This window comes from Triticum aestivum, chromosome 6B (assembly GCF_018294505.1).
Source record: "Triticum aestivum cultivar Chinese Spring chromosome 6B, IWGSC CS RefSeq v2.1, whole genome shotgun sequence".
Lineage (NCBI taxonomy): Eukaryota > Viridiplantae > Streptophyta > Magnoliopsida > Poales > Poaceae > Triticum > Triticum aestivum.
In genome coordinates this window covers 74,350,009-74,421,244 of record NC_057810.1, presented here as the reverse complement: position 1 = coordinate 74,421,244, position 71,236 = coordinate 74,350,009, and the positions used below count along the sequence as shown (strand labels likewise).

General features: G+C 44.5%; 4 protein-coding genes and 1 pseudogene across 12 annotated transcripts; 3 read left to right on the top strand and 2 right to left on the bottom strand.

The window, feature by feature from the left end:
* The first annotated feature begins 18,194 nt into the window (after positions 1–18,194).
* LOC123135875 (glutathione S-transferase T2) lies at positions 18,195–21,445 on the top strand. Its single transcript, XM_044555113.1, has 5 exons — positions 18,195–18,428; positions 18,884–19,294; positions 19,375–19,695; positions 20,151–20,573; positions 20,643–21,445. Exons 1-5 carry the CDS (start codon positions 18,276–18,278, stop codon positions 21,279–21,281), a joined length of 1,947 nt encoding a protein of 648 aa, XP_044411048.1. The 5' UTR covers positions 18,195–18,275; the 3' UTR covers positions 21,282–21,445.
* An 18-nt stretch (positions 21,446–21,463) lies between these two features.
* Positions 21,464–31,303, top strand: LOC123135874 (receptor-like protein 54). 7 transcript variants are annotated; one of them, XR_006466297.1, is made up of 7 exons: positions 21,464–21,629; positions 21,726–21,755; positions 21,834–22,064; positions 22,715–24,328; positions 25,336–27,220; positions 27,909–28,037; positions 31,166–31,303. XR_006466297.1 is itself a non-coding variant. In XM_044555112.1 (4 exons), exons 3-4 carry the CDS (start codon positions 23,542–23,544, stop codon positions 27,222–27,224), a joined length of 2,676 nt encoding a protein of 891 aa, XP_044411047.1. In that variant the 5' UTR covers positions 21,483–21,755; positions 21,834–22,064; positions 22,715–23,541. The 7 variants fall into 7 exon arrangements, 1 of the variants encoding a protein (XP_044411047.1); XR_006466298.1 differs by having other exon boundaries at positions 21,483–21,755; positions 25,336–27,036; positions 27,107–27,220; XR_006466299.1 differs by having other exon boundaries at positions 21,483–21,755; positions 25,336–27,036; positions 27,107–27,220; positions 30,241–31,303.
* On the bottom strand, positions 28,150–31,729 carry LOC123135876 (beta-fructofuranosidase, insoluble isoenzyme 4-like; annotated as a pseudogene).
* A 3,989-nt stretch (positions 31,730–35,718) lies between these two features.
* On the top strand, positions 35,719–40,136 carry LOC123135873 (sanguinarine reductase). Its single transcript, XM_044555110.1, has 9 exons — positions 35,719–36,089; positions 36,620–36,732; positions 36,822–36,875; positions 37,142–37,226; positions 37,690–37,795; positions 39,100–39,186; positions 39,275–39,372; positions 39,476–39,585; positions 39,841–40,136. Exons 1-9 carry the CDS (start codon positions 35,819–35,821, stop codon positions 39,904–39,906), a joined length of 990 nt encoding a protein of 329 aa, XP_044411045.1. The 5' UTR covers positions 35,719–35,818; the 3' UTR covers positions 39,907–40,136.
* A 9,927-nt stretch (positions 40,137–50,063) lies between these two features.
* Positions 50,064–54,050, bottom strand: LOC123135872 (vegetative cell wall protein gp1). Of its 3 annotated transcripts, XR_006466294.1 has the most exons (8): positions 53,782–54,050; positions 53,243–53,673; positions 52,258–52,365; positions 52,076–52,171; positions 51,173–51,246; positions 50,989–51,082; positions 50,797–50,886; positions 50,064–50,354 (listed from the first exon to the last, which is right to left on the bottom strand). XR_006466294.1 is itself a non-coding variant. In XM_044555109.1 (4 exons), the coding sequence occupies exons 1-4, from the start codon at positions 53,817–53,819 to the stop codon at positions 52,110–52,112; spliced, it is 639 nt and encodes a 212-aa protein (XP_044411044.1). In that variant the 5' UTR covers positions 53,820–54,049; the 3' UTR covers positions 51,920–52,109. The 3 variants fall into 3 exon arrangements, 1 of the variants encoding a protein (XP_044411044.1); XR_006466293.1 differs by having other exon boundaries at positions 52,076–52,365; positions 53,782–54,049; XM_044555109.1 differs by lacking the exons at positions 50,064–50,354; positions 50,797–50,886; positions 50,989–51,082; positions 51,173–51,246 and having other exon boundaries at positions 51,920–52,171; positions 53,782–54,049.
* Between the last annotated feature and the right edge of the window lie 17,186 nt (positions 54,051–71,236).

The following is a 71,236-nucleotide window of genomic DNA, read 5'->3' as shown; positions in this document are numbered from 1 at the left end:
CAACACACGTACGGTACGGACGACGTCTCCTCCTTCTTGATCCAGCAAGGGGGAAGGAGAGGTTGAGGAAGAAGGCTCCAGCAGCAGCACGACGGCGTGATGATGGTGGAGAGGCAGTACTCCGACAGGGCTTCGCCAAGCGCACAACGGAGGAGGAGAGGTGTTGGGGAGGGGAGGGGTTGCGCCTTAGATCAGGTGTTCAGCCCTCCCCTCGCCCCTCTATTTATAGGGGAAGGGGAAAGGGGGCCGGCCCCCTCTAGATGAGATCTAGAGGGGGGGCGGCGGCCAAGGAGGGGCTTGCCCCCCAAGCAAAGGGGGTGCGCCCCCCTTAGGGTTCCCCCCCCCCCCAACCCTAGGTGCATGGGCCCAGGGGGGGTGCGCCCAGCCTTCCAGGGGCTGGTGCCCTGCCCCACGCGGCCCATGTGGCCCACCAAGAGGGGTGGCCCCTCCCGGTGGACCCCCGGAACCCTTCCGGTGGCCCCGGTACAATACCGATATGTCCCCGAAACTTTCTGGTGTCCGCATGACAACTTCCCATATATAAATCTTTACCTTCGGACCCTTCCGGAACTCCCCGTGACGTCCGGGATCTCATCCGGGACTCCGAACAACATTCGGTAATCACATACAAGTCTTACTAATAACCCTAGCGTCACCGAACCTTAAGTGTGTAGACCCTACGGGTTCGGGAGACACGCAGACATGACCGAGACGGCTCTCAGGTCAATAACCAACAGCGGGATCTGGATACCCATGTTGGCTCCCACATGCTCCTCGATGATGTCATCGGATGAACCACGATGTCGAGGATTCAAGCAACCCCGTATACTATTCCCTTTGTCAATCGGTACGTTACAAGCCCGAGACTCGATCGCCGGTATCCCAATACCTCGTTCAGTCTCGTTACCGGCAAGTCACTTTACTCGTATCGTAATGCATGAACCCGTGACCAAACACTTGGTCACTTTGAGCTCATTATGATGATGCATTACCGAGTGGGCCCAGAGATACCTCTCCGTCATACGGAGTGACAAATCCCAGTCTCGATCCGTGTCAACCCAACAGACACTTTCGGAGATACCTGTAGTGCACCTTTATAGTCACCCAGTTACGTTGTGACGTTTGGTACACCCAAAGCACTCCTACGGTATCCGGGAGTTACACGATCTCATGGTCTAAGGAAGAGATACTTGACATTGGAAAAGCTCTAGCAAAACGAACTACACGATCTTGTGCTATGCTTAGGATTGGGTCTTGTCCATCACGTCATTCTCCTAATGACGTGATCCCGTTGTCAATGACATCTAATGTCCATAGTCAGGAAACCATGACTATCTGTTGACCAACGAGCTAGTCAACTAGAGGCTTACTAGGGACGTATTGTGGTCTATGTATTCACACGTGTATTACGATTTCCGGATAATACAATTATAGCATGAATAAAAGACAATTATCATGAACAAGGAAATATAATAATAATGCTTTTATTATTGCCTCTAGGGCATATTTCCAACAGTCTCCCACTTGCACTAGAGTCAATAATCTAGTTACATTGTGATGAATCGAACACCCATAGAGTTCTGGTGTTGATCATGTTTTGCTCGCGAGAGAGGTTTAGTCAACGGATCTGCGACATTCAGATCCGTATGTACTTTGCAAATATCTATGTCTCCATCTTGAACATTTTCACGGATGGAGTTGAAGCGACGCTTGATGTGCCTGGTCTTCTTGTGAAACCTGGGCTCCTTGGCAAGGGCAATAGCTCCAGTGTTGTCACAGAAGAGTTTGATCGGCCCCGACGCATTGGGTATGACTCCTAGGTCGGTGATGAACTCCTTCACCCAAATTGCTTCATGCGCTGCCTCCGAGGCTGCCATGTACTCCGCTTCACATGTAGATCCCGCCACGACGCTCTGCTTGCAGCTGCACCAGCTTACTGCTCCACCATTCAACATATACACGTATCCGGTTTGTGACTTAGAGTCATCCAGATCTGTGTCGAAGCTAGCGTCGACGTAACCCTTTACGACGAGCTCTTCGTCACCTCCATAAACGAGAAACATGTCCTTTGTCCTTTTCAGGTACTTCAGGATATTCTTGACCGCTGTCCAGTGTTCCTTGCCGGGATTACTTTGGTACCTTCCTACCAAACTTACGGCAAGGTTTACATCAGGTCTGGTACACAGCATGGCATACATAATAGATCCTATGGCTGAAGCATAGGGGATGACACTCATCTCTTCTTTATCTTTTGCCGTGGTCGGGCATTGAGCCGAGCTCAATCTCACACCTTGCAATACAGGCAAGAACCCCTTCTTGGACTGATCCATTTTGAACTTCTTCAAAATCTTATCAAGGTATGTGCTTTGTGAAAGACCTATGAGGCGTCTCGATCTATCTCTATAGATCTTGATGCCTAATATATAAGCAGCTTCTCCAAGGTCCTTCATTGAAAAACACTTATTCAAGTAGGCCTTAATGCTGTCCAAAAGTTCTATATCATTTCCCATCAAAAGTATGTCATCTACATATAATATGAGAAATGCTACAGAGCTCCCACTCACTTTCTTGTAAACGCAGGCTTCTCCATAAGTCTGCATAAACCCAAACGCTTTGATCATCTCATCAAAGCGAATGTTCCAACTCCGAGATGCTTGCACCAGCCCATAAATGGATCGCTGGAGCTTGCATACTTTGTTAGCATTCTTAGGATCGACAAAACCCTCCGGCTGCATCATATACAGTTCTTCCTTAAGATGCCCGTTAAGGAATGCCGTTTTGACGTCCATCTGCCATATCTCATAATCATAGTATGCGGCAATTGCTAACATGATTCGGACGGACTTAAGCTTCGCTACGGGAGAGAAAGTCTCATCGTAGTCAATCCCTTGAACTTGCCGATAACCCTTAGCGACAAGTCGAGCTTTATAGATGGTGACATTTCCATCCGCGTCCGTCTTCTTCTTAAAGATCCATTTGTTTTCTATCGCTCGCCGATCATCGGGCAAGTCAGTCAAAGTCCATACTTTGTTTTCATACATGGATTCTATCTCGGATTTCATGGCTTCTAGCCATTTGTTGGAATCTGGGCCCGCCATTGCTTCTTCATAGTTCGAAGGTTCACCGTTGTCCAACAACATGATTTCCAGGACAGGGTTGCCGTACCACTCTGGTGCGGAACGTGTCCTTGTGGACCTACGAAGTTCAGTAGCAACTTGATCCGAAGTACCTTGATCATCATCATTATTTTCCTCTTCAGTTGGTGTAGGCATCACAGGAACATTTTCCTGAGCTGCACTACTATCCCGTTCAAGAGGTAGTACTTCATCGAGTTCTACTTTCCTCCCACTTACTTCTTTCGAGAGAAACTCTTTTTCCAGAAAGGATCCGTTCTTGGCAACAAAGATCTTGCCCTCGGATCTTAAGTAGAAGGTATACCCAATGGTTTCTTTAGGGTATCCTATGAAGACGCATTTTTCCGACTTGGGTTCGAGCTTTTCAGGTTGAAGTTTCTTGACATAAGCATCGCATCCCCAAACTTTTAGAAACGACAGCTTAGGTTTCTTCCCAAACCATAATTCATACGGTGTCGTCTCAACGGATTTAGACGGTGCCCTATTTAAAGTGAATGTAGCTGTCTCTAGAGCGTATCCCCAAAATGATAGCGGTAAATCGGTAAGAGACATCATAGATCGCACCATATCCAATAGAGTGCGATTACGACGTTCGGACACACCGTTACGCTGAGGTGTTCCAGGCGGCGTGAGTTGTGAAACGATTCCACATTTTCTTAAGTGTGTACCAAATTCGTGACTTAAATATTCTCCTCCACGATCCGATCGTAAGAATTTTATCTTTCGGTCACGTTGATTCTCTACTTCATTCTGAAATTCCTTGAACTTTTCAAAGGTCTCAGACTTGTGTTTCATCAAGTAGACATACCCATATCTACTCAAGTCATCAGTGAGAGTGAGAACATAACGATATCCTCCGCGAGCCTCAACGCTCATTGGACCGCACACATCGGTATGTATGATTTCCAACAAGTTGGTTGCTCGCTCCATTGTTCCGGAGAACGGGGTCTTGGTCATTTTGCCCATGAGGCATGGTTCGCATGTGTCAAATGATTCATAATCGAGAGACTCTAAAAGTCCATCAGCATGGAGCTTCTTCATGCGCTTGACACCAATGTGACCAAGGCGGCAGTGCCACAAGTATGTGGGACTATCGTTATCAACTTTACATCTTTTGGTATTCACGCTATGAATATGTGTAACATTACGTTCGAGATTCATTAAGAATAAACCATTGACCATCGGGGCATGACCATAAAACATATCTCTCATATAAATAGAACAACCATTATTCTCGGATTTAAATGAGTAGCCATCTCGTATTAAACGAGATCCAGATACAATGTTCATGCTCAAACTTGGCACTAAATAACAATTATTGAGGTTTAAAACTAATCCCGTAGGTAAATGTAGAGGTAGCGTGCCGACGGCGATCACATCGACCTTGGAACCATTCCCGACGCGCATCGTCACCTCGTCCTTCGCCAGTCTCCGCTTATTCCGCAGCTCCTGCTGTGAGTTACAAATGTGAGCAACGGCACCGGTATCAAATACCCAGGAGTTACTACGAGTACTGGTAAGGTACACATCAATTACATGTATATCAAATATACCTTTAGTGTTGCCGGCCTTCTTGTCCGCTAAGTATTTGGGGCAGTTCCGCTTCCAGTGACCCTTCCCCTTGCAATAAAAGCACTCAGTTTCAGGCTTGGGTCCATTCTTTGACTTCTTCCCGGCAACTGGCTTACCGGGCGCGGCAACATCTTTGCCGTCCTTCTTGAAGTTCTTCTTACCCTTGCCCTTCTTGAACTTAGTGGTCTTATTGACCATCAACACTTGATGTTCTTTCTTGATTTCAACCTCTGCTGACTTCAGCATTGAAAATACTTCAGGAATGGTCTTCACCATCCCCTGCATATTGTAGTTCATCACAAAGCTCTTGTAGCTTGGTGGGAGCGACTGAAGGATTCTGTCAATGACCGCCTCATCCGGGAGGTTAATGTCCAGCTGGGACAGGCGGTTGTGCAACCCAGACATTTTGAGTATATGCTCACTGACAGAACTATTTTCCTCCATCTTACAACTATAGAACTTGTCGGAGACTTCATATCTCTCGACCCGGGCATGAGCTTGGAAAACTAGTTTCAGCTCCTCGAACATCTCATATGCTCCGTGTTGCTCAAAACGCTTTTGGAGCCCCGGTTCTAAGCTGTAAAGCATGCCGCACTGAACGAGGGAGTAATCATCAGCACGAGACTGCCAAGCATTCATAATGTCTTGGTTCTGTGGGACGGGTGCATCACCTAGCGGTCCTTCTAGGACATATTGTTTCCTGGCAGCTATGAGGATGATCCTCAGGTTCCGGACCCAGTCCGTATAGTTGCTGCCATCATCTTTCAGCTTGGTTTTCTCTAGGAACGCGTTGAAGTTCATGTTGACATGAGCGGCGGCCATTTGATCTACAAGACATATTTGCAAAGGTTTTAGACTAAGTTCATGATAATTAAGTTCATCTAATCAAATTATTATAATGAACTCCCACTCATATTAGACATCCCTCTAGTCATCTAAGTGTTACACGATCCGAGTCGACTAGGCCGTGTCCGATCATCACGTGAGACGGACTAGTCATCGTCGGTGAACATCTCCATGTTGATCGTATCTTCCATACGACTCGTGTTCGACCTTTCGGTCTCTGTGTTCCGAGGCCATGTCTGTACATGCTAGGCTCGTCAAGTTAACCCTAAGTGTTCTGCATGTGTAAATCTGTCTTACACCCGTTGTATGTGAACGTAAGGATCTATCACACCCGATCATCACGTGGTGCTTCGAAACGACGAACTTTAGCAACGGTGCACAGTTAGGGGGAACACTTTCTTGAAATTATTATAAGGGATCATCTTATTTACTACCGCCGTTCTAAGTAAACAAGATGCATAAAACATAATAAACATCACATGCAATTATATAGTAGTGACATGATATGGCCAATATCATATAGCTCCTTCGATCTCCATCTTCGGGGCTCCATGATCATCTTCGTCACCGGCATGACACCATGATCTCCATCATCATGATCTCCATCATTGTGTCTTCATGAAGTTGTCACGCCAACGACTACTTCTACTTCTATGGCTAACGCGTTTAGCAATAAAGTAAAGTAATTTACATGGCGTTCTTCAATGACACGCAGGTCATACAAAAAATAAAGACAACTCCTATGGCTCCTGCCGGTTGTCATACTCATCGACATGCAAGTCGTGATTCCTATTACAAGAACATGATCTCATACATCACAATATATCATTCATCATTCATCACAACTTCTGGCCATATCACATCACATGACAATTGCTGCAAAAACAAGTTAGACGTCCTCTAATTGTTGTTGCATCTTTTACGTGGCTGCAATTGGGTTCTAGCAAGAACGTTTTCTTACCTACGAATAACCACAACGTGATTTTGTCAACTTCTATTTACCCTTCATAAGGACCCTTTTCATCGAATCCGCTCCAACTAAAGTGGGAGAGACAGACACCCGCCAGCCACCTTATGCAACTAGTGCATGTCAGTCGGTGGAACCGGTCTCACGTAAGCGTACGTGTAAGGTTGGTCCGGGCCGCTTCATCCCACAATACCGCTGAAGCAAGATAAGACTAGTAGCGGCAAGCAAGTTGACAAGATCTACGCCCACAACAAAATTGTGTTCTACTCGTGCAATAGAGAACTACGCATAGACCTAGCTCATGATGCCACTGTTGGGGAACGTTGCAGAAAATTAAAAAATTTCCTACGGTTTCACCAAGATCCATCTATGAGTTCATCTAAGCAACGAGTCATGGGAGAGAGATTGCATCTACATACCACTTGTAGATCGCGTGCGGAAGCGTTCGAGGGAACGGTGATGATGGAGTCGTACTCGCCGTGATTCAGATCACCGATGACCAAGTGCTGAACGGACAGCACCTCCGCGTTCAACACACGTACGGTACGGACGACGTCTCCTCCTTCTTGATCCAGCAAGGGGGAAGGAGAGGTTGAGGAAGAAGGCTCCAGCAGCAGCACGACGGCGTGATGATGGTGGAGAGGCAGTACTCCGACAGGGCTTCGCCAAGCGCACAACGGAGGAGGAGAGGTGTTGGGGAGGGGAGGGGCTGCGCCTTGGATCAGGTGTTCAGCCCTCCCCTCGCCCCTCTATTTATAGGGGAAGGGGGAAGGGGGCCGGCCCCCTCTAGATGAGATCTAGAAGGGGGGGCGGCGACCAGGGAGGGGGCTTGCCCCCCAAGCAAAGGGGGTGCGCCCCCCTTAGGGTTCCCCCCCAACCCTAGGCGCATGGGCCCAAGGGGGGGGGCGCCCAGCCCTCCAGGGGCTGGTGCCCTGCCCCACGCGGCCCATGTGGCCCACCAAGAGGGGTGGCCCCTCCCGGTGGACCCCCGGAACCCCTCCGGTGGCCCCGGTACAATACCGATATGCCCCCGAAACTTTCCGGTGTCCGCATGACAACTTCCCATATATAAATCTTTACCTCCGGACCCTTCCGGAACTCCTCGTGACGTCCGGGATCTCATCCGGGACTCCGAACAACATTCGGTAATCACATACAAGTCTTCCTAATAACCCTAGCGTCACCGAACCTTAAGTGTGTAGACCCTATGGGTTCGGGAGACACGCAGACATGACCGAGACGGCTCTCAGGTCAATAACCAACAGCGGGATCTGGATACCCATGTTGGCTCCCACATGCTCCTCGATGATGTCATCGGATGAACCACGATGTCGAGGATTCAAGCAACCCCGTATACTATTCCCTTTGTCAATCGGTACGTTACAAGCCCGAGACTCGATCGTCGGTATCCCAATACCTCGTTCAGTCTCGTTACCGGCAAGTCACTTTACTCGTACCGTAATGCATGATCCCGTGACCAAACACTTGGTCACTTTGAGCTCATTATGATGATGCATTACCGAGTGGGCCCAGAGATACCTCTCCGTCATACGGAGTGACAAATCCCAGTCTCGATCCGTGTCAACCCAACAGACACTTTCGGAGATACCTGTAGTGCACCTTTATAGTCACCCAGTTACGTTGTGACGTTTGGTACACCCAAAGCACTCCTACGGTATCCGGGAGTTACACAATCTCATGGTCTAAGGAAGAGATACTTGACATTGGAAAAGCTCTAGCAAAACGAACTACACGATCTTGTGCTATGCTTTAGGATTGGGTCTTGTCCATCACGTCATTCTCCTAATGACGTGATCCCGTTGTCAATGACATCTAATGTCCATAGTCAGGAAACCATGACTATCTGTTGACCAACGAGCTAGTCAACTAGAGGCTTACTAGGGACGTATTGTGGTCTATGTATTCACACGTGTATTACGATTTCCGGATAATACAATTATAGCATGAATAAAAGACAATTATCATGAACAAGGAAATATAATAATAATGCTTTTATTATTGCCTCTAGGGCATATTTCCAACAACGGCATAGTAAGTTGTGACATTTAAAAAAACAGCAAGAAAACCAGCGGCGGCTGCTCCAGCCCGCTGCTCTCCTCCTGGACACCGCCGCTGTAAATTTAGCTAGCAATCATCAGCAGCAAGTACAGAGTAAACTGGGACTTTGTTGTAGCTACAGAAACTGAAACAACACACACATCATGGAATTTCATATCATAGCCAACAAATATTTTACCAGAACACATGGTGTTCTTCTCTGTGTTTTAGAAACATGCAAACAAAGGTTTCAGTAAAAACAAACAAGTGGAGTAGACAAATTATCAGCAAGAAATCAATGGCCAGATGAGCACCACCACAACAAATCGGCACTAACACTTGGTCATCGACGCAATGCCCAAGCAAGGAACCAGCTCGCACACGCAAGATGATGATTGCATACATACAAATCATGTGCTGGCAGAATAAAATCCAAGCATGAGCTCATCTTCTCTCTCTGTTTGGTAACTAACAACCTAAATAAAATAAAATAAAAAACATGACTTGTTCATACAGATCCCTCTAAAATTCCTTGGGACAAGTGCATCACATATTCGTCAACTTAGCAGTAGAAGTAGTGAGCTCAGGAAGAGGGGGACGGAGATGGAGGAGCTACCTGCCGCGATCGCAATGGAAGCAGAGGAGCAGACCCCTCCTGCCCCTCCCCCACAAGCAGGATAGGGCTGCCGGTTGGGCACGCCCCTACTCCTCCGCCTCCTCGAGCAGGAGACCCCCTTCCCCTACTGCTGCTTGGCATGCTGCATCACTAGTCACCTCCTCATGCAAGAAGTACACAATAAATAGACAGACGGTCAGTGAGGTACATTTTCACAGCAACAGAAGCTTAGAATTAACAGAAATACACACTCAAATGAAGTCACTAAGATACTTAAGTCCACCACATGGTGTAGAATTATGTGGTATATAATGCAACACATGAACCAAAAGAGGAATAACATCATCACCAAGAGTTTCTGATGATAAGCATAGCTCCCTACAAAAAAAAGAACTAAGGGCATAGTGACTAAAGCATGCAGACCACAATATTCAAAGCAGAAGCAAGCGGGCAGTATGAGCTACCTACTGGCAAAGTATAAAACCTGAATCATATAGTATAAATGAATAAAGAAAACAAGAACTGACAATGAGAACTACATACTAATGCACCAGATGATCAACATCAAGCACAAGCATGCAAACATGCATCTCATCCCAACCTAAAACTAGAAAAAGAACACCCTAACCACCACCAATTCTCTTCATAGTTGATGAGACGACATTTACCGTACATAAATATGATGTAAAAAAGTAAGCAATATGATACTACTAATCTAGAGTGTGCAAACAGAAGGATTTTCTCCCCTCATGCTCTACCTGCCCGCATCAGAGACTCACATTCTGAATGGTCACTGTCATCACACTAGTTTTCAGATTCTCGCACTTGCAACTAGCACAAGAGCGAATTTCATACGTCATCAATACAACAGAGCAGAACTAACCAACACAAAGCATTACATCATATATGAGACAGACTACAAGAGGAACAGATCTGAAACCAGTAGTCATAACCCATCAATTTAGATTGAATGGGCACATCCTAATCTACACCATGGCTTGCTGACAACCCCGCAAACAGGCTACACAATAGCAGAATACACACGAACCGGATCGGAGTGTTACCTTTGTTGTGGCCATGGATGGCGTGGAGAAGAGGAGGAGGACGGCCACCGGATGCCTGGAGCAGGAAGAACGAACGAACACCTGTATTGCAGAATGAATTGTGAGGAAATTTGTCAAGGGGGAGGGCCGGAGCGGGGAGAGAGATTCATGGACGAGATCCGGGAGTACCTCGGCAGCCAAGTAGGAGCGGAGGACGACAGCAGTGCGACATCTCTTGTACAGCAGCGGAACATGAGCGAGAGGAGGTGAGGTGGGGTGTGGTACCACGGCGGTGAAGAAGGTCTTGTCGCCGACCTTGGAGAGCACGGTCATGGCCAGCGACTTGGTGAGCCCCTGCAGCAGGAAGGAACCAAGCGAAAAAACAAGGTCAATTCAGCAACCTCCACCCGTGCCGTGCAACGAGAAAGAGAGGAGAGAGGGGGAGGGAGGGGAGCTGACCCCGAGCAGAGACGGCGACATGGTGGCCGCCGGCGGAGGGAGGCGTCGATTCCGATCTAGGGGGTGAGGAGAGGATGTGCGGGGACCTTGACGAAGAACTCAGAGACAGCGAGGACCTTGACGACGAACCCTGTGGCGGGATCCCAGACCTCGTGGGCGGGGATGGCCTTGGCGTCGGCGCCGGGGCGGGAGCGGCGGGTGGAGCAGGTCGCGGGTGCGCCCCCGCGGAGCGAGACCCTCCTAGCCGCGGTGGCGCGGCCCTCGGCGCCGCGGAGGCGAACGCCAAGAAGGGCAACCCCGCCGAGGAGGAAATGGCGAGGGCGGGTGAGGCGGAGGCCTTGAGCGCGAACGTCGACGGCGGAGGAAGGGGACGGTGGACGAGGGGGGCTTGGATTGGATCTAGAGAGAATGGGTGCGGCGGCTGGCGGAGGAAGGGGAGGGGATCGAGAGGAGCTCCACCGGATCTGGAAGGGGAGAGGAGGAGCAGAGAGCGAGGGAAAGAAAGGAGGCAGGGGGGTGGATGGAAAATGACCACAGGACAGAACTAGGGTTTCGGGGACACATCCATGTTTGGTGCGGGCCATTGGATCCAGGGGATCCGACGGTGATTTGCCCATGATCCGCGTGAGAGGCCCTGGACCAATCAGAATGCAGTATACAGGTATGATATTTTAACCATTTAAATTGGTCATAATCGACTAAATTTATGTGCTAAATCATTTTAGCTATTTTATTATGACCTGAAAATTTGAAAAAAAAACTTTTTATTGCGTCAGCAAATTTGACTATTGTTTTCAGGAATAATCATAAAATTAAATAAGATAAATATTTTTTAAAGAGTTATGAGAAATGAGTTCTTTTAAATCATTTTTTCATTTTTTAAGTGTTCGAAATGAGCTTTTTTGTGAAGGACCTACCAAATAATTGTTGCAAAATTGTACCAAATCAATTTTCTAAAATACTAGGACACATTTAATGCACAATTGACCAAATGATTGGGTGTAAAAAGTTTTGATCCACCTCTCGTGAAAAAGACAAATTCCCTCCGATTCAGTTGGAAGCGGGTCAAATTTGAACTGTAGCTGCCTCATAGTTTGCTATTTATTTTTTCCAAAAATCATTTTTGGGTACATAAGTACCTATTTAATCAGACAAACACCAAAAAAATTCCAAGATCAACCACTAGATAGGAACGGTCATTCCCGCCGTTTTGACCGCATTTTGAAACGGGCATAAAAAATTCAAAAAAATTCAAAAAATTGGGAAACCTTCGCATTGTGTCATTATATGTGGCCAAGTTCCCGAGAAAAATAACAAACTTGTAATACGGCAATTATTTTAAAAAAGTGTTCTCAGAAACGAGCTATCACGTGTGGAGATCAATGGCTTTCAAGCCAAATGATCAATCTTATGGCCACAATAATGGCATAGTTTGTTCAAATGATCTCATATTGTGCACAAGGGTGCATCTTGGAATGGAAAACAATGTTGCCTAAGGAAGTTTTCATTTTCTTTGGACGAAAAAACCATTTTCCATTTTTCGAGTGCCCAAAATGAGGTTTTTTTGTGAAGGACCTCCCAAATAATTGTTGCAAAATTGTACCAAATCAATTTTATAAAATACTAGGACATATTTAATGCACAATTGACCAAATGGTTGGGTGTAAAAAGTTTTGATCCACCTCTGGTGAAAAAGACAAATTCCCGCCGATTCAGTTGGAAGCGGGTCAAATTTGAACTGCAGGTGCCTCATAGTTTGCTATTTATTTTTTCCAAAAATCATTTCTAGGTACATAAGTACCTATTTAATCAGAGAAACGCCAAAAAAATTCCAAGATTCAACCACTAGATAGGAACGGTCATTCCCGCCGTTTTGACCGCATTTTGAAACGGGCATAAAAAATTCAAAAAAATTCAAAAAATTGGGAAACCTTCGCATTGTGTCATTATATATGGCCAAGTTCCCGAGAAAAATAACAAACTTGTAATACGGCAATTATTTTAAATAAGTGTTCTCAGAAACGAGCTATCACGTGTGGAGATCAATGGCTTTCAAGCCAAATGATCAATCTTATGGCCACATGCATGGCATAGTTTGTTCAAATGATCTCATATTGTGCACAAGGGTGCATCTTGGAATGGCAAAAAATGTTGCCTAAGGAAGTTTTCATTTTCTTTGGACGAAAAAACCATTTTCCATTTTTCGAGTGCCCGAAATGAGATTTTTTTGTGAAGGACCTCCCAAATAATTGTTGCAAAATTGAACCAAATCATTTTTCTAAAATACTAGGACATATTTAATGCACAATTGACCAAATGTTTGGGTGTAAAAAGTTTTGATCCACCTCTGGTGAAAAAGACAAATTCCCGTCGATTCAGTTGGAAGCGGGTCAAATTTGAACTGCAGCTGTCTCATAGTTTGCTACTTGTTTTTTCCAAAAATCATTTCTAGGTACATAAGTACCTATTTAATCATAGAAACACCAAAAAAATTCCAAGATTCAACCACTAGATAGGAACTGTCATTCCCGCCGTTTTGACCGCATTTTGAAACGGGCATAAAAAATTCAAAAAAAAATCAAAAAATTGGAAAACCTTCGCATTGTGTCATTATATGTGACCAAGTTTCCAGGAAAAATAATAAAATTGTAATACAGCAATTATTTTAAAAAAGTGTTCTCAGAAATGAGCTATCACGTGTGAAGATTCACGGCTTTCAAGCCAAATGATCAATCTTATGGCCATATTCATGGCATAGTTTGTTCAAATGATCTCATATTGTGCACAAGGGTGCATATTGGAATGGCAAACAATGTTGCCTAAGGGAGTTTTCATTTTATTTGGATGAAAAAACCATTTTCCATTTTCCGAGTGCCTGAAATGAGTTTTTTTGTGAAGGACCTACCATATATTTGTTGCAAAATTGGACCTAATAAATTTTATAAAATACTAGGCCATATATAATGCACAATTGACAAAATGGTTGGGTGTCAGAAGTTTTGATCCACCTCTGGTGAAAAAGACAAATTCCCGCTGATTCAGCTGGAAGCGGGTCAAATTTGAACTACAGGTGCCTCATAGTTTGCTATTTATTTTTTTTCCAAAAATCATTTCTAGGTACATAAGTACCTATTTAATCAGAGAAAGACCAAAAAAAATCCAAGATTCAACCACTAGATAGGAACGGTCATTCCCGCCGTTTTGACCGCATTTTGAAACAGACATAAAAAATTCAAAAAAAATCAAAAAATTGGAAAACCTTCGCATTGTGTCATTATATGTGACCAAGTTTCCAGGAAAAGTAATAAAATTGTAATACGACAATTATTTTAAAAAAGTGTTCTCAGAAATGAGCTATTACGTGTGAAGATTCATGGCTTTCAAGCCAAATGATCAATCTTATGGCCACATTCATGACATAGTTTGTTCAAATGATCTCATATTGTGCACAAGGGTGCATATTGGAATGGCAAACAATGTTGCCTAAGGAAGTTTTCATTTTATTTGGACGAAAAAACCATTTTCCATTTTCCGAGTGCCTGAAATGAGTTTTTTTGTGAAGGACCTGCCATATATTTGTTGCAAAATTGGACCTAATCAATTTTATAAAATACTAGGCCATATATAATGCACAATTGTCAAAATGGTTGGGTGTCAGAAGTTTTGATCCACCTCTGGTGAAAAAGACAAATTCCCGCTGATTCAGTTGGAAGCGGGTCAAATTTGAACTGCAGGTGCCTCATAGTTTGCTATTTATTTTTTCCAAAAATCATTTCTAGGTAAATAAGTATCTATTTAATCAGAAATACATGGTTTGATGGCGAGACATCGAGGTTTGGACGGTGGCTGAGGGCCCCAACTCTAGAGCGCATAAGCTCGCATGCCCGTCGCGTGGTCACCGCGTGACCGTGGTGTTGCCATGCGTTCTTGGAGGCCTAGGCATGTCTTGTGGGTTGTTCACTCCCCAGGTAGATGCTAGGAAGAAAATTATAACATAAGATTCTCACGAGGAGACCGATCGATGCTCAAACATGAATAAGCAGCCAAGTGTTTGATTTGCGGTACGGGAAATGCACATGGCTAATGGGCATGAGTTTTGGCTGAGGATGATCAGTTACTAAGAAGACCGTCTTCACAAATTTTTAGGGAAATCAAGAATATATAAATAACACTTCCTTCACAAAGTGCTGCTCTGAACAGAATAGGAAAATGAATATTGTTGAGTTATTTTTGAACTAGGCAAGGAAGGTTTTTGACATATTTGATGAAGATATGATCCAAAAAATTTATGAGATTTTTTTGGGAATTTTTGGAATGACAGAAATATAGGTTGCTTCACAACCTAGGGCAAAAACTGCCACATGGACATGACACATAGGCAAAACTGATGAGGTGGCGCCTAGTCATCACAACCAACCACAATCTACAAGGCTATGACCATCTATTTTGGTCGTTAACAACTAGAAATAAGGCAGCGGACCAGCCCTGTTAGCTTTGTGACCATTTGGTGTAAGGACATTACGACCTTTCTGACCAAAATGGTCGCAATGGTTTAGGGTTTGGAGCCCCCCGAACAGCTTTTAACCAATTGGTCTCAAATGGTCATAGATCTATGACCCATTCTTCCAGGGTCACTGACAGAAGGTCACTAGTTGACATATTTCTTGTAGTGAGGGTTCTAGGGTACTTACCAAAGGATTAAAGCCTTGTTTGCCTGGCCTGCTATGAAGCAAGATATTTAGAGCTATATGAAAGAGTGCACGGTGTGTCAACAAGCAAAAGCCGAACATATTAGGAAACCTGGCTTGCTCAGCCCTCTGCCAGCACCTAAAGAAGCATGGAACTTGGTCACTATGGATTTTTTTGGAGGCCTGCCCAAAAGCAAAAAATTTGACACTATTCTGGTGGTCATTGAAAAGTTTAGCAAGTATGGCCATTTCCTCCCTCTGGCTCATCCATTCACTGCTCTCCAAGTAGCACAACTTTACCTGGACAACGTGTACAAACTCCACGGCCTTCCTATGGTGATAGTCACTGATCGAGATCCTATCTTCACAAGCACTTTGTGGCAAGAGCTGTGCAAATTAACTGACACAAAAATGAATATGAGTTTTGCAAGTCATCCAGAAACTAATGGTCAGTCTGAGAAACTCAACCAGTGTTTGGAAACATTTCTCCGGTGCATGGTACACTCTGCCCCAAAGAAATGGGCTTATTGGCTACCACAAGCAGAGTACTGGTACAACACTAACTACCACTCAGCGCTGGGCAAAACACCATTTCAAGTCCTCTATGGATATCAACCCAGACACTTGGGTGTTGCAAATCTTCAGAGCTCGCTATCATCTGATCTGTCAGGCTGGTTAGCGGAACGCAACCTGATGCAAGGCCTGATTAGGGAGCACCTGTTGCGTGCTCAACAGCGCATGAAAGCACAAGAGGATAAACACCGGTCAGATCGGCAGTTTGCAGTAGGGGAATGGGCATACCTAAAACTTCAGCCCTATGTGCAACAGTCAGTAGTCCGAAGATCCAATCACAAGCTCGGATTCAAATACTTTGGCCCTTACCAGATTTTGGAAAAAGTGGGTGAAGTGGCTTACCGGCTTGCCCAGCCAGCGTCCAGCAAGATACATCCAGTGGTACACGTCTCGTTGCTGAAACCAGCACAACCTCCAGTGCAGAATGACAGCACCACTGATCTGGCTGCCCTTCAAATCTCAACACTGCTGAATCTGGTTCAGGTATTATAGTCTCGTTTGGTGCAGGTAGGCGGACACACTCGGGCGCAGGTCAAGATTGCTTGGCGCGGCCTTCCTCTCTCGATGGCAACCTGGGAGTGGGCTTCACTTCTAGCACCAGCGACAACGGCAAGATGATGAACAGTACGAGGGTGTCCTGGTTCTCAAGGGATGGGGCATGTAACGACCTGGGTTGTGCCCACGAGGTGTGCGTGAGTGGCCTGCTGGGCCGACCCATTGTGAGGAAAGGAGGACATCGATCTGTAAACTGAATATCGTTATTCCTAATCCCAAGCCTTCCTCTGCACTTCTTCTCCCTCTCCAAGCTATTTTCCTTCTGTCTCCAGCTACCACATCCTGGCGTGACGCAAGGAGTTGCTGCGATCCCGTAGCAGTTTCCGTAGGAAAAAGATAAATTCTATGAGATGCACAAAATCAAGAATTTTAGTGCTCCGAAAATTGTCTTCTTATAGGATTCTTTTCCTTAAGAGCACATTATGTCATTTCTTCATGGAACTTTGCACCTAGACGGAAGACACGAGCATGAATGTTGTAAAATAAATAAATAAATGAGATCTTTTAAAAACATATGTTCCTTTGATGATTTTTTTTCATATTAGAAGATGTCGGGAATCCTCACCCCCCGAGGCCTATTGCTCGCTCTCTATTTTGTTTTTACTGTTTTCTCTGAATGATCCAAAAAATAAAGAAAACATTTTAGATTATGACAAATAGAATATTGTGGCTATTCAAAATAATTCTCTAGAGATCTCTATCTGCGTCGATTCTGACATCTAGAGAGAACATAGCGATGATGAGACATAATGGGTTGAGGCGAGCAGGGTTTGACAACTACTTCACTTTCCTCTCTTGCAGGGGTGAATCATGACAGAACACACTGGCCTTGCATATACTTTGATAAGTCAAGTGCACCAAACCAGAACAAGTTATCAAAGTCATACCAAAAAAAAGTTCAGCGCAAACATAACCGCATCCATTTATCGAATAACATGGAACTTTTTTGAGCAAAGGACTAACCGGTACATCCATTTTGCATCACTATTTTTTATTATAATTTTCTATTTATTATCGATATCTTCACATTATTGCTCGATTCTAATACTTTTCCTCCATTTTTTGCGTGAAACACACAGAGATGAAAATTACCAACAACAGAGAAACATGGGCAAAAACGTACTAGAAGATTTTTTTTTCAAAGCTCCAAAAATACCTAGAAAATTTCAGGAAGAAAAGGAGCCATGAGCCAGAAAATAGGCCGGAGAGGGGCCACAGCGCCTCCACGCGGTTTGTCCAAGTGTGTGGGGCCACCTGGAGCCCCGGGTCACTGCTTCTCGACGCCCTTGGGCCTATATTTTCCCCTTGACCTAAAAACTGCAAAAGGAATTTATGGGATTTTTCCACCGTCGATACAAGGCGGAGCACTTTTGCCCTTCTGCAGGTTCGAGGTTCTACACATCGATGCTCTTCCCCCGCATCGCATCGTTGCTGCCAATGATCAGCAACGATGAGAACTTATTCTCGATGCATTGTACTTTTTTCGTCTCATAATATAAAAGCATTTTTGACACTAAACTAGGGTAGGAAGAGAGTCTGGAAACGTTTATGGGCTTTGCCCGAATGTTTTTTTGTCTTGTGAATATATACTGTTCCAAACGGAAACCATGGGCCGCGTCTGAATTTCGGTACTCCTGCGGCGCTTCCCCGGAAAAATGCGGAGAAACGGGAAGAGGGGTAAAAGAGAAAAAAAAACGCAGCTACCCCAGCTGGGTCGCGTCGTTTTTGTTGTGTGTGACTGACGCACGGTCGGGTACGCCGCCCATGGAGGAGGGCCTGCCGGAGGCGGGCGTCGCCGGCGGAGGCGCCCCCGAGGGGGAGAATCTCACCTCCGGGAGGCCGCCCCCGGGCTTCGACGGGGTCCGCATCAAGGCCATGCGGGGAGCCATCCAGGGACATCCTCTCGCCCACGTGCAGGTACCCTGCTGCGCTCTCCCTCGCGCGCCGCCGCCGCTGACCGGCTAAGGCTTTGATCGGGCTGATGCGTGCTTCCCGGCGGCGCCTGCCTGCCTGCCTGCCTGCACAATTGGTTCTCGATTTAGGGGGTGATCCCACGCATTTGGACATTTTACTTCGCCAATTCCGCAATTAGGGTGACGAATTTTACTGAAATAGTGGAACTGGGAAAGAACAAATGATTCTTTTTCAGGGAAAAAGGAACAAATAATTTTTGGTTCCCCTGGTTAATTTGGATATGAATTGATGCTATCACATACTGTAAATACCATGTCCATGTGTATCTCTTTCTCTCACTGGATACAGAAAAACAGAGACCACACTTGAACTATTCCGGCATATATCCATGGTGCCCCCTGTGTTACACAGCCGCAGTTCACTGGGAGAGACGACTAATTTGTTGTCTCGCAATGCAGGGTGCCCCAACGGATGGTTACAGGAGCTCGCTGAACCAGGGAAACAACGGCACATTTTGGGACGAGCGTCAAGTCTGTATCCCAGCTGAGGAGCAGCAGTCGCCAGCTGAACGGTCTACTCGATCCGTGAGATCAAGGGGCAGGAGAACGAAAAATTTCAGCGATAAGGAGGACAATATGTTGGTGTTGGCATGGCTGAATATCAGCATGGAAGTAGCACCAGGGAACGAGCAAGTTCGTTCTTATTGGCAGAGGATATATTGTTACTTCCACCGGAACAGGAACTTCGAGTCAGATCGCAATCAAAATTCCCTCACGCACCGTTGGTCTACCATTCAAGAACATGTTCAGAAATTCTGCTGGTGTTATGACCGGATCGGGTGTAAAAACGGGATCACGGAGGAAGAAAGGGTATGCACCTATCGCTTTAATCTGCTTGTAATTTCACATGTTCCATACAATTTTGTTAAGGCATATGCATACTTGCGCAGATAGTTCAGGCATTGGGAGTGTACAAATCAGAAGAGAAGAAAGCGTTTGGTTTCTTGCATTGTTGGAATACCTTACACGCCCATCAAAAGTGGACTGATAGGTTGTCTCAGAAAAAACAGAAGACAACCTCCAATTCAAGTCCGGGTACATTTCCTCTTGGAACCAACTCAATTCGGCTTGACGATGAAGCGGAGGCTCGTAGTCCAAAAAATGAGGACTCGGGCTCGGACGACGGAGGGGACTGTGGGCACGAGCTCCAGGTTCAGGCCATGGAGTGCGCCCTCCAGGAGCAGCCTCTCGACCACAAGCCCCACCTTCAGGTATACCATCCCCCGTCTCACCCTCTCTTGGGCACACTGCCATGCCCTCATCTCACTGAACAGCTAGGGCTTTGATCAGGTTTTCTGATGCACAAGTTGATGCGAGCTTTATGGCGGTGCCTACCTTCACACTGCATTTTTTACTAGGATGTGCTCTTACACATTTGGACCTTTTTCGGTGGTAGTTTTGCCATTAGGGTGACGAATTTCCCTTACTGGTTCATATGGCCTCCTGGAAGGCCTGGAGTAGAGCTCACAGAGAAATAGGGGAATGCAAAATTTGCTTGGTTTTAATTAATTTGGATAAGAGTTGACGCTATCACACCAAAACTACGTGTCTCTCACCCTAACTGGACACAGACAAGAGATTATAATTGAACTATTCCAGCAAATATTCATGGTGCCGTCTGTTATGTGGCAGCAAGAGAAAACTAATTTATTATTTTGCGATGCAGGTTGCCGCAATGGATGGTTATACCTATAGGAGCTTGTTGAATCAAGGAAACAAGGAACCATTTTGGGATGACCGTCAACTTGGTAGTAGCTCAGCTGAGGAGCAACAATCGCCAATTGAACAAGCTATTCAGTCCATGCCAACGAACATCAAGAGAACAGAAAATTTCAGCGATAAGGAAGACTATATGTTGGTGTTGGCATGGCTAAATATCAGTATGGATGCAGCACAAGGGAATGAGCAGACTTGTTCTACTTACTGGCAGAGAATGCATTGTTACTTCCACGAGAACAGGAACTTCGAGTCAGATCATAGTCAAAATTCTCTCTTGCAGCGTTGGTCAACCATTCAAGAACACGTAGAGAAGTTCTGTAGATGTTATGACCGTGTTGGGCATAGAAGCGTGGTGACAGACAAAGATAAGGTATACACCTATCTCTTTAATATGTAGTTACATTTGTTTTGTGTAATTTAACAAGACATACTTGCACAGATTGTTCAGGCATTGGAAGTGTACAAGGCAGAAGAAAAGAAAGCATTCGCTTTCTTGCATTGTTGGAATACCTTGCAGCTCCATAAAAAATGGACTGATATGTTATCTCAGAAAAAACAGAAGACGACACCCAATTCAAGTCCAGACACGTCCAACTCAAGTTGGCCTGATGGTGAAGCGGAGGTTCCTACTCCAGAAAATGAGCCTTTGGAAAGACCAATAGGTAGTATGGCGGAGAAAGAACAATTACAACCTTGTAAAAGTTCTGTCTCTCCAAATGATAATATTTACATGGAAGCGGCAAATCATCTGTGGTCAAATAAGAGAGTGGCGGAGAGCGTGAAAGAGCTCAAGGAAGATGAGCACTTTGAACAAGCATGTGCACTAGAAGAAGAGAGGATTGCAAATGGAATAGACATGATAGCACACAAGAGAAAAAAGCTTGAAGTAAAAGAAAGAGAGTTAGAATTCAAGAGAAAGAAGCTGGAAGTAAGGGAAAGAGAGTTAGAACTTCAGAGAAGGTTGGAAGATGCGAGAATAATGGATATGGATATTAGTGCTATGACTGGGCGACAACAACAGTTCTACATGAGCTTGCAGAATGAGATCATTGCTCGACGATGCAATAGGTCGAAATGAGCTGCTTCATTGTCTTGACTTCAATGTTGTTTCGTTGTACGTAGTATTATCTTGTATGAACTTTTAGGTGGGTAGATGCTTTTTGTTGATAAAATTATTGCCTGACTAGCTTAATGTTGATTGGCCTGATTAGTTGATAAATCTCTTGTATGCTTTTGGTTTTCTGTTGTTCTGTTTTGTGACAGACTGATTGGTCTGAGCTTTGTGGTTGTTATCTACGCACTAGTGTTTTCCTTTTCAGTTAGTACAATGTTTGAAAAAAAATCGGGGGATATCGATAAGGTTCGTGCCTCTCGCACCAAATATATGGCGGGGTTGGCCGAAGGATGAGATCTCACTGAGCTTTGGGTTTGTGATTCTTCTCTCTTGAAGCGCTTTCCTGAAATAATTATGTTATCTGCACTAAAACCTTTCTCCTGTCTCTGTTGCTAAATTCCTGAAAAGCTCTATGAACGTGGAGTGCAAGAATATCTGGTATGCCATACTGTTTTTTGTGGAGTTGAGTTTAGATTGTTGATCACCTGGAGTGCTAACTTATCATGTTGATTGCAGCAGCGGAGCATTAATCTATTTTGTGGGACTTCCTTGGTTCTGCTGAGGAGCATGATCAGTCAGTGTCATGATGGTCACAATCTGTTCTTTCAAAAATGAGGGATTTGTAAGAGCCTGCACTCACTCAGGGGGTCTACATGTGACAAAATGGCAGCTAACTCTGGGAAGCCTACATGGGATCAACTGGGCAACATGGCTGGATCCGATGCTAACAAACTGCAAGGGTTTCTGGTATGTCGAAGTTACTTTATTATATCTGCCTAAGCTTAACTTTGGACCTATTGCATAGTTTCTTTGCAATCTATCAGAGCCCAACGTAATTACTCTCTGATGCCAGCAGCGTAAAAGCCTAATATCAGTGCCCAGTCCTGATGGGAAATGACGGCAGGACTACATTTAGTATAATCACCATAGTCAACAAAACCAAAGTCTTTTCATGCTCCGCTTTGAGCTTTCAAAGTCCAACAAGGTCAAACAGTCATGGTATAAGTGAATGGAGGGAACGTGAGTCTGGTTCTTAGGTTTTCTAGTGATCATTAGAGGGGTGAGTGATTTGAATTCTGAAGTTAATCAATGGATAGCAGGACTAACTCAATGCCCAATCTATTAAATTCAATTAATCGGTTTGTTAAAAACTGTGGGTAACACGGTGGAGCAGAGGTAGCAAAGACTGAAGAAACCAGCCCATGCTTTTTGTACGAGTAAAGATCGCAGGTCCTCCGACAATGTGTGTAATCAACCACCCCTAGCTTTGACCGTCAGTATGTTGATGACGAAGGACACACTAATAAGTAATGAGTAAATTGTTTCTTGGTAATCTGTCCCCTTCGCTGGACCGAGAATTTTCCGCATTATATGACAGTTTGGAGTGACACACGCAGGCAAATGGTGACAAACTGCTACCAACAGAAAGAAAAGAACAGTCATGCGGGAGCTACTACGTTTGAAGAGTATGAAATGCATGACTTGACTCGAAGCCGGAAAGCAGTCCAGAGAACAGTTCAACCTTTGAAAAGTTCTCTCTGTCCGTTCCAGATGTTTTGCTTGAGGTTCTTCTTAGACCAACACCCAAAGGGCCTGTGTAGGACGACTTGCAACTCTCAGCAGTAATTTCATAGAAAGATCACAAAGAAGATGGATGCTGGTGTTACCAGGTCTTGGCGTCTTGGTCGTTCGATAATACCCAGAAGTAAGAAAACGATGGGATGTGTGCACTTTCCAAGTGACACAAGAAGCATTTTGGGGGTCAGTTGGACAAAGCCTCCAGCAGCAAAACATGGTGTTGCTGTTCCTGCTACCAGCAGAGAAACCACAATGCTCTGCTTTGGAAACCACTATGCTCTGCTTTGAAGTTCACGAAAATGGGTCGAAAAACAAAATAAAATGATCGGAGCATTTTTGCCCGCCTGGTAGTCTAGCAAATGTTTCTATTGGTGGGCTTCAAGTTTACCACATGCCTGAGGTGGGAAAAGCAACTGAAAATGTCTACAGAAATGCAAGCATAAACCAAAGACTTGAGGAACCATGCATCTTGACTGCCTGCTGAGTCTATTCACCACAGCCACCGTAATATTTTTCTCACCAAATAGCCTGTCAACCACGGCATGCGTGACCCGGACCATGCAAAATGGTTCCCACTATCTGCACTTTATAAAGGGAACATACTCCTACTGTCCTATACCATTGGAAGCCGCAGGCCAGCAGCAAAATGGTGGCTACTCCCATTCTGCACCACCTCCACATCCTCACGCTCCTCCTCATATGCTCCTGTTCCATGCACGCTTCAGCCAACACCACCACCGCCGTCCCCTGCCTCCCAGACCAAGCCTCGGCCCTCCTCCACCTCAAACATTCCTTCACACATGCAAACCTACCGTCATGGCGAGCTGGAAAAGACTGCTGCCACTGGGAGGGCGTCGCGTGCGACGCAGCCTCCGGAAGGGTCATCTCCCTTAACCTCAGCAACATCGACGCAACGATCCACCGCGTCGACACCGCACTCCTCAACCTCACCTCCCTGAAGAGCTTGAGCCTCACCACCACACGCATTTCCGAGGGGCTCTCTACACTGAGCAAGCTTCCCTCACTGAACACTCTGGAGCTTCATGGGTTGAGCTCCTCGGACCTGGTAGGCCCGGAGCTATCTTCGATTGGCGATATCAGGCAGCTGACATCTCTGCACCTCGAGGGCTATGATTTCTCTCGGTCACAACCCTCTTGGATCGGCAATCTGACGGGCTTGGCGCACCTGCGCATGCACGGTTGCAGTTTCGCCGGGCCAGTGCCTGATCAGATTGGCACTCTTGCAAAGCTGACGCTGCTGGATTTGGAAAATTGCAACTACACCGGGCAATCGGTTCCTTCATGGATTGGAAACCTTACAAGGTTGACAACGTTGAGTATCCAAGGTTGCCGGCATTCTGGGTCGATTCCCTCGGCAATCGCAAACTTGACCCGGCTTGAAGTTATACGGCTAGGGAACAACAGCCTTGTCGGTGAGATCCTAACTACAATCTCAGATAATGCTTCTTTTTGTTCCTAGCTAAATGCATATCATGGTTGACACAATTTTCATCTATTTAAATATACAGTATTGCTAAGAAAAGGAAATTACTCTGTTTTTCAACCTGAAACAATGAGGTCACCCCATCTATTTACAGAAAGAGTAAACATTTTTGCAGATTTTTTTTTGTACTTGATATTTTCTAGTTGTGTACTGCTTGCCTAACCACACCTCTAGCGAGTTCACACTTAACATTAAGCTACACTCAAATTGAGACACCTCGCGGTGCTATGACATCGAAATATAGTTTGGTTAGGAAGTTATTTTGTTGACCTTTTTATGACCATAACTCTTTTTCTACTCACAGTGAAACTTTATTTCCAGCTACTATAACCATAGTCTTCAGTAATTTACTTAGCTGAAAACTACCTTTTTTTCGAAAAGGAGGGTTTACCCCCGGCCTCTGCAGGCGATGCACACAGCCATAGCGGAAAACCACATATTCTATTAAACTATTAATTGTACTATTTATCTGTAAATGTTGGTTAATTAATTTTTTGGGGGCATTAGTAGTGTTATTTAAGTTTGTTAGAAATATAGGTTGAATTAGAAGGGGAGCCTTGGCGCAGTGGTAAAGCTGCCGCCTTGTGACCATGAGGTCACGGGTTCAAGTCCTGGAAACAGCCTCTTACAGAAATGTAGGGAAAGGCTGCGTACAATAGACCCAAAGTGGTCGGACCCTTCCCCAGACCCTGCGCAAGCGGGAGCTACATGCACTGGGGCTGCCCCCCAGAAATATAGGTTGAATTAGCTATAAGAGTATATGAACGCAGTATCGCACCTAAAAATCATGAATTGTTTCAGAAATTAATGGATAATTTACTTCTTTCTTCAAAAATTCGATTGATATTTTTTCATAGATACATCAAGATATGTGTATTAATTTTCTTTTAGAAGCACTGGAACATATTTTGACTAGTACTTGCCCTTTTCATGCAGGGAAAATTCCACAATCGTTGTTCGCTTTTCCAGCATTGAAAGTGCTTTCCCTAAAGAACAATCAACTCTCTGGTCATCTTGAAGACATTCCTTTCCCTCTATATTCATCCTTGTCTACTGTTGAGATAAACGACAACCAGTTAACTGGCCATATACCCAAATCAATCCTTCAGCTTAAACATCTTGAATACCTCAACCTTGAATCAAATAGATTGTCAGGCACAATCAAACTAAGCCCTTTCTGGAGGTTGGAGAGACTCTTTTTTCTTAGTCTATCCAATAACAAGCTATCAATCGCCGACGAAGAAGGTGCTGACGTTTTAAAATCTCTTCCTAACATCTACCAGATACACCTTGCATCCTGCAACCTCACAAAATTTCCGGGTTCACTGAGATATCTAGATAAAGTTTCTGTTCTTGACCTTTCAAGTAATCAAATAAATGATGTTATACCAAGTTGGGTATGGGAGAACTGGAAGGACCAGCTTGAGAGTTTGAACCTCTCGCGCAACATGTTCACGGCTTTGGAGAAGTTTCCTTCTCTTGTTCATATGCCACGCCTAACTGCTCTTGATCTCAGCTTTAATAGGCTTCAAGGCAGCATACCAATACCGGTAACTGCAGTGTCTGGGAATGTATTAGATTATTCAAACAATAACTTCTCTTCCATTCTTCCTGACTTTGGAAGATATATTAGAAGCTTCTACCTCAATTTGTCCAAGAATAAATTAAATGGTTATGTACCATCTTCCATCTGCAGTGCAAGCCATCTCAATATCTTGGACCTGTCTTATAACAATTTTAGTGGATCACTCCCATCATGCCTTATTGGAAGTGGGAAACTAACCGTGTTGAAGTTGAGAGAAAATCAATTCAACGGGACGTTCCCTGAAAATATTAGAGAGGAGTGCAAGTTTCGAACAATAGATTTGAACAGAAATCAAATTGAAGGTGAACTACCAAGAGCATTGTTAAATTGTCAAGACTTAGAGCTTCTTGATATTGGTAACAATCAGGTCCGCGGTTCCTTTCCATCTTGGTTGGACATTCTTCCAAAGCTTCGGGTCCTTGTCTTACGGTCCAACCAGCTCAATGGAACAATAAGGGATCTTGATGGTGACCATGGAACCACCAACCAGTTCCCTAGTTTGCAAATACTCTGTTTGGCTTCCAACAGATTCTATGGACACCTGCCAAAAGGATGGTTTAATAAATTCAAAGCAATGATGGAAAATGTCAACGAGGAGGGACGAGTTTTAGGCTATTACACAAACACAACGCATGGATTTTATCAAGACACTGTTACCATCACACTTAAGGGATCCGACCTTATTTTCACCAAGATTCTAACTACTTTCAAAGCAATCGATTTCTCAAACAACTCATTTGATGGCCATTTTCCAGAGTCAATTGGGAATCTTGTTTCGCTTCACGGGGTTAATATGTCATCCAACAACTTCACGGGACAAATGCCATCTAGCTTCAGTAACTTGTCTCAGCTGGAATCGTTGGACCTCTCTTGGAACCGGATTTCAGGAGAAATCCCGCAAGTGCTGACCTCTCTTACCTCTCTTGCTTGGTTGAATCTTTCATACAACAACTTGGTTGGAAGAATACCGCAGGGTAACCAGTTCTTGTCATTTCCCAATAGTTCATTTGAAGGCAACGTGGGGCTATGTGGAAATCCGCTCTCTAAACAATGTGAGACTACAGATTCAACTGCTTCAAGTGCATTGGCCCCTCCTGAACCTTATAATTTGTGGCAGGATAGACTTGATGCCATCCTTCTCTTCACATTTGTTGGCCTGGGGTTTGGAGTGGGCTTTGCATCGGCAATTACGTTCCGAATGTTTTGCCACATCAAAGGATTGGACTGCAAGCAATGGTAAATCCATGTGCTTTGTGTGCTATACCGCTAAACAACAATATGTATTTTATAGTTGCATTTCTTGAAAAAGAATATATTGTATGTTCATAGTTTGTTCTTGTTAGACGGGACAACTTATTTAATTCTCTTTGTTTGGTAGAAAGTATTTTTTTTAGATAAACAGTACAAAGTACTTGTATGCTTCATTTCATTGTATGGATTGCAAAATTGATGAATCAAATATGTGATGGCATTATGAATAATATGCATTGCATTTTTATTTCATATGGTCGCATATTGTTTTATCATGCTGGAAGGCACTAGTGGTATCGACTAAACATGAAACGAAAAGGGGAGGGTGGTGGTGGTGGTGTGTGTGGGGGGGGGGGGTCATCTTAGAAAAGCATGATGGGGTGCACAACGTTGAAGCTGGAGGATCAAACTTATTACATGGCACTAAGGGAACAGAACATAGTACTAGGGTCAGAAACACATATTCCTATTGTGCACTCCAGTAGAATAATTTTCAATGAAGTACCTCTTTGTATGGAGACCAAGAGTGAAATTCACATCGAGCTTCTCTGTTTGTTTAGTTCTCAGGAAAAGGAAGAAATGATCGAATTACAAATCGTTAGTTTAATATTTTTCTTCATGAGCACCAGGTTAATTTCTTGCATTCTCACTTACCTCCATCTCCAATATATAGCAACAAGGAAGTATGAATAGAAGAAGGTACAAGCTCAGGAATTATTAGAGAACAGTATATGAGAAGTACAACTGGAGTTTATCATCCCCTGATCATCCTACAAGTAGAGTGATGCGGAGTAAAAATAAAGTAAGTATTTTTCTCCTTTTCCAAACAAAATATTCCAAGATGCATGTACTTGGAGTGGATCAACCATGTAGGTTGCATACAAGATGAGAAATAGGTCAACTCAAACATCATATAAATGTCGAGCACCAGTGCTTGAGCATGAGAATTATGTGCAGTTTTGACAATAAAACAAGTACAATGTTTGTTTTACGAATCACCAGTACTTCACATCATTTTTTAAGACATGCTTCATGCAATGCACACAACCATATTTTTGCACCATAACAACATGACTAGTAACTACTACGTCCATTTCTGCGACAAGTAATTCGGGGCGGAGGGAGTAATCTACGTTCCACAACAGTATGGACTAGAGGTCAGTCAAGTAACAATTTTGCACCACTGTCAATAGCATTTGTTCTGTTGGGTAAGTACTTCATCCCTTCTTCACATTCACCTGTGCCCTCTTCATGCTCCATGCCTTGAGCTGTGACACCATGACCACGGTCGTGCCATTGTTAAAAGCATACATACGAGCGCCTCTGTCATCGACCAGCACAACTGGGTAGACCCTAGCCATGATGCAAACCCTGCCGCCACCACCAAAGCTCTCCACCGCCGAACGATCAATCTGCACAGGATATCCATGGCTGTTAGAGCATCTCTGTCTAATTATCACACATGAGTGATATGGGTGCATGGGGAGAAAGGAGACAAAAGGCCTAACCAATGTTCTCAAAGATATCTTCCTTTCCTTTTCAATATCAAATTCGAAGAAGGCCCCATAGGCCGGCTTGTACAGCCCTGGTCTCAGGGACGACCTGTATACAAGGAAAAGGGTAACCCTCTTGCTTATATTTCTTTTTATTTCGAAACTGAACTCTCTTGCTTATATCGATGCAATGTAGAACAGAGAGTGAAATTTTTCTGATATAGTATCAATTTCTGTGAGTATTGTAGAGAACATTCAAGAAAGACAAAAAAGTAAATCCATAGGAATTAAATTAACCTTCTTAGGTCAGAGCACATAAGAATCATGTGCTTGTGCTTTGATTTGTAGACTCTAAGGTGCACGGCAGTGTGCTCCTCCATGTCATCAGAGGCTAGAACCACAAGCCCAAATGGCCCCAGGCCACCAGGAGCTGATGCATCTGCTTCCCTGCAATGCTTCTCTGTGTCCAATAGCCAGGAAGGATCAAAAGCATCAGCTTCATCCATGGTTCCCGGCTCAAACTCTATCTCCACATCCGCCTACTCCAAGAAAATTATGTCTGGTTAATCACCACAGGACCAAACTGATTTTTAACTGACATGGCACTTTTATAGTAAAAATATCAAGCAGTAGGAATCTGTGTGAAAAAAAGAAGGAACTAGCCTGCAAAGTATCAGTCCCCTTAATTTCAAACATGTCACCCTTTTTCAGCTCTATTCCTTGATGACTAATTTCGTTTCTTCGAAGGGACTCGATCTCTTCAACGGGCCATTGCAGCAACTGATTACCATCGCCATCTAACCATATAGTCCTGGGGATCGCCTAACAAACGAGGATACACATGTCACAGTGGTATCTGCTAAACCACTCAAAATCATTAGTTCCTGAAACTTGACAGTGACAGTGAACCACCAGGGGCAGTTTTTCTTACTTACCTGGATCCCAGCCCAACCTTTTGCGGCATCATCCGACGAACTATCCGACTCGTTAGCCCAGCCCCATATGATCCTCCTTCCCTTTTTTGCGTCGAAGAATGACTTGGACGCGTAGTAATTGCCGTAGTCGATCCTCAGCTACAGACGCCTATCGTCCATGACATTATCTGGCACAAACTTATCGCCTTCCAGATCATATACCCCAACCATGTATTTGTCACAGGAATCTAGGCTCATCTTGAGGGGGAATGTATCCGGTGCACCCGCACTTGTGGTGCTACCGGTGCACCGGCTGCCATAGAATATTTTAAAAAATCTGAAAAAATTCTAGCATGTTAACACAACATCAATGTATGATGTCACAAAATTTCGTATAAAAATTTGAAATATATTTTGAGATACAAAAATGACAAACTTGACATCTGTGTGATAATGGGCCAAATCTAGAGCCCAAGTTATGTTATATACTATTCAATGTTGAATTTGTCATTTTTGTTTTTCGAGACATGTTTCAAATTTTGACTTGAAATTTTATGACAAACTACATTGATGTTATGTGAGTCTTTTTTTTTTCCAGAATTTTTTGAAGATTTTAAAAGCACAAATGTGAGTTCGGTGTACCGGTAGCACGATAAGCTCGGGTGCACCGGATATTTTCCCCATCTTGAGGACATGCTTGGCACCATTCGGGACCGCCGCGGAGAGGTCCAGTCCGCTGGTGTTGCCAGGCAGTGCCGCGAAGAAGTCGGGGCACTCCCACATGGTGGATGAGTTGGAGGAGTAGAGCGGGTGATCAACCCTGCTCCAACTCGCAAAGTCCTCACTCTTGTACAAGAGTGCCGCACTGTAGCCGTCCAGCTCGGCCCCAACTGCTATCCTCCACTGCCCATCCGGTCCGGTCCAGCCGGTCGTCGGATCCCTGAACTGTTTTGGGGTCAGACCCGGCCCATCCGGCCGGATCACCGGGTTGCTGCTGGGCTTGGTCCATTCCCTGAGGTACGGGTCGGAGCTGTTACTCGGGAAGGCGATGCATTGGGCTTGGTTCTTCACGTCGTCTGCGCCGGTGTAGAGGATGGCTGGCCGGCCATCGGTGAGGACAGTGACTGAGCCAGACCAGCAGCCCCTGGCATCGTAGGGCTCGGTCCGGTCCAATGCCGACGCGAGCCTGAGCCAGTTGACGAGGTCGGTGGAGACCGAGTGGGCCCAGGTCTTGTTGCCCGGAACCACACTGCCGGGGTTGTACTGGTAGAAGAGATGGTACAAGCCCTTGTAGTACAGAGGTCCTGATGAATGAAGCAACTAGTTACATCCATCTACTGCTCTACGATTGATTTTATCTTTGATAATTAAGAGTAAGGGAGATGCATACATAGCTGCATACCATTTGGATCTGTATGGTCTTGGTGGCGAGGATTTCCATGCCGTGTGAAACAATGATGAAGAAATGTTAGATATAGAATTCAGAACCCAAATGTGTAACAAATATGTTTCTGACATTGCAGCGGCCAAAGGGGAAAATTGAAGGCAGGTGAAGAAGCTAAATTATCTGACAAGCTTCTCCGGACCATACAGACAAGCGACTAGTGCATCGCTATAACATTAATTTACAATGCAATCAAGTGAAGGTTCAGACTAACAGTCAAAATGTCTAGCGACACATTTCAGAGCAGGAAATCAAAGGAAAACCGCCTCAGAAATGGGACCTGCACTTACAGATGGGAGAAACAGAAAAGAAGGTGCAGAGATGAGCGCATATGTACCGTTGATCCAGTTTTTGGGGGGCTGGAAATGGAAGGCGGTCCTGTACTTGCTGCTCACGATGGACGAGACCTTCTCCGAGTGCGGGTAGAGGACGACCCTATGGCTACCGGCGGCCGCCGCTTCTGCGCACGGCAGCGAAGATTCATCAAAGGGGAAACCCGGGAGGAGGAGGATGAGGAGGGGACAGCCACAGCCATGGCGATGGTGGAACATGGGGAACGGGAGACATGGAAGTGCTGATTGCGAATCAGGAGGCGACAACGAAGAAGGGCTGGTCAATGCTGAACCTCGGAGACATAGTTTATTCCCACTTGATGCTCATTTCCCGTTCAGCACCCCGCGCTACAGCAGTACAGTATGTTTTTGACAGATAGCTAGACAGACGATGCCTGGTTTTTTGGTTGACTTGACTAGTGTAGGTTTCTTCCTCCTTTGGCCACCGTGCACCCGTTTGGTTCCTCTTCTCACTATTCCACTTTGTGAAGCTGTGAGTCTTCTCCAACCTCAAGACCTCATGCTGCATGGAGTCACATTGCGCGCCCGGCCTTACTACGGGTATATAGAAGGAAAAACATGTGAATGACGACTCCCTTTGATTTCTTGGTCATGAATGCATATTTGCATTTCCTAATATATTTCACCCGCATAGAAGTTGCGGTGTTCCTTTTCTTTCTTGTGCCGCTTTGTTTTTCAAAGACTGGCTCCGTTATCGGGGCCGTGTATCTTGCAATGTTTTTAAATTATATCTAGATATTCACATATTTATGCGCCACTAGTAAACATTTTCTGTGCAGCGTCAAATGTTGCGTGCTAAGATGCACTGGAAACACATACTAAGATAACCTGTCTGACAGTACAATTTGGTTCTCTTCACGTGGGAGAAGTTTTAAGCCTTCGTGTAAGGCATTTTTTTCTAGTCATATGATCGTTAGAAGAATCATGATTTCTTACGTTCACATTTTTTAAAAAGCTACTATTTCTATCATCATTTTTTGCGGGGTAAAGGCTCTTTTTTCTAGGTTGTGAGATGAAGAAATGCATTGCATTCCTAAGTTAAGTTCTTCTTCCTTTGTTGTGTAATGCCTAATTGGACATTGATTGTGTTTTTCTCTTGATTTTGTTTGGTCACGAGCTTCTTGGTGTTGGTAATGGCTAGTGACAACCAACTTTTGCGAACATTGAAGTGGTAATGAGCCCATGGACCTCGATGGTCGACAGCACTCGTGCTAGCATCCTTGTGCAATTCTTCGTGCCATGGTGGTCTTTTTTGGGTGCAACACCACAATTTGATGAAGATGTCAATTGGAATCACAGGTTTGCACATCCACAGTTTGCACGGCGTACCGCAAAACAAGAAAGATGAAAACGATGTACCACATGTGCCACACCAGCATTCTATCAACACTGCACACCTGTTTTTGTGAATGCGTGTGGACAACATCGGCATCGAAAGAACGATTTCCAAAGCATATTGAGATTCCAAAAGCAACCATAGGGAATAAAGGAGATATAAAAGATAATCTAATGCAATGCCTTTCAAATCGAGCTGCAATGGCGAATGTCGAGATCATGCCGCTTGGACAGAATAAAGGCGTCGGGACGAGCACGACCGCTGATGGCATTGCCATTTCAGCTGAAGCCGTGTATGTGGAAAAAGATCGATGGTAATTTCGTACTGCAGTTATAAGAACTCCGCATAAATGTTGGAGTGAATTCCATTTTTTACCTTGTAGTTGTACATTTGTGACACATATTACCCTATTTAGCGGAACTTTTATCGAAATGTCAGATTTTGGAGACTTTTAACACGGTTTTACCCCAGTTTTACATTTTGTCTGTTTATGGTCGATAGGATCGGCATGTTGCGTCATTGATTTGTAAAAAAAACTGTAAGGATCGGAGGGCATCATTGGCGATCTTGTCTTCTCTTGTCTATCTGTTCCACTCCTTGTGGCCGTCCACATGTTTTTGGATACAGGGCGTCACCTCACACCTTATCTGATGGACACGCATCAAAAAACAAGGGTCTAAAGATTTCAAAAGGGGTATTCTAGACGAATTTTCACTCGAAGGGGTAATTAGTGTCACAAATGTATAAATATGGGGTAAAAAGTGGAATTCACTCTAAATGTTGCAACACAATGGATGCACTAATGTTCCCATGTCAGGGGCTCATTTCTCCTCTCTCGTTTCTCTCTCACCTACCCACCCACCATTGAGAGTCGTCTTGGTTCCCCCGAATCCCCTCTCATCTAGCATGCATCTCCCTGCACATGATTACACAGTCTGGATGCTGCGCTGTTGGGCGTTTTTGGCCAATCATGGTTCATGTCAACCGGAGACATACCATGTTTCTACTTCCGCCCCCAGCGCCATGCCCATTCGCTTCGACAACACACATAGAGATCAACATCATAGACGATTGTGGATGTCTTCGTGACGCGCCTTCAGCATCTCAACTGGGATTCTGCTCTCATCCATGCCGGTACTATCGTCAAGCCGCAATCTCGCCTGATTCATGGCAACCATGTTTGCTACATTATAAGCACGCATATGCGTTGCATTCGTTTTTCTTCCATTGCAACGGACGGGATCCGATAGCGTAGTGTCTGCGTGATCCGGTTATCTTAGGATCGGCATTGTTTGATGGCTACCTCGTGATTATGTATCGTTCGGTCGTGTACTCTATTCGGTGTGCTTTATTTATAAAGCGGGGCGAGAAACCGGCGCGATGAAGACCTCTGGTACGGATCAAAGTCCGATGGACGGTTCAAATGTGACTACGTGGAGACGTACCACACCCACACGTCTGACTGATGGCACGAGTCGGCGGCGACGGGGGAGACGCGGCGCTCGTCAATCCGGATTGGGAAACATTTATACCTGGCGCGTCGGCCGAGTTTTCTGCCGGTCACGCACGGGTCGTTCATCTACTGCTGATTGAAGCATCACGATTAGCCCACAGTCAAAACGCGTGGCTGTTAGGGGCCCACCACCGCTCGTGACCTGCATCGTTATCCCTTCGTTGCTCATCCTCATCCAGATCATACCGCATCTTCATCCCCACCCATCGAGAGCCATCCCCATCTCATCCCCACCCCACCCATAGCCAAGGAAGGTGCTCGTCGCCATGGCCGCCGGCAGCTAGTAATCGTCACCATCGTCGCCTAACAGGCCTCGTTTGAGTTCTGGGTGGATCGCAGGCGCCGGATGCACCCCTCTTCATGGCCGCATGCAGCCAGGGGTGTGCTGGTCGCCTTGTTCACCAGCAACTAGATGACTCCATGGCCGCCGCAACCATGGTTCGTTAGTCGCCATGGCCAAGCTCCAATCAACCATGGTGGCGACGAGTTTGTGCTGGAACGCGGGTTTTGCTGGAACCAGGTTGTTTTTTTGCTGGATCCACCTATTTTTATTGCTACAATCCTTCTTCTTTTTTGCTACCATCCCCGTTTGATTTTGGTGAACATTTTTTGTTTTTGCTGGAACCTCTTTTGGTTTTTGCTGGAATCACTTCTTTTTTTGCTGGAACCTTCTTTTGATTTTGTTGCAATTGACGGGATGGTGGCGCCGTCACTGCCATGATTTTTTGATGCATCAGATTTTTGCTGGAACCTCTTTTGGTTTTTGATGGAACTAGCATTTGAATTTGCTGCATAGGCTATGATGATATTGGGACGGCGATGGACACCGGCTACCATGGGTCTTTGCTGCATTGGTCTTTTTTTGCTTGAACCAACAATCATTTTTGCTCCAACCAGCCTATGAAGAGATGGAACCGGCAAGATTATTTATTGTTTTTGCTGGAACCTTCATTTTTTTTTCTTGTTAGAACAATTTTTGCTTTTTGCTAGAACCGGTGTTTTTTATGCTACATCAGGCTGATTGTTTTGCTCCAACAGATTACTGGAGTTTTTGTTTTGCTACAATCGGCATGAGGAAAGCTTCAACCGTGAAAAAAAGCACCAACCAAAGAGAGTGGGGAAAAGCTTGGATCCGGCGAGGACCGGTGCTGCGAGGACGGCGAGCCAGCCGGGCTTCGAAGTCAGCGGCAGGGGCGGCCATGGTGGGCTGCGTGAGTGAGGTGGGGATGTGCAGGAGATTCTCTTTTTTGTTTTTGTTTCCACATGATGTATCAGAGAAAAAAGGGACCAGATCTGACGGTACAAAGAATTGCTATCGAACGGATACGCGCTGACCGGCCCAAATTTAGGCCGGTGCGCCGGCGCCTATCAGCGCCCATCCGGATTGGGTTGTGGTTGAGCCGCGCCGCACGTCCCGGACCACTCCCCCTCGCCGCCAAGCTCCCCGATATCTCACTCCCCCTCTCGCTCTCGCCTCAAGTTTCCAGAGCCCCCCTCCCCTGGTCCCCCGCGGTCATCTCATCTCCAACAATGGCGACGGCTCACCTCAGCCCGGCGCTGGCGGTCTCATCGTCGCGCCACCCAACCTCCAAACACGGCCAGCCGCCCGTCTTGGCGCAGCCAGGCGGCACAGCGGTGCTGCGGTCTTGCTCGCTTCCCTTGTCCTCGAGACTCGCCGCGTCGGGTCGAGGTGGGTGGCGGCTCGCGGCGGCAGTGGAGCCCAGGACCGCGCAGCAGGAAGAGGCCGAGGCCGAGGCCTCCTCGAGGCTGGTCCTCGTCGTCGGCGGAACCGGCGGCGTAGGTAGGAGATGAGCTCCTCTTCGCTGCTCTTAATTGCTTATATTCTTTTCTCGAGAAAAGCTCCGTACATTGTTGGTATCTATCCACGGATGAGTTCGTAGCGACGGGTGTCAGCTCATAATTCGATTAAGAAATTACTGAAGCTTGCCTCTCTTTTTCTGTATTGTATAAACTATTTTTAGTTTGTGAGAGGAACAAGATTGTCGGGTGAGGTCAACTTGGACACAAAATGGCGTGGCAGCCCGCCTAATAACTGTCAGTTGTTTTGTGCGTCTGTTTCACCCGAAATTGACCTGTAACCTGCAGCCGCGATTTCTTTCTCTTCCCTACAATTTTTGTTTGCCATCAGGAGTTTTGTGCAAGCGATCTAAACATGCTAGTTTTCTATAGGTATACATACTCCTTTCTGCTTTGCATCTCATGTCAGTCTGATATATAGAGATTATTATCCTGCAGTTACAGTTTTCACAGTTACTTGACGAATTTGGGCTAGATATTGATCGTGTAGGATCCTTATCCTTGTCCTTGCAGGTCAGTTGCTGGTAGCATCTTTGCTGAGCAGGAAAATTAAGACAAGGCTGCTCATAAGAAACCCTGAAAAGGCAGCGTCCTTATTTGGCAAGCAGGATGGGAGTGTTTTGCAGGTAATCTTAATTACATCAACAGCTAGCTTCAGCATTCTATTTTCTCCAAACTGTGACTTCCTTATACGAGTGAGTCTCCTTTTTTACAGGTTTATGAAGCGGACACGAGAAATGCTGACGCTTTGAATCCAGAAATGTTTGAGGTTGCTCTCTTCCACTCCCTCCGTTCCTAAATATAAGTCTTTTTAGAGATTCCACTACAAACTACGTACGGATGCATATAGACATGCTTTAGAGTGTGGATTCACTCATTTTGATCCATATGTAGTCCATAGTGAAATCTCTAAAAAGACTTATATTTAGGAACAGAGGAATACTTATTTATTTTGAAGCTGAATCCATGCATAATTGTTCGACCATCTATGTATGCATAATTGAATAAATCAAAATATAGGGTCTATTTTCATAGGGAGTTACACATGTGATCTGTACTACTGGGACTACAGCATTTCCATCAAAACGCTGGGATGGGGATAACACTCCTGAACGTGTCGGTACGTACTGCCCAAGATTCTGCACTTAACTTAGGTCTACTGAAACTGAAACTGATTATTTGTTTACCGTATGGCAATCCAAAGATTTGGGGCAAGGATAATCCTGGGAGCCTATAAATCTCTCCTGTTCTCTGTAATGGTTCTGGAACTGATGTATCTCCGTTGTCATGCAATGGAAAGGGGGTTAGCCCGGTTCAAAAAAACGAAAAAGTCTTCCGCTGTGGAGAAAATAAATATCGAATTGTGACAGTTGCAGAATGCTGATAAGTAATAAATTGTAAGAAAATTGAAATCTCAACATTCATTTTCAGAGCTTATTATGCATGTCTTTTTAATCATGAACATGCTTATGGCACATCACTTGCCATTCGTGGCCCAGAAGTGTTTATTCAATTGTTGTAAATTGGTGTGGATACAATGTTCTATCACTTATTACTGATGACACGCTATTTAACGTGTCTAGATTGGGATGGCGTTCGAAATTTTGTGAGTGCCATGCCACAGACGGTCAAGAGACTGGTTTTGGTGTCATCGATTGGTGTTACAAAATATAATGAAATACCATGGAGGTATACCTTATAACTCTGATGAAGAACTATGGCATTGTACAATTGATACACATTATTATGTCCAAGTTGTGGAATTTGTGATGAGGAACAATAGAGAGAGGGAAAAGAAAAAGAAAATCAGAAGTGAAACCCATTTGACTACTTCCAGATACTCCCTCCAGTCCTTTTTATTCCGCATAGTAGATTTGTGTCAAGTCAAACTTTGCAAAGCTTGACCAAATTTATATTAAAAAAATATCAACATCTACAATATCAAATATATATACTATGTTTTCAGTTCTAGAGTGTTTTAGGTATAACTAGAAGTTGAGGTGTGAAGGCTTCACAAAGCCTATAAATAGAGGTCCGCACCTCTAGTTTGTAACCTGGCTATGTACCCCACTATCTATAATAAAACTTGGTGTTCTTATCAAAGATCTTGGACTAGATCTTGTGCTCTAGTAGTTTTGGACTGAACTTCTGCTGCTACATTGGCCTATATTCACCTCTAGAGCGATATCTAGCACATCACGTTGAAGTAGTTCCTTCAACGCTAGTGTTGTACACTTTGTAGCAGCAAGGTGGAGTTGTTCCTCCACAACTGTGTGCTGCTTCAACTTGTCATCAATTGTTATGTGGACCAGCCCATCAAACGTGGAGTCTTATCCCTTAATTAGATTCCTGGTTGATTAAGCTTCTCTGTTAGGAAAGAGTCTACTCAGTTTAGAGATTGTATTGGAGTTTAAATAGATTTACCAGCTTGTTGGCCAAGGTTGTCTGTTATATAATGTGGCCGACCCCTCTCAGTAAAGGAGAGAAGATTATTGTCGTTTACTTTCATCTACTTTTGAGTAATTAGGGTTAGGTCAGTAGTATATTCTTCCATCAATTGCCTCTAAACAAAAGTTCTTTATATTTCGTGTGATATCCTGAAATTAGACATTTTCACTAAAGTGCCACAACCTGTTTATAGACGCAAAATTTATTTTAGTAATTACTTTCTGTTACTGTTGTCCAGTGCATGTTTTAGTGTAAGGCATGCATGCTTGTTTTTTCAATTTAAGTCTCTGCATTTTACTTGGATATTTAGTTCTGGTTTAGCTTTACACCGGTTTCTTTATCATGTACTCCCTCCGTTCACTATTATAAGATGTTCTAACATTTTTCTAAATCGGATGTATGTAGACAAGTTTTGGCGTGTTTGTTCACTCATTTCAGTTCATATGCAGTCTATGTTGAAATATCTAAAACATCTTATAATAGTGAATTGAGGGAGTACAATATAAATCTGTTTATCCTTACCTCATACTAGTACGCATTTGCAGTATCATGAACCTCTTTGGTGTGCTTAAATACAAGAAGATGGCAGAGGACTTTGTCCGCAATTCAGGCATACCTTTCACGATCATCAGGTTAATTATATTATGTACATACAAGGAATAATCCATGGGCTCATTCATGGACATGTTCTTTTTTTGATATGATACTAGTTGGTTGCAGGCCGGGGAGATTAACAGATGGGCCCTACACTTCCTATGACCTGAACACACTTGTTAAGGCTACAGCTGGAGAAAGACGAGCAGTTGAGATAGGCCAAGGTCCCTCTCCATTTGATGATGAACTACTTCTCTTACTAAGCTCTTTTACGCTCGTAACACTTGGTCATTACCTTATTTCGAAAGGATTGTCTTATCTTATTAGGTGACAAGCTTGTGGGAGAAGCGAGCAGATTGGTGGTGGCAGAAGCATGTATCCAAGCTTTGGATATTGAATCTACCCAAGGAAAAATATACGAGATTAGTTCAGTGAAGGTACTCATGCATGCTTCAGACGTGATGTTAACTTGCGCTTTAAACCTTTGCTTGCATTGTCTATTTATTTTTATCCTGTTATTCAGTTGGACTCATGGCGTGAATTTTGTTAGCCAACTAGCGTTACACATCAGGCCTTGCTCGAAATGAATCGTTGTTTATTTTCCTACTTACCAATTGAAATTTCCTTTTCTTCCGACTGATATGGCTTTTTCGTTTTTTCCAATGACTGATATGGCAAATGATGTGGTGCAGGGCGAAGGACCTGGGAGCGACCAGGAGAAATGGAAGCAACTATTTGCAGCTGCTGAATCGAACTAGTGGCACTCTGAAGCGGAGTGCAGTGCATTTCAATTTATACACTGTAGTGGAATTCCATACAAGGGCAGTAGCAGTCAGTACATACATAGTTGAGGTGCAGAGTTGTCATTGTCGCGGGATTTGGAAATGACTTGCAAACAATCGAGCATAGTACCATGTGCCTTATCCATGCTATGCGCTCAGGCTTAAAAATGGGAGAATATCATACGGATACCGATATTTGGTGGAAACCGGTACGTTTGTCCTTTTTGTTTAGCGACTCATGGGCTGAATTTGGATACAGATTTGTGTGTGAATAGTAGATATTTTACATTGTATAGAGGTTTCGTCATTTAATTCGGATAGAAGGGAGTAATTTTTTTCTTCTTTGCGAGGATAATACTAGTAGATAGATTTTCTTTGTTTTTTGAGAAACACAGTAAGGGCATCTCGAACGCGGACGCTCAAACTGCCCGTATCCATCTGGACAGCGCGGTCAGGATGGATAGAGGCGGTTTGAGGAAGGACCGCGCGGTTCGGATGTTTTTTTCCCGCAAACCGGAAGCAAGGGGTGGGCTTTGCGTCTAGATCGCTGTCACTTCCGTGTTTGACAACCTTGGCTCACCCAAAACTCTATTCCTTGCCCGCTCCCTTTCTCGTCTGAAGCGACTCAGCATTTACCACTCTAGAGTGTCTGGACCGCTGTCTTGCCTATGTTTGACAACCCCGGCTCACCCAAAGCTCTATCTCTTGCCCACATCCTTTCCCACCTGAATCAACTCAGCATTCATACCAGCATTCAAGTGGCTCGCCGACTGAGAGCGTCGCCCGTTGCGTCTGTCGGGGTTACGATCCTGACAGTGAGTATTAGGGGTACGAAAGAGTTGTAGAGCCTAGCTACGGCACAAGTGTAATACTCGATGTTTAGGAGTTCAAGCCCTTTTCCGAGGAGGTAATAGCCTTACGGGGTAACAACCCTACATCTCGTGCCTTGAGACTCGTTTTTTTTGGGGGGGTATGATTACAGAGAATGCTTAACCCTTGCTCTGGAGGAGGAGGAACGCTTATATAGAATGCGCCGCCTTCACTCCCACGTCGCCAGGGTGATTGATGCCCATAACTACGGCAGTTACAGGTGTAGATAGTCACAACTACGGGAGTTATAGTAGCTATGGCTCTACTTAAAGTTCAACTTAAGACTACTTGACCATTGCAGCTCCCATGTGGTCTCGTCATGCTGACTGGAGGGTTGGCGTCCGAGTGTTGTCGATGCGTCTGAGTGGACTTCCTGTTGTACACATCCGAACGCTCATATGGTCCAGAGACCCTACCTATAGTAGGTGACCTCATCATTAGCCCCTGAATCGGTTGAGTTTTCGTAGGGCAAGCAGACTGAGCTCTTCGGTTAAGTCCGAGTGCTTGTGGGGCACTCGAAATATGTTTCCGCAGTAGCCCGCTACGCCTTGGATGAAAACACAACATATTCTGGACTAAAGGGTTCCCTGGGTGACCGGGTGTTGTTGATCGCCGAGTAAAACCTGGTGGCATTCATGTCTCTTCAAGAGAGATAGACTTGAGGTCCGAGTGTGGACATGCCATAAAAACTCGAGTGGCGATGTCGACGCATGGTCTGACTCTTCCGGGAGATGCCACTCCATATCCCATGGGAACGCCAGCGCATGCCATCTTCGAGTCTAAATTTACGAGGCATGCGCCTTGGAGCCTAGTGGAAGGGCCAAGTCAACCCGCGGAGGGGCGTCAAGCTCGTCTCATAGCGAACCAGAAGGTAACTTCAGTCAGGTGTTTTACGTGTCTGAGTGCACGGGTCCCCGCGAAGGGTGGTCAGTCGGACTGACAAATGTCCTTTAGGAAAGGGATGGTGGGCGATCAATCGGATTGATTTCCTGCAGAAATGATGGGATTCAAAATTGGGTGCGCGGGCACAGAAGCGGTAACGTTGTAGCTTAGTGGCGAAAGTGGGGCACGACGCCATGGTTTTCACCCAGAAATTCTCCACGTGCCACGGTTACTCTGTGCGTGCTGCCGTCGCGGGCGCGGTTGATCCAGGGATCTGTGGCTGGAGATCTACGGTATGATTTTTACTAGAGGTATAAAATGTTTTGGGGCTAGGGTTATTTCCTCAGATTCCCCTTCCCTCCTCGACTCCTTCGCTTCCCTTCTCCACCCGACCGCTCCCTTGCCAATAGAGCACTCAAGGTCATGGCGAAGGACTCCACGGCGAAGGTAGAGAAGGCAAAGAAGGTCGGGAAGGCCACTTCCTCGAGTTCAGGCGCTCCGATTGGCGGTGCATCGGGGGATTGGATCCCTTCATGCGTCTCGGCCAAACAGCTGAAGGAGCTCGCCGCGGGGATGGGGGGTATTCTGGCAGATGGATGGAGGCGTCCAAGGCGGGTGAGGTCATGTCGGCGCCGTAGGAGGAAGAGCGCGTCCTCCTGGTGACTCACATCGAACAAGGTTTCTCGATGCCTCCTCATCCCTTCTACCGAGCCTTTTTGGAATATTTTGGGGCGCAACTCCATCATCTCCCTCAAAAATGACGTTGTCTACCTCTCGGCTTTTATTTCCCTTTGCAAAACTTCCTTGGTTGCCACCCACATTGGGGGTCTCTTCAAGCACATCTTCACATGCCAGTCGATGACCGCGAAGAAGGATTCGACAACTGGTGCGAAGACCCATGTCACCCAGCTATGCGGAGGTTTGGGGATCCAGCTCAGGGGCGGTAGTGCCTTCCCAAAGATGAGCTTTCCCGACTCCATCAAGGGATGACAGAGGAGTTGGTTTTACTGCAGGGATGTCCCTAGAGCCAACAACCAATCGAGCCTTCCTCTGTACTCGGCGGAGAGGGTAGGGGCTCCCGAGTCCCTCATAGTGATTAAGGAGGAGAAGACGAAGGTGGGCATCTTAGCCAGTGCCATGGTTGGGGCCGTGAATGCCAACGTCAATGGGATGGATCTCCGGGAGACATTCCTTAGTAGGCGGATCCAGCCGCTGCAGGCCAGGGCGCATCCCATGTGGACGTATGAGGGTCCAAATGACCCCACTCAGGTGCACGCAGAGGACCTTGCCGAGAAGGACGTGGGCGCCAAAATCAGAGCGATCACTTGCGCTCGTGACAACCCACTGGGGGGTAGGAAGGTGCCCTCGTATGCCAAGGACACGCTGCCGATTGAGATAATCCTTTTCCCAACCAGTCAGATTGTTATTAGGTTATTTCTTGCGCATTTGACTTCCGTTTTGTGGCGTCTTTGTTTCTTCAGAGTTTCCAATAGCTGATCTCCGAAATACCGGTGGTTGACCGGTCGACGGAGGACGTGATAAGTGACACAGAGCGCCAGTACTCGGAGGAGGAGGATGATGATGACGAGGACGAGAGCACCGAGGAGGGGGAGGAGGTCGAGTCTTTGTCGTCATCCGAGGGCCCGAGGGCCCCCCGCTTCAAGGTGCAACATGACCTGAGTGGCAAGGCGGGAGGGGCTTAACAGCCGACTGCCTCGGGCCATACGACACGCAGCTCGAAGCGCGGGTATGCTGAAGCGGAGAGCTCTGATGACCCACAAGTATAGGGGATCTATCGTAGTCCTTTCAATAAGTAAGAGTGTCGAACCCAACGAGGAGCAGAAGGAAATGACAAGCGGTTTTCAGTAAGGTATTCTCTGCAAGCACTGAAATTATAGGTAACAGATAGTTTTCTGATAAGATAATTTGTAACGGGTAACAAGCAATGAAAGTAAATAAGGTGCAGCAAGGTGGCCCAATCCTTTTTGTAGCAAAGGACAAGCCTGGACAATTTCTTATAATGAGAAAAGCGCTCCAGAGGACACATGAGAATTATCGTCAACCTAGTTTTCATCACGCTCATATGATTCGCGTTCGGTACTTTGATAATTTGATATGTGGGTGGACCGGTGCTTGGGTACTGCCCTTTCTTGGACAAGCATCCCACTTATGATTAACCCCTATTGCAAGCATCCACAACTACAAAAGAAGTATTAAGGTAAACCTAACCATAGCATGAAACTAGTGGATCCAAATCAGCCCCTTACAAAGCAATGCATAAACTAGGGTTTAAGCTTCTGTCACTCTAGCAACCCATCATCTACTTATTACTTCCCAATGCCTTCCTCTAGGCCCAAATAATGGTGAAGTGTCATGTAGTCGACGTTCACATAACACCACTAGAGGAGAGACAACATACATCTCATCAAAGTATCGAACGAATACCAAATTCACATGACTACTAATAGCAAGACTTCACCCATGTCCTTAGGAACAAATGTAACTACTCACAAAGCATATTCATGTTCATGATCAGAGGAATATTAATATGCATTAAGGATCTGAACATATGATCTTCCACCAAGTAAACCAATTAGCATCAACTACAAGGAGTAATCAACACTACTAGCAACCCACAGGTACCAATTTGTGGTTTTGATACAAGATTGGATACAAGAGATGAACTAGGGTTTTGAGAGGAGATGGTGCTGGTGAAGATGTTGATGGAGATTGACCCCCTCCCGATGAGAGGATCGTTGGTGATGATGATTTCTCCCTCCCGGAGGGAAGTTTCTCCAGTAGAACAACTCCGCCGGAGCCCTAGATTGGTTCCGTCAAGGTTCCGCCTCGTGGCGGCGGAGTTTCGTCCCGTAAGCTTGCTTATGATTTTTTCCAGGGTAAGAGGCTTCATATAGCAAAAGATGGGCACCGGAGGGCCAACAGGGGGCCAAAGAGACAGGGGGCGCGCCCAGTAGGGGGGGCACCCCCACCCTCCTGGCCAGGGTGTGGGCCCCCTCTGGTACTTTCTTTTCTAAGTAATTCTTATTAATTCCAAAAATGACTTTCGTGGAGTTTCAGGACTTTTGGAGCTGTGCAGAATAGGTTTCCAATATTTGCTCCTTTTCCGTCCAGAATTCCAACTGCCGGCATTCTCCCTCTTGATGATAAACCTTGTAAAATAAGAGAGAATAGCCATAAGTATTGATGACCCACAAGTATAGGGGATCTATTGTAGTCCTTTCGATAAATAAGAGTGTCGAACCCAACGAGGAGCAGAAGGAAATGACAAGCGGTTTTCAGTAAGGTATTCTCTGCAAGCACTGAAATTGTAGGTAAGAGATAGTTTTATGATAAGATAATTTGTAACGGGTAACATGCAATGAAAGTAAATAAGGTGCAGCAAGGTGGCCCAATCCTTTTTGTAGCAAATGACAAGCCTGGACAATTTCTTATGATGAGAAAAGTGCTCCCGAGGACACATGGGAATTATCGTCAAGCTAGTTTTCATCACGCTCATATGATTCACGTTCGGTACTTTGATAATTTGATATGTGGGTGGACCGGTGCTTGGGTACTGCCCTTTCTTGGACAAGCATCCCACTTATGATTAACCCCTAATGCAAGCATCCACAACTACAAAAGAAGTATTAAGGTAAACCTAACCATAGCATGAAACTAGTGGATCCAAATCAGCCCCTTACGAAACAACGCATAAACTAGGGTTTAAGCTTCTGTCACTCTAGCAACCCATCATCTACTTATTACTTTCCAATTCCTTCCTCTAGGCCCAAATAATGGTGAAGTGTCATGTAGTCGACGTTCACATAATACCACTAGAGGAGAGACGACATACATCTCATCAAAATATCAAGCGAATACCAAATTCACATGACTACTAATAGCAAGACTTCACCCATGTCCTCAGGAACAAAGGTAACTACTCACAAAGCATATTCATATTCATGATCAAAGGAGTATTAATATGCATTAAGGATCTAAACATATGATCTTCCACCAAGTAAACCAATTAGCATCAACTATAAGGAGTAATCAACACTACTAGCGACCCACAAGTACCAATTTGTGGTTTTGATACAAGATTGGATACAAGAGATGAACTAGGGTTTGGAGAGGAGATGGTGCTGGTGAATATGTTGATGGAGATTGACACCCTCCCGATGAGAGGATCGTTGGTGATGACGATGATGATGATTTCCCCCTCCCAGAGGGAAGTTTCCCCGGCAGAACTACTCTGCCGGAGCCCTAGATTGGTTCCGCCAAGGTTCCGCCTCGTGGTGGCGGAGTTTTGTCCCGTAAGCTTGCTTCTGATTTTTTTCAGGATAAAATCAGTTTTGCTAGAACTCATCTAGATGAGATATAATTTGGTCTCATTCACTTTTTATAGCCATTGGATGTGATGCTATAAGATGCGTGTGTGCTGATGTGGGTTGTATTTGTTCTTGTTTTTAAAGTGAATGAGACCAAATTATATCTCATCTAGATGAGTTCTAGGTACTCCCTAAGCCTTCATATAGCAGAAGATGGGCACCGGAGGGCCAACAGGGGTCCAGGAGACAGGGGGCACGCCCAGTAGGAGGGGGGGCGCCCCCCCACCCTCCTAGCCAGGGTGTGGGCCCACTCTGGTATTTTCTTCGCTCAATAATTATTATTATTTCCAAAAATCACTTCCATGGAGTTTGAGGATTTCTGGAGCTATGCAGAATAGGTTCCAATATTTGCTCCTTTTCTAGCCAGAATCCCAACTGCCGACATTCTCCCTCTTCATGATAAACCTTGTAAAACAAGAGAGAATAGCCATAAGTATTGTGACATAACGTGTAATAACAGCCCATAATGCAATAAATATCGATATAAAAGCATGATACAAAATGGACGTATTAACTCCCCCAAGCTTAGACCTCGCTTGTCCTCAAGCGGAAGCCGAAATTGAAAAATATGTCCATATGTTTAGAGATAGAGGTGTCGATAAAAATAAAATACGAACATGAGGGCATCATGATCATTCTTATAACAGCAACATATATGGATTTTGTCATATGATTTCTCATGCTCAAGTAACAATCTATTCACCATGTCAAGTATGGAACATAAACTTCATTGAGAACTAACAAACTATAATCTCAGTCATTAAAGCAATTGCAATTTATCATAACATCGGAAAGAGTCAAGAATAGAGCTTTTCAGCAAGTCCACATACTCAACTATCATATAGTATTCTACAATTGCTAACACTCACGCAATACTTATGGTTATGGAGTTTTAATCGGACACTGGGAAAGATAGGGGCTTATAGGTTGCCTCCCAACGTATTCACCTTTGGGTGGTGTCAACAATAATAGTTCATGCTAACTTACATCCAATTGGATATATATATCAGGATCTTTCTAACATGAGGTGCTTGCCAAAGGATAAAATGAAAAAGGAGAAAGTGAGGATCACCTTGACTCTTGCATAATGTAAAGACATAAAGTAAAAGATAGGCCCTTCGCAGAGGGAATCAGAGGTTGTCATGTGCTTTTAGGGTTGGATGCACAAAATCTTAATGCAAAAGAACATCACTTTATATTGCCACTTGTGATATGAACCTTTATTGTGCAGTCCATCACTTTTATTACTTCCATATCACATGATCGTAAAGCTTATTTTCTCCGCACTAATAAGTCATACATATTTAAAGAGCAATTTTTATTGCTTGTAACATGACAACTTACTTGAAGGATCTTACTCAATCCATAGGTAGGTATGGTGGACTCTCATGGCAAAACTGGGTTTCAGGATATTTGGAAGCACAAGTAGTATCTCTACTTGGTGCAAGGAATTTGGCTAGAATGAGGGGGAAAGACAAGCTCAACATGTTAGGAAGATCCATAACAATATACTTTAACTGAGATGTGAGAAAACATAACCCATTATGTTGTCTTCCTTGTCCAATATCAACTCTTTAGCATGTCATACTTGATGAGTGCTCATAATCATAAAAGATGTCCATGATAGTCTATTTATATGTGAAAACCTCTCTTTCTTTATTAATTCCTATTAATTTCAACGATGACCAAAACTATGTTTGTCAACTCTCAACAACTTTTATGCCTCATACTCTTTATATGTGAAGTCATTACTATCCATAAGATCAATATGAACTCTTTTATTCTTTTTGTTCTTTCTATTTTCTCAAGATCAAAGCAGGATAGCAAAGCCCTTGACTCAAAACTAATCTTTATTATAGATAGCTCACGGACTCGATTACATAAAGAGATCACAATGCAAAACTCAAAACTACTTCATACCAAACTTTATTCTACTAGATCAAGATATTACTAAAAGGATCGAACTAAGTAAAATGGTAAAGATAGGAGTGTGATGGTGATACGATACCGGGGCACCTCCCCCAAGCTTGGTAGTTGCCAAGGGGAGTGCCCATACCCATGTGATTATGTCCTCGAAGGTGGTGAAGAAGGAGTTGTTGATGATGTAGGCTTGTCGTCCATCTTTCAAGGCATAGGCTCACCATCATAGAAGGATGATCGAGTCTCCGGGATCCTCAAATCTGCAGCCAAACTCATCCTCTTGAATCTATATTCATACTCACAGGTTTGGTTTTGCAGGTCATAGATCTAGGCTTGGAGGTGCTCGATTTTCTCATGAAGCTTGAAGATGGTATCCCCAATGTTCTTGGCGTCTAGCTTGTGGTTGTTGGTGAATTCCGCGATCATCATCTGGTTGGCGTTGAATCCACGCTCCACCATCCCTTGGCACTTGAAAACTTGTTGTTCCATAGCTTCGAGCTTTGTCTCCACACTTCCGGTACGCCTTGGTCCCTCCACATCGTGGATGTGCAGCACCCCCTCACACATCTCAGTGGTTTGAGGGTGTCGCAACATCTCCGCGAGATAGGGGTTGATAACCCTCTCGATAAACTTGTCCTTGGGAGCGCTTGGAGACGTCATGGTGCTCTAGATCTGTAAGAAAAACAGCTCGAAACGAAAATAGAGGATTTTTGCGTGATACGGTGGTCAAAACCTTCGGGAAATTATATAATAAATTTTTACCAACCAAAAGAAGTAACGGGCAAGAAAATGGAGTTCGGGAGGCACCCGAGGTGCCCACGAGACAGGGGGGCGCGCCTAGTAAGGGTGGGCGCACCCTCCACCCTCGTGGAGGCCTCGTGTCCTTCCCGGATTACTTCTTGCTTTCCAAAATTCTTAAATATTCCAAAAAGGAGAAAACTTGCCATTAGAATTGTTTTGGAGTCGGTTTACTTACCGTACCACATACCTATTCCTTTTCGGAGTCTGAAACGTTATGGCAAGTGTCCCTTATGTATTCTTCCGGGGTTACGGTCTCAATAATATTGATTTCAACATTGATAGGATTACCTGAGATATAATGTTTGATACTTTGACCGTTCACCACCCTCAGACTTGTGCCTTCGAAGTTGTTGATTTTTATGGCACCGGAACGATAGGCCTCCTCGATAACGTAAGGACCTTCCCACTTAGAGAGAAGTTTTCCTGCAAAAAATCTTAAACAAGAGTTGAATAGCAACACATAATCACCTATGCTAAATTCTTGCTTTTGTATTCTTTTGTCATGCCATCTTTTAACTTTTTCTTTGAACAGCTTGGCATTCTCATACGCTTGGGTTCTCCATTCGTCAAGTGAGCTAATATATTACAATAAATATGTCAACTTGTGACCACCACTATTGGTCATTGAAAGGTCATGGTTTTTCATTTGCGACCTTTTTGTGACCAAAAACAGAAGGTCAAAAGCTGGCGGTCATAAACTGACTATAGCGACCTTCTTTGTGAGAAGGTCATAGACGTTTACGACCAAAACAGAAGGTCATTGAACTCATGACCTTTTGGTTTGGTCACTGGCTGTCTGCCCAGGCCACGTCAGATCCGACGTGGCAATCTGACGTGGCAAAATTATGACCAATTCAAAAGGTCACTGACAAGATTCAGCCCGGTCCGATTGAGTGTTTTACATGGGCCGAGCCCATTAATTCGGATGATTTGTTGTTTTTTTTCTTTCAATTTGAGTCAACTACCTGGGCCCGGCCCAACAATTTGGCCTTTTTATTTCTAGGTCACTGACAAGATTCAGCCCGGTCCGATTGAGTGTTTTACATGGGCCGAGCCCATTAATTCGGATGATTTGTTGTTTTTTTTCTTTCAATTCGAGTCAACTACCTGGGCCCGGCCCAACAATTTGGCCTTTTTATTTCTAGGCCTTAGCCATTTCACAGTCCATTTCATTAAGCCTTTTTGTACCGTTTTTCATATATACACAACATTCCAGTCCACTATTGTTTGGGCCATAGCATTTTTAGAGCCTAAATATTATTTGATCCAATAGAACATCCAAACCTTTTCATTCATAGATTTCAAATTTACACATTTCAACAGCAACAACCAAAACATTCTTTCAATTAAATAATCAAATCCAAAAATCGATCAATGAAACTCACAATAGCACATGTACAATAGCACATACTGGACGATCCAACAAGTGCACATACAATCAAAAAACAAATACACATGCACCAAAACTTGGTGGCAACATCAACTAAAACTTGGTGCACATATCTAAGCTTCTTCTGATCTTCGGTAAGAGCAGCAGCCACCTCGACGACATTATATCCCGATCTACATAAATTAGTAGTGAGATAGAGTGAAAGTTGAATGATTGCCAATAAAATACATGGGTAGAAGATGGACGACATTATATAGAAGAGTAGAGATCTGTGTCCCTTGGAAGCACATCAAATGTAAAAAATCTGGACTAGTTAAATAATAATTGTATCCTTCTCTACAAGCACATATGAGTACTTAATAACTACTAATCCTATCATGTATGGCAGGCTTGCAAGATGGAGATGCATACATGACTAAACACTAACATATTATGGTATGACCAGGGTGAGAAAATCGACAACTCGGTCGACCCAACATTGAAATCAGACACGATATCCTAAAACAGCAAGAAACGGGAAAAGTATGCTCATACATCAGGACCACTAAAACCAAGCACATCACAACCATGGTCGAGGAAATAATCAACATCTGCATTTTACCACAGTACACTTACCACAAAATTGTCATCAGTACAGAGATCATTAGCTACCACCGCATGAAGCATCCATACATCAAACTGATTTTTCTGCTGTTGGTTGGAACACTACACGTCAACCAGAAATTTGTAAGTACATGAGACAATGGCTTAACAGAAGAACATTGTGACTTCCTCATCTATTTGTTTCAACAGCAGTACAAACCTCACCTATGTTACACCCTCAGCAGCATTAAAAATGCCTGATAATCTGCACGTACAGAAGATTCATACACAGTCGCATGAACAACATTCAGCATGTTATCTACACAGAGAAGAGAAAAGTCAAACAGATCTCAATCATTTTGCCGTATTAACACATGCACATCAAGTAAGAGTGGTGCTCTGTTTTTACCAGAGCGGCACAAGCGAGACAATGTCCGATTCGCCCTACTCCTCCACAAGATTCGCCCTACGTTTCAAAGCACACTGCATGGGAACAAAGACACTTATGAACAAAGATATGCCTCAAATTTCAATAGAACACTACTGTGCTTGCTAAGCTAGTCAATGCACAAACATATAAGCATGCAGAAATAGTAGTACTAGTCATATACATGACACATCATGCAACAAGATCTAAAATGAATAATTATAGGCTAGAAGAAAAATATATAATACCAAATACCAACTAAACAGTACTGGATGCTAGTAGCAGAACAAACACTACTATATCTGCCAAATGCACAAGCCAATTAAGCATGTTCCTCCAATATTATGCAATCTCAGATGCAAACAGGTAACAACGCCTATTTTTCTTGTCATAAGAAGAGGCTAGAGCCCTTTTCTGTTTGGTGATGGTGCCGATGGGGCAATGGTAGGCACGCCTATATTTACAAGAACAACAACTGGGCATTTTGTACGAGTAAGGATATCCTGTAGTTACCTGAATTAACAAACTACGCACACCCTAAAAAGTGACAACAAAGGTACGCATGGGCATTCATCACCATAGCAATAGTTCAAGGATAAAAGCATAGATGATATATTTTTTAAGATCCACAAACCCAGACACAACAAGTTCTTACTAGACTATCAGCATATATACAGGTATGTTTTTACAACAAAAATGTCAAGTTTTTATGGATCAATAAGAAGAAGATGGCCAATCAAACATTTCCAGGCATGGTATGAATTTACAAAGGGAAGGACGAGCAAACAAATATTTATATTTCAGTGCCATACAATCAACTGGGTCAAAGAAGAAAAGAAAAATCGTCCAGTGAAGACAGTAGGCTATTCAAGAAAAAAATTGGACCTGATTTTGCCCTGTCCATTGTGTTCCACACCAATCAAGAATTCAACCACCGACCTCGGCGCATAACAGAATCATGATGTCCATTTGCATCCAGGGCTGAATTTGACCATGGAAATTGGCTATTAAGTAGTATACTCATGTGGTGAATTTTATGGAATAATTAATCTATACTCTGCATCTACCAAAAGCAAATCTCCTTGAACAGGGTCTGATGCCAAGCAATCCAAAGGCATCTAACTGAAAAAGGCAAAACGGTGCTTCTGCGATAGTCCCATCCATGGTCTCCACAACTGCAAAAGAACAAAGAAGATGGTTACCGAGGCACCAAAGTTACTTCATAATCTGCACAGGATTTACCCAAAATGTAGCGCCTATGTAGAAGAAACTATGAAATGTGTAGAAGAATCATCACATGAACAAATAAACAAGACCCCCATGAACTTGGAACACTGTGAACACTAGCAGGACGCACAACAGACCTTGGAAGACTGACTGCGTGTAACCGGAGCAGAAATCAAAATTGTGAAACAGAGTACATGACTGGCAGTCTCTACAGGCGTACGGTTAAGGGTCATCGCTTTTTCAAATGCTATGCTATGGTTTTGTGCGGTTTGCGCAGTTGGCAAAAGCAAAACTAATAGAATTCCCAGATGTGGCAAAACTAGCATATTATTTCCCCCGGAGACTAACTGAGAAGGAATCGATCATGATAGGGCGTACTTTGTAAGTTACTTGGACTTCCAGAACAGGAATCAAACAGGAGAAATGTAACAACTATTACAACTGAAATATCAGAACTAACTCCGTTGCTGGTGAATCCCTGATCTTCACTGCAGTGGCAAGATAAAACCACACAGAGTAATAAGCCTACACAGACTACATGATCATAGTGTACTAAGCTAAATCTACAAAGGGGGGCATTTCCAGGACCAAAAACAGCACCAATCAGATCATGCGATTCTAGCTATGCAAGTCCCCAAGTCGTACAGCCAACTGATTCGTAAGCAGCCGATGTTATGATCCATTAGCAGGACCGACTGAACCTACACCTACACTTCAGCGCGCAGCCGCGCCAGCACGGAGCATAATTCGGCAGCGAGATCCAACAAACAAAAGCCCCACAGCTGACACACACACGCGCGCGCTTCAAGGGGAAGGGGAATCTACCTGCTGCCGAACAGACGGGGATAGGAAGAGCCGACGGTGTCCCAAATCTGGGCCTTGACGACCTTGCCGTCGACCTAGAGGGAGCGGGTGGCGAACTCGACCCCCCTGATGGTGGACTTGGACTCGAGGCTGAACTCGTTGCGGGTGAAGCGGGAGGGCAGGTTGGACTTGCCGATGCCGGTCTTGAATGATTGCCTTGCGTTGGACCCCCCTGATGTGGTCGAAGAGCAGCGGGACAGGCCCGTCGGGGTTGCCCCGGCCAGGTAAGGCACCGGCAGGAAGGCCTTCCCCATGGGGTTCGCCAACGGAACCCTCTTGCTGTCGCCGCCGGCGTGCAGCAGCAGCACGTGCTTGGTGGCCATGAAGCACACCACGGATGCGGAGGAGCCGGTCGCTTCGGGGAGGAATTCGGCGATCTCTTCCTTGGTGGCCTGCAAGAGAAATTGAGTTCAGATGTCAAAATTCAGGTCAAGGGAGCAGAAATCTACTGACTGCGCAAGCAGGCGAGGGAAAGGTGGAGCGAGGTAGGGCTTCCTGACCTGGGAGACGAGGTGGCGGGCGAGGGAGGCGACGGCATGGAGCGTGGTGGCGCCAGAGCCGATGCGGGCGCCCTCGGGGTCCGGGAAGGAGGGGCGAAAGGGGAAGGTGGGGGAGGGAGGGGGCGGGAGGAGATGGGAGGCAACGAGGTGGATGGCGGCGCGATGGGGGACGGGAAGGAGATGGTGGAGAGGTCGGCGGTGCTTCGATCGTATCTGGGAGAAAGAAGAGACGAGGGAGAGGAAGGCGGGGGCGGCGGGGTGCCTCGATCGGATGTGAGGAATTGGTGGGTAGGTGGGTTAGGGTTCGGGTTTCTCGGGAGACGCTCCACCGTTGATAGGTGTGATATGGATGGCTCAGATCGCTTCGGACGGGGTGATCCGCGTGATTGTGGTTTCTTGCTTCTCATTGGCCGATTGTTTTGTGCTGGAATCTTCAAAATTTGGACCCAAAATTTCTTAAGTTTTTTAAGAAAAACTACAAATCTGTCTTGTAAAAAGGACCATAATTTTTTTCAAAAATATTAGTCCACAACTTATTTACAATTAATTAAAATGTCAAGATCACAACCGTATACAATTAAGCTAGAAAATCAAAACACTAGCGGCCCGACACTGCTTCATTGCAACTCCGTCGGTCCCGACGATGTCGGATCACAGCACCGGCGGTCCCCGGTGATGCTCTGTTGCATCACCGCTGACTATTGTAGCATCACCTTCTGCTGCAACCCTCGATGACCTTGCGGCGCCATGCATGACTGGTGGCCACTACCCGACACCCAGCGACGCCACGCATCACTGCCCCACACCACATACATGGCATAGTTTGTTCAAATAATCCCATATTGTGCACAAGGGTGCATTTTGGAATTCCAAACAATGTTGCCTAAGGAACTTTTCATTTTTTTTTGCACAAAAATTTCATTTTTTATTTTTCGAGTGCCCAAAATGAGTTTTTTTGTGGAGGACCTACCAAATATTTGTTGCAAAATTGTACCAAATCATTATTCTAAAATACTAGACCATATTTAATGTACAAATAACCAAATGGTTGGGTGTCAAAACTTTTGATCCACCTCTCGTGAAAAAGATAAATTTCCGCCGATTCAGCAGGAAGCGGGTCAAATTTAAACTGCAGTTGCCTCATAGCTTGCTTTTTATTTTTACCAAAAATATTTCTAGGTATAAAAGTATCTATTTAATTAGATAAACACAAAAAAGTTTCAAGATTCAACCACTAGCTAGGAACGGTCATGCACGCCGTTTTGCCGCATTTTGAAACGGGCATAAAAAATTCAAAAAAAATAAAAAATTGGAAAACCTTTGCATTCTGTCATTATATGTGACCAGGTTACCAACAAAAATTATAAACTTGTAATACGGTAATTATTTAAAAAAAGTGTTCTTAGAAACGACCTATCAAGTGTGAAGATGAATGGCTTTCAAGCCAAATGCTCAATCTTGTGGCCACATTCATGGCATAGTTTGTTCAAATGATCTCATATTATGCACAAGGGTGCATCTTGGAATTTCAAACAATGTTGCCTAAGTAAGTTTTCATTTTTTTTGCACGGAAAATTCATTTTTCATTTTCTGAGTGCCCAAAAGGAGGTTTTTTTGTGAAGGAACTACCAAATAATTGTTGCAAAAATGGACCAAATAAATTTTATAAAACACTAGGCCATATATAATGCACAATTGACAAAATGGTTGGGTAAAAAAAGTTTTGATCCACCTCTGGTGAAAAAGACAAATTGCCGTCGATTCAGTTGGAAACGGGTCAAATTTGAACTGCAGCTGCGTCATAGTTTGCTCTTTATTTTTTCCAAAAATCATTTCTAGGTACATAAGTATCTATTAATCATAGAAACACCAAAAAATTTCCAAGATTCAACCACTAGCTAGGAATGGTCAAGCCCGACGTTTTGACCGCATTTTGAAACGGGCATAAAAAATTCAAAAAAAAAAATAATTGGAAAACCTTCGCATTGTGTCATTATATGTGACCAAGTTTCCAGGAAAAATAATAAACTTGTAATACAGTAATTATTTTAAAAAGGTGTTCTCAGAAATGAGCTATAAGTGTGAAGATTCATGGCTTTCAAGCCAAATGATCAATCTTATGGCCACATTCATGGCATAGTTTGTTCAAGTGATCTCATATTGTGCACAAGGGTGCATATTGGAATGGCAAACAATGTTTCCTAAGGAAGTTTTCATTTTCTTTGGACGAAAAAACCATTTTCCATTTTCTGAGTGCCTGAAATGAGTTTTTTTTGTGAAGGACCTACCATATATTTGTTGCAAAATTGGACCTAATCAATTTTATAAAATACTAAGCCATATTTAATGCACAATTGACAAAATGGTTGAGTGTCAAATGTTTTGATCCACCTCTGGTGAAAAAGACAAATTCCCGTCGATTTAGTTGGAAGCGGGTCAAATTTGAACTGCAGCTGCCTCATAGTTTGCTCTTTATTTTTTCCAAAAATCATTTCTAGGTAAATAAGTATCTATTTAATCAGAAATACATGGTTTGAAGGCGATACATCGAGGTTTGGACGGTGGCCGAGGGCCCCAACTCTAGAGCGCGTAAGCTCGCATGCCCGCCGCGTGGTCACCGCGTGACCGTGGCGTTGCCATGTGTTCTGGGCGGCCTAGGCATGTCTAGTGGGTTGGGCACTCCCCAGGTAGGTGCTAGGAAGAAAATCACAACATAAGATTCTCACGAGGAGACCGATCGATGCTCAAACATGAATAAGCAGCCAAGTGTTTGATTTGCGGTACAGGAAATGCACATGGCTAATAGGCGTGTGTTTTGGTTGAGGATGATCAGTTACTAAGAAGACCGTCTTCACAAATTTTCACCTCAAAAGGAGGAGCCTAGGTGGTACTTTCTTTACAAAGTACCACACTGGACATAAATACGAATGTTGAAGATGGGCTCAAAATAATGAATGGATTGAGCTGGCATTTGGTGGAGGATGGTTATTTGGGCATAGGAAAGCACTATAGAAAATGGGTACCATTTGGACATGCCAAAGTGGTACTTCCTTCATAAAGTGCTGCTCCGAACAGAATAGGAAAATGAATATTTTCGAATTATTTTTGAACTAGGCAAGGAATGTTTTTCACATATTTGATGAAGATATGATCCAAAACATTTATGAGATTTTTTTGGGAATTTTTGGAATAACAGAAATATAGGTTGCTTCACAACCTAGGGCAAAAACTGCCACATGGACATGACACATAGGCAAAACTGATGAGATGGCGCCTAGTCATCACAACCCACCACAATCTACAAGGCTATGACCATCTATATTGGTCATTAACAGCTAGAAATAAGGCATCGGACTAGCACTATTTGCTTTGTGACTATTTCGTGTAAGGAAATTACGACCTTTCTGACCAAAATGGTCGCAATGGTTTAGGGTTAGGAGCCCCCCAAACAGCTTTTGACCAATTGGCCTGAAATGGTCATAGATCTATGACCAATTCTTCCAGGGTCACTGACAGAAGGTCACTAGTTGACATATTTCTTGTAGTGATATCAAATAACCTCTTCTCACCGGCAAGTTTGAAGTCATAGTTGAGCTCTTTAATAGCCCAATATGCTTTATGTTCAAGTTCGAGAGGTAAGTTACATGCTTTTCCATAAACCATCTTATACGAAGACATACCCATAGGATTTTTATATGCAGTTCTATAGGCCCACAATGCATCATCGAGTTTCTTGGACCAATTCTTCCTAGATCTATTAACAGTCTTTTGCAAAATTAATTTGAGCTCTCTATTGCTCAATTCTACTTGACCACTAGATTGCGGGTGATAAGGAGATGCAATTCTATGATTAACATCATACTTAGCAAGCATTTTACGAAAGGCACCATGAATAAAATGTGAACCACCATCAGTCATGAGATATCTAGGGACTCCAAACCTCGGAAAAATAACTTCCTTAAGCATCTTAATAGAGGTGTTATGATCAGCACTACTAGTTGGAATAGCTTCTACCTACTTAGTAACGTAATCAACAGCAACTAAAATATGTGTATATCCATTAGAGGTAGGAAAAGGTCCCACATAATCAAATCCCCAAACATCAAATGGTTCAATAACAAGAGAATAATTCATAAGCATTTCTTGACGTCTACTAATATTACCAATTTTTTGACATTCATCACAAGACAAGACAAACTTACATGCATCTTTTAAGAGAGTAGGCCAATAAAAACCGGATTGCAATACCTTATGTGCAGTTCTATCTCCAGTGTGGTGTCCTCCATATGGTCCGGAGTGACACTTGCGTAGGATCTATTCCTATTCATGCTCAGGTACACAACATCTAATAACACCATCTACTCCTTTATAAAGGTGTGGGTCATCCTAGAAGTAATGTCTTAAATCATAAAAGAACTTTTTCTTTTACTGGTATGTGAAAGTAGGTGTATAAATTTAGCAACAATGTAATGAGCATAATCAGCATACCATGGAGCAGTACGAGAAGCATTAATGACTGCTAATTGTTCATCAAGAAAGCTATCATCAATAGGTAGTGGTCATCAAGAACATTCTCTAACCTAGACAAGTTGTCTGGAACGGGGTTCTCAGCTCCCTTTCTATCAATAATGTGCAAATCAAATTCTTGGAGCAAGAGAACCCATCTAATAAGTCTAGGCTTAGCATATTTCTTTTCCATAAAGATATTTAATAGCAGCATGATCAGTGTGAATAGTAACTTTAGAATCAACAATATAAGGTATGAACTTATCACATGCAAATACAACTGCTAAGAACTCTTTTTCAATAGTAGCAAAATTTCTCTAGGCAGTGTCAAGAGTTTTACTAGCATACTGGATAACATTTAATTTTTTATCAACTCTTTGCCCTAGAACAACACCTACAGCATAATCACTAGCATCACACATAATTTCAAAGGGTAAATTCCAATCAGGTGGCTGAACAATAGGTGCAGTGATCAAAGCTTTCTTAAATATTTCGAATTCTTCTACACAATCATCATCAAAGACAAAAGGAATATCTTGTTGCAATAAATTAGTCAGAGGCCTAGAGATTTTAGAAAAGTCCTTAATGAACCTCCTATAAAAACCGGCATGACCAAGGAAACTTCTTATACCTTTTATGTCCTTGGAACATGGCATCTTTTCAATAGCATCAACTTTAGCTTTATCAACATCAATACCTCTTTCAGAAATTTTATGCTCCAAGACAATGCCTTCATTAACCATAAAGTGGCACTTTTTCTAATTCAAGACGAGACTAGTGTCTTCACATCTCTGCAAAACTTGATCTAGGTTGCTCAAGCAATCATCAAAAGAGGATCCATAAACGGAGAAATCATCCATGAATACCTCATAAATCTATTCACAAAAGTCAGAGAATATAGCCATCATGCATATTTGAAAGGTAGCAGGTGCATTACATAAACCAAAAGGCATATGTCTATAAGCAAAAGTATCGAAAGGGCAAGTAAAAGTAGTTTTTGATTGATCCTCCGCTGACACAGGTATTTGAGAGAAACTAGAATAACCATCTAGGAAGCAGAAATGTGTATGTTTGGATAGTCTTTCTAGCATCTGATCAATAAAAGGTAAAGGGTAATGATATTTCTTAGTAGCTTTATTTAATTTATGGAAATCAATTACCATCCTATAACCTGTAATAATTCTTTGCGGGATCAATTCATCTTTATCATTAGAAACAACAGTAATACCTCCCTTCTTAGGAACGCAATGGACATGACTTACCCAATCACTGTCAGCAACAGGATAAATTATACCTGCCTCAAGGAGTTTTAGTATCTCCTTTCTTACCACTTCTTTCATCTTAGGATTTAACCGTCATTGAGGATCTCTAACTGGTTTGGCATCTTTCTCCAATTTTATTTTGTGTTGGCATAGAGTGGGACTAATGCCCTTAAGATCATCCAGAGTATATGCAATAGCAGCACACGGTGCTTCTTCAGACTTTTCAATAATCTTTCCTCTTCTTGCTCTGAAAGGTTAGCACTAATAATAACAGGATATATCTTCTTTTCATCAAGATAAGCATATTTAAGATTATCAGGTAATGGTTTGAGCTCAAACACGGGATCACCCTTGGGTGGAGGAGGATCCCCTAGGATTTCAACAGGTAAGTTGTGTTTCACAATAGGACCTTGTTGAAGGAATACTTCATCTATTTCTCTTCTTTCATTCATAAACATATCATTTTCATGGTCTAGCAAATATTGTTCTAACGGATCGGTAGGAGGCACGACAATAGAAGCAAGACCAATAATTTCGTCCTTACTAGGGAATTCTTTATCACGGGGTTGTCTATGAAACTTAGCAAAATTAAACTCATGAGACATATCCCCTAAGCCAATTGTAACAACATCCTTTTCACAATCAATCCTAGCATTAACAGTATTCAAGAAGGGTCTACCAAATATAATGGGATAAAAGTCATCTTGTGGGGAACCAAGAATAAGAAAATCAGCAGGATATTTAGCTTTCCACACAAGACTTCTACATCTCTAACAATCCCAACCGGCTTAATAGTATCCCTATTAGCAAACTTAATTGTAACATCAATACCTTCTAACTCAGCGGGTGCAATATCCTGCATAATTTCTTTATATAAGGAAAAAGGTATTGCACTAGCACTAGCACCCATATCACATAAGCCATGATAACAATGATCTCCTATCTTAACAGAAATAACAGGCATGCCTACAACAGGTCTATGTTTCTTAGCATCGGGTCTAGCAATATTAGCAGTTTCACCACAGAAATAAATAACATGCCCATCTAAATTATCATCCAAGAGATCTTTAACCATCGCAATACTAGGTTCAACTTTAATTTGCTCAGGAGGTGTATATGTTCTAGTATTACTCTTACGAACAACAGTTGAAGCTTTAGCTTGATCCTTTATCCTAACAGGGAAAGGTGGTTCTCAACATAAGTAGTAGGAACAATAGGATCATTATAAGTGATAGTCTTTTCTTCAACTGTAACAGGTGCAACTACTTTTACTTCAGTGGGAGGATTATATTTAAACCACTGCTCCTTAGGGATATCAACGTGAGCAGCAAAAGATTCACAAAAAGCAGCTACTATCTCAGAGTCAAGCCCATATTTAGTGCTAAATCCACGAAAAGCATCGGTATCCATAAAGGATTTAACACAATCAAACTTAGGTGTCATACCTAACTCGTTACCATCGTCGTAACCCCAATCTTCAGAGTTGCGTTTAATTCTTTCCAATAAATCCCACTTGAATTCAGTAGTCTTCAGCATGTAAGAACCAACATAGGAAGTATCGAGCATGGTGCGATCATTGAGAGAAAGCCGAGCATAAATTTTTTGAATAATCATTTCTCTTGAGAGCTCATGATTGGGGCATGAATATAACATTGACTTAAGCCTCCCCCAAGCTTGAGAGATGCCTTCTCCTTCGCGAGGCCAGAAATTATATATGTAATTACGATCACGATGAACAAGATGCATATGATAGAACTTCTGGTGAAATTCCAACTTCAATCGTTTATAGTTCCAAGATCCTGTTGTTGGGATCTACGGTAGGGTGTGTCGACTGCAAATTAAAATTTCCTACGCGCAGAACAACCAAGAACATGGTACGGGAGATGGATCACGGATCGCTACCACTAGACGTGCAGTGCCGTGCAGCGGAAGAAGAGTTGGGGCAGCGCGTCCGCGTGGATCGTCTCCTCCTCATCCGATCTCCCTCGAACAGCCGGTCGTCCGATCCCACGTACAAGTTCGCCGGAGCGGCGCAAGTGCACCGCCTCTAACGGTATCCGCGCATGTAGGAGGAACACCGTGCAGCGGACTTCTAGGTCCGATCACACAGTCGACAACGAGTGGAGGTGGCTATTCGCAACACATGCAAACCCTAGTCGCAGCACCGAAGCGATCAACCGCATGAGTGTGCCGCACCCCCACTTTATATAAGCGTCCGTCGCAGGCTCAACACTTGGGCCTTGCACGGACCCTAAAGCCCAAAGTCTACTCGGTTACGTTCCTAGTCCAGTTCGGATCACATCCGACCAGTGTCCTATGAACCGACCTCGTAGGTTCCTTCCCTTAAGCGTGCGACCCCTTAGGTTCAAGTCGGCTTGGTCACAGTTCTGATCACCTACGACCTGCATGGTTGGTAGTGGCCTCTAGCAAGGCGTGCCGACCACCAAGCAGACTATGAAGCTGGTTAGGCGAACCTGTACAACCTGTCACACTTCTGTTCCCTTTGCCACACGATATATGTTGTCAGGCTCAAGGCGAGATTGTCATCCTTGTGCTAGCTCGACCTCTTTCTCGTTCCAGTGATACCGACCTCAATCCGGATTATCTCATAATCCTTGTCGCATGGCCATGCTTATCCGGGTCGGATCACACGAGGGGCCCAGAGTATATCTCTCCTGATAGAAGGGGAAAATCCCATCTTGCTCGACCATGTCTCGCAGCATGGGACTGGAGAAACCCGAAACCTACCTTTGTAACTACCCAGTCATGGAGTAGCGTTTGGTCGTCCCAAAGCAAGTCTGTCACCATCCTGAGTACATGCGTCAGCTCAGGTTTTAGGACATAGAACGTATGTTGTACTAGAGACTCACATATGACATATCGCTGCGTCTCATAGTTGGGTCTGTCCGACTCGGACCTTATCTCGACTCGGATCTGACTACGTCGAATCCGATTAGGCCTTTCCAAGTCCATATTATCCGGTTAGCATCCAATGCTCCATGGCTAGTGAGACCAAGCCACCGACCGTGTCATATGCTAGTCTAGTCGGCTGCGCGTCCACACATCCCTTTCGACTAGGGACCTTTTAGGACAGTCATCATACAATGCATAGTCCCACAAACAAGTCACGTACTTGCTTATACACATCATTGATAATGTCCAAGGACTATCTTTATTCATAAACACATAAGAAATATCATCATACATGATTGCCTCTAGGGCATATCTCCAACAGTCTCCCATTTGCATTAGAGCCAATCAAATAGACATCGAATGCCCCACTCTAGGAAAATGCCTGCTAGTGGCGCACCAGTTTTGCCTACTAATGGCGCACCACTGGTGCACCACTAGCACCACGCCACTGGAATTAAATACTAATGGCGCACCCCTGGTGCGCCATTAGTATCTGGTATACTAATGGCGCACCACACAGTGCGCCATTAGTATAGCCCACAGTGCGCCATCAGTATGCCTCACAGGGGGGCATATGTACCCATGTGCTTTGGCATACTAATGGCGCACTAGGGTGTGGTGCGCCATTAGTGTCCTTTCTGCAGTGCACCATTAGTGTGCTGAGTGGTGCGCCATTAGTATGAATATTAGGGATTTTTCTTTTCTTTTCTGATATTTGCACAGGTTACAAAACATGTTACTGCACATAATATAGAGAGCACAACATATAAACAGCAGATTTATCGAATACAATAGAAGATTAGTCTCCGAATACAATTCATCATATTAGTCTCCGAATTTCAAATACCGAACAAAGTTATAACATTACAAGTCTCGAAACCGCGAGTAGCGAGTTTGTCTTCACATTAAAGTCGATATCGATCATCTAAACTACCATCACATAGAAGAGAGCTGCGATCATCACGATGAGCATAATCGCGATGAAACTGGTCTTCATCCGGTTCCTCCAACGCTCCCTCCTCTCTCCCGCTAGATACCGCACGTATCTAACTTCGGCCTCCGCCCTAGTGGTGTACCCTTTGTAACTGTTACCACTGAAATGGTGAACCTGTCTCCGACACTCCTCCCAGTCATCGTAGACTCCGGTAACCTTACCCTTGTATACGACATACGACGACATCTCTATGCACTAGCCAAACAAAACATTAGTAGCAATTCACAGAGATATACAAGTTCATTAAAGTTTAATATTACAACTATAGCAGCACGATTCATGGTCCTACTAATAAATAGCATTGATTACATATAAGTTGAACGACTGTCCAAACCAAAGAGACATACAAGTTCATAAAAGTTTAATATTACAACATGAGCCAATCGACATTTCAGATAGCATCACTACTTTTGACTCGATCAACTCAGGAGACCGGAGCATGGATGAAGCCGCCGTCTTTCATGATGGTCATGAAATTGCGGGCGTTGTCAGCCTGCATTTGTAGCATTGTTTCAATCTCACTATTGGACGGTTGAGATCTGAGGTAGAACTGCCCCGAGGTACGAAGGACATCTTGATGGATGATTTCCGCAAACTCCGACTGGATGCGAAAGAATTCTTGTCTGATGTCCGCGTCCTGGATTGCTGACAAGCTAGTGGCCCAATATTTGAGATTATCTGGTAGCAGAAGGTGATTATGGTCCCGTACGATCGCCCGCATGTGATGGAGGGTGTAGTAGGCATCCTTCTGACCGCCAGGCAGCTGCTTGACGCAGGGGAACGTCGTATTGTGGGTTAACACGTGGTTGCCGTACCTACGAACTGGCCTCTTGAAGGTGCCTCCAGATCTGGCGTAGCTGGGGAGAGCATCATCAAGAACTTTCTTCATATTTGTGTAGTCTATCTTTGACTTACAGTCCGGGTCAAAATACGTGGTCAAGGAATATTTTGGGCTTAAGAGGATGAGTGTGCAATGTGTGTCACTGCACAAAACACGGAATGTTAGAAAAAAAACGATCGAAATCTAAGAAACCATATGTTACGGGGCGGTGAGGGGATGACTTACTTGGGAAAGTAAGGAACGAGGAAGTTATCCTTATCTGGGTTTGCCAGAATGATGCCTTCGAGGTGTGAACTCGCGACTTTCTAGTCCCCAGCGCTGCCCAAGATCTTGGCACACATGTAGAAGAGGTCGACTATCACGATGTCCGGGGTATTGTCTCGAATGATCCGCATCTCCATACTCAGCGAAAACAGCCAAACGAAGGTGTAGTGCAGCGGATGAAGGTTAAACCTAGCAAAGACGTCATCAAACCACAGGACGATTGTACCCCCAATGGCGCTATCCACAAAGCCCTTGCCCTCTGGCACCTTGGCCACGAAAACCGGGTATGCCACATCATTCTAGGAGAGACGCCGCTTCTCCAAAGAAAGAACACTGTCATGCAGACTCTGCATAGCACCGGTTGCAGCATTGAGCATATTTGTCGGTAGCATCGCCCTACCCGCCACATGCACCCTCCTCAAGATATCCTTAGGTGAAGGTTGCCCGTCCTGAGCACGGATCATACTCGGTGACGGTTGGCTCACATCGGCGCCCTTGTTAGTCTTTCGTTTCCGTCCCTTCTTCTTGATCTGCTGTAATGGGATCGAGTTCTGCTCACAGACCGCCTTCTTGAGCGTGTTGGTGCTGATAATATTTCGCACCTCGGCTATCTGAGGCTCAGTGAAGGCGGCAGCTGGAGGCGTCTCCTGAGAACTGAACGCCAGACGACACCTGTTGCAATTAGGTTTCTCCGTGGTACCAGCTAGATCGTGGTCGTCTTTTTCAGGGTTGGGTTCTTGAGAAGGAGGCCCACAGAATTTGTCACTGTACCCATGTTCGGCAAAATACTTATCAATGTTGGTAAATGTACCGTCGTCGTTGTCATCATCGTCCGGATCCTGTGCCATATGCATGTCCGGATCCTGTGCCATATGGATGTCTGACATGTCTGGTAGCGTTGCGGCATTCTTGACATGGCTTGGCGCCGGCACAACTGGCGGTCTTGTCTGTGGGGTTGTTGTCCCCCTCCCCCAAACGAATCTGGCTCTTCGGCCAAAGCAGGGGCCAGCTTACGCAGGCGCTAAAGGTCATCTCATCATCTTCGTCGGCCCCAGTGGGTCGAATTGGAGGTAACAACTCGTCGCAGCCTGGCAGCACCCGAACCAGTTCAACCCTATACACCGTGGGTGGCATTGGATTACCTTGGAACACGGGGTTGCCCGGTTGAATGATTCTGCCCTTGGCGACATCGATCAACTCGCCACCCACGAAGTGCAGGAGAGTGCATGGAACGTCGGCGGCGCCCTGCGAAAACATGTAGGGCGTCAGGGTTGCCCAGTCAAAGGCAAGGAGATGAAGTCATCGACCGAGAGGCTTAGTTACCGTGATGCCGTCGAGCTCGGCTAATGTCGAGGCACCGCCAACGGCGGGCGTGCAACTGACGGAGGGGCCGCTTGCTGGCGAGGTGCCGGCCGACGTACACCCGCCGGGTGCATTAAGCTCCAATGCCCGTGTCGGCGCCGGAGACACGAATACCGCCTCCGCCGGAGACACCAATGGCACCGCCTACGCGTTGTGCGAGTTGCTGGCCGTGAAGTTGGGAATCGGGGGTGGCACCTGTTGGCCGCCTGCAATCCACGTCGTCAGCCCCTGAATCAAGGTAGGCACCATGGCGGCGAGCGTTGTTCCCAGTTGTTGTTGCACTTGCTCTTGGATATTCTTCGGAATCTGTGCCACTTGTGCCTTGAGTTCTTGAACCTCGCGCGACTGGCTTTCCAAGCTGGTCTTTCTCTCCTTTCGCCCACCAGCTGTATAGTATGACGACCATTTTGTGGACAAGACTTTGCCGTCCACACGACCAGCTGACGACGGCTTACTGAGCTTATCCTTGTTTTCCATTACGTTCAACGCCCTATTTAGAGTGCTGTCCCAAGCAGGGGAGCTCTAAGACGACCCCGCACTACTGCTTCCAGTCTCCTGCGGAAGGAATGTGAACCATTTAGAAATTTGGCTTCATTAATTAGAATGCAACCATATGGAGCTAATTACGCGGGGGTGTATTCCTTACCAGAACAAGATCAAGCGCCTTGGTCTTCGGATCCGTGGTAAGCTCCTTTGTTACCGGGTCCTCCTTGTACCGGGCCCTGACAAAGTTCCTGGTATGCTTATCACAGTATTTATCGAAGCGGGGCGGTAGGCCTTGCTCGGCACGCTCCGCGTCCTCCTTGTCCCATATAGGCTCCGCCACTCTGTAACCGCCGGGACCGAGTTGGTGGACCCCTAAGTTCAACTCCCGCATTTGTTTCCCCCATTGACTAGATTCCACGGTTGCGCTGCTCTCGCACTTGATCTTGAACTCCTTGTAGTCATCTTCGCTGATCGAAGGATATTTTGCCTGGATCTTCTCATAACTATCACCTTTTTCAATCATTCTCTTCACTGAGCTTCTCCAAGTAGACAGGGACGTGCTCATCCTCGTGAGGGCGGCAATGTTCACTTTATTCCCTAGGAGGCGTGTGTTCACAAAGTCAGCGAGGAACTTGTATCATTCGTGCAGCTTCATGAAGAGGAGGCTGCGCAAATTCCCTCGGTCCTTATGCCTTAGGTTCTCGGTGTTGATCGAGACGGTGCTTCGGAGAATGCACCCGAGCTGAACCGAGTACCCCTTGACTAATTCTTTGGGCGCCGTTGGATGCCCGTCAGAGTTCACTTCAGTAAATTCCTCCTTGATGGTGCCGAGCATGTTCGGGCGCCGGTCCTTCCGTTGCCTCTTCGGTTGGCTGCCATCTGTGCGTGTGCCGCCATCATCAGTGGTGGCATCCTCGGCGGCACCATCAATGGTGTCATCCCCGACGCCACTAGGGGTTGTGTAGTCAAGATCGGTGTCTTTCGCGGCATCCTCATAGCGGTGAGGTTCTTCCCCCATCTCCTGGGACAGCTCCCAGAATTTCTTGCCGCCCGAACCGCCGGCCTCATCGTTGTGGGCCATGTTTCGCTCTAAATAGGAAAAAAGTTTGGTCAAAAAGTTGGTTATTGTCAAGGAACAAGATCATGGTCTCATCATTTAGGGTTTGTCGACTCCGAGGCATCCTAAAAGCTAAGCTTTTATCATTTAGGGTTTGTCAACGCCGAGGCACCCTAAAAGCCTAAGCGTACATCATTTAGGTTCTCATCAACACCGAGGCACCCTAAAAGCCAAGGTTTTATCATTTAGGGTTTGTCGACGCCGAGGCACCCTAAATGCTAAGTTAAGTTTTCATCATTTAGAGTTTATCGATGCCGAGGCACCCTAGGTTGACTATTATATATATATATATGTAAGTGCATCTAGTGCCACCCCTAGTTGGTTTTGGAGTATTGACGACAAAGTTGGTTGAGGGACTAATGCGTTTGTGAGAATTGCAGGATAACGCAGGTAGTGTCCCTCATTGATTCGGTTTACCTACCGGAGATGACCCCTAAAAATGTATGAAGACATTAAAGACAATGGTGGTGTCTGAAGATATTCACACTGAAGTCTATGACATGAGAAGACATTGAGTGAAGACTATGGAGCGCGAAGACTGAGTTGTTTCGTTGTTTCCTTTTCTTCTTTGTTGAGTCATAGGAACCACCGTACTGTTAAGTGGGGTCCAAGTGAACTAAGTCAGAGTGATTGAAGTGATGCTCAACCCAAATCCTATGTCTTTGAGCGAAGACAATGTGAGCAAATCTTATCCAGAGTTGGATGAGTCAGCTTTGCTTGTAGCCCAAGTAAAGTTGTCGTGTGTGTTTGAAATCTGACTGTTGGAACACGTGTCAGTTCCTTAGTGACCCAGGGTCATTTTGTACATATCAGGTTGGGTTGCCTTGTGGCTATAAATAGCCCACCCCCTACACCATAAATTGTTGGCTGCTCAGAGTTAGTTTACAACTTTTGTTGTTTTGAGAGCAACCCACCTCGAAGCCTTTGAGAGAGAAATCCTTGCGAGGACAAAGCCCAAACACCCAGAGCCAAAGAGTCTTAGGCATCACTGAAGTCTTTCTGTCTGTGTGACCTGAAGACTTATTACACTTGAGGACTGTGTATCCTCCAGCCGGTTAGGCGTCGCGTTCTGAGCATCCAAGAGTCATTGTGGATTGTCGGGTGAATGATGTCTGTGAAGGTTCGGAAGTCTGCCTTGAAGATTTACCAGAGTGATTGGGCGAGGACTGGGTGTCCTTAGCTCAAGGGGAATAAGGTGAAGACATGGTCTTCTGAGTTAAATCTCAGCCTCCCCAACCAGACGTACAGTTGTCACAGCAACTGGAACTGGTCCAACAAATCCCGTGTCTTCAACAAGTGACTGGTTCTATCTCTTCCCTCCTTTACTTTGAGTTTGTCTTCGTGAAGTCATTGCTTATCTGTCTTATCTGATTGACTTCATTGCTTGACTAATATTGTTGATTGGCTTCATACTATCTTCCATCCTAATCCTTACTACCTAGCTGCTGTTAGTCTTCGTATGTTACCACTATTGCATACTTGACTATGGCTTGCTTTGTGTAGTTTATCTTCCGCTGCATATCAATTAGGTCATTTCTATTGTTTATCTTCGAAACTTCCATGTTTTGAAGACTTTGATAAAAATCGCCTATTCACCCCCCTCTAGTCGATAACTAGCACTTTCAATTGGTATCAGAGCAAGGTACTCCCTTGTTATGTGTGATTCGGTTTAACCACCTGGAGTTTAGCTATGTCGACTGCAGGATTGAGGAATGTATCTTGCCCCACCTTTGACGGTCACGAATATCCTCGGTGGAAAGCCATGATGAAGAAGTGACTCATGGCTATGGACATCGAATTGTGGACCATCACCGAGATTGGTCTTACCGATCTATGCAAGATGGCGGAGGCTGATGACATTCGCAAGTACACTCTTCTGAACCTCATAGTGAAGGATGTCATCTGCTCCTGCGTGTCCCAAAATCAGTTCAGGAACGTCATGCACCTCAATCACACAAGCTAATCTAGGACCGGCTTTCTGAGGTCCATGAAAGTCATCTTAATCGTCATGATCCTTGGCATGATGACTACAAGGAGTCTCTTAAAGAGATGACCTTTCCACCTGAATTATCTTCATCTTCACCATGCCTCATGGTAGGGGGTGCCAAGGTAACTGAATGCTATCTCTCTGAAACTAGTGATGATGAATCAGGTGATGAATTTGGCCCCAGCTATGTCAAACTTGCTTCCCTTGCCACTAAACAACAAAGAGCTTTGGAAAAGATTCAAAACATGCTTAGTAAGAGCGATGATATGTTGGCGAAGAAATGGATCAGTCAAAAGCTTTGGCTGAGAGTCTTCAGAGACTTCATTCCAAGTTTGACACCCTTCAAGATCAACATAATGCTCTCTTGTCTGATCATGAGAAACTTTCTTCTGAATGTCTTCAAAGAGGGCAAGATCTTGAAAAGATAAGAGTGGATTATGAAGTTCTTCTGAAGAAGCACGATTCATTACTTGCTCAACAAATCAGTGGTGCTCAGGATGAATTTGAACCACCATGTTTAAAATGCATTGAGCGTGATAACGCTGCCTCTGTTGCTGAATGTTCCACTGCAGCTACTATTGCTCTGTCTTCAACTACTGATGTGGTAACTAACCCCTCTTCTAAGGATACCACTACTATTGCTTAGGTTGAAGACATTGCTTGAAACAGGGATGTATAAAAGCCTGAAAGGGCATCAGACACTTTGTGATGTCCTCAAAAAGCAGACTCTGAACCGAAACCCTAGGAAAGAGGGTGTTGGGTTCGAGAGGAAAATGAATGCTGATGGTTCCTACTGGAAGCCTGAGCAGTATCCCAAAACCACATGGGTTGCTGCAAAGGAACCTTCAGTGGATCCATCCACTTTATCTAGCTTTACCTGTGCTAATCCTATTATCATTGATGAATCCCTTGATGCAAACTATAAACTGTTCAAAAATCAGAATGGTGAAGTGTTTGCCAGGTATATTGGTACTAACTGCAGGAATGGACCACCAATGAAGAAGATCTGGGTTCCCAAAAGCTGTCTTGAGAATCTTCCTGTGAATGTTGTCATGACACCACCAGGGAAGAAGACAAACCCCAGACCAAAGGCGTCACATGGTCCAACGGCTTCATACGGAAACAAGACTCATCTGAGTCACCCTAACGCCAATGTTTTGCAGGGAAATCACACTCAAACTTATGAATATGAGTGTTGTCTTCAAACCGCTATGTTAATAATACTAAGAAGTTTTCTGCTTATTCATATGAGTATCATTCATCTCCTGCAAGGCTATTTGCTAGGGCTCCGAAGCCGAAATTCTCAGATGCTGCACTTAGACTCATTGCTTCTAAGCCACCCCTAAAGATGTGGGTGGTGAAGAAGAACTAACTCTCTTTTGCAGAACATGGTCTCCAGCCAGCAATCAAAGGCGTCCGACATTATTGCTGGGGACCTAAAACACAAGGGGACGCATGATAAAATGACTTACTATGTACTCCACATATGAATTGCTTACTTGTCATACTGTGTGCTAACTTTCATCTATGCTGTGATAATCCAAGTGTGCATCAACTGCTTATGCTTCACAACATACATTGTGAAGCCTATCCTCCTAACTGCACTGTAGGGTATGACACCTCGTGCTTCAGAATGGATTATGGACAGCGGATGCACTAATCATATGACTGGTGATCGAAGTCTTCTCATGGACTCAACCTTACGTCCATCCGACAAGAGTCA

Coding starts and splice junctions, on each gene's coding strand:
- LOC123135873 (XM_044555110.1), top strand. CDS start 35,819: ATGGCGACGGCTCACCTCAGCCCGGCGCTGGCGGTCTCATCGTCGCGC. Junction 36,733..36,821: donor AGGATGGGAGTGTTTTGCAG/GTAATCTTAATT, acceptor CCTTTTTTACAG/GTTTATGAAGCGGACACGAG. Junction 36,876..37,141: donor TGAATCCAGAAATGTTTGAG/GTTGCTCTCTTC, acceptor CTATTTTCATAG/GGAGTTACACATGTGATCTG.
- LOC123135872 (XM_044555109.1), bottom strand. CDS start 53,819: ATGCCGTCGCCTCCCTCGCCCGCCACCTCGTCTCCCAG. Junction 53,674..53,781: donor CCCGCCACCTCGTCTCCCAG/GTCAGGAAGCCC, acceptor TTTCTCTTGCAG/GCCACCAAGGAAGAGATCGC. Junction 52,366..53,242: donor CCCCGTCTGTTCGGCAGCAG/GTAGATTCCCCT, acceptor GTTCTTTTGCAG/TTGTGGAGACCATGGATGGG.
- LOC123135874 (XM_044555112.1), top strand. CDS start 23,542: ATGGTGGCTACTCCCATTCTGCACCACCTCCACATCCTCACGCTCCTC. Junction 24,329..25,335: donor AGGGAACAACAGCCTTGTCG/GTGAGATCCTAA, acceptor CTTTTCATGCAG/GGAAAATTCCACAATCGTTG.
- LOC123135875 (XM_044555113.1), top strand. CDS start 18,276: ATGGAGGAGGGCCTGCCGGAGGCGGGCGTCGCCGGCGGAGGCGCCCCC. Junction 18,429..18,883: donor ATCCTCTCGCCCACGTGCAG/GTACCCTGCTGC, acceptor CTCGCAATGCAG/GGTGCCCCAACGGATGGTTA. Junction 20,574..20,642: donor TGGTGACAGACAAAGATAAG/GTATACACCTAT, acceptor ATACTTGCACAG/ATTGTTCAGGCATTGGAAGT.